This window comes from Centroberyx affinis, unplaced genomic scaffold, assembly GCF_046629955.1.
Source record: "Centroberyx affinis isolate AG114_WGS23_722 - 3 ecotype Tasmania unplaced genomic scaffold, CSIRO-AGI_Caff_v1 ptg000074l_1, whole genome shotgun sequence".
Classification (NCBI taxonomy): Eukaryota; Metazoa; Chordata; class Actinopteri; order Beryciformes; family Berycidae; genus Centroberyx; species Centroberyx affinis.
In genome coordinates, this window is record NW_027278784.1 from 233525 (window position 1) to 294564 (window position 61040).

The 61040-nt window shown below is 41.7% G+C and overlaps 3 protein-coding genes across 4 annotated transcripts; 2 read left to right on the plus strand and 1 right to left on the minus strand.

Moving 5' to 3' along the window:
* The first annotated feature begins 13069 nt into the window (after window positions 1–13069).
* Window positions 13070–43341, plus strand: zhx2a (zinc fingers and homeoboxes 2a). 2 transcript variants are annotated; one of them, XM_071520928.1, is made up of 13 exons: window positions 13070–13472; window positions 28859–29500; window positions 30047–30766; window positions 31260–31472; window positions 31974–32225; window positions 32824–33039; window positions 33243–33327; window positions 34006–34191; window positions 34873–35288; window positions 36383–36632; window positions 38824–38983; window positions 40133–40252; window positions 41422–43341. In XM_071520928.1, the coding sequence occupies exons 2-12, from the start codon at window positions 29402–29404 to the stop codon at window positions 40248–40250; spliced, it is 2715 nt and encodes a 904-aa protein (XP_071377029.1). In that variant the 5' UTR covers window positions 13070–13472; window positions 28859–29401; the 3' UTR covers window positions 40251–40252; window positions 41422–43341. The 2 variants fall into 2 exon arrangements, with proteins under 2 accessions (XP_071377029.1, XP_071377038.1); XM_071520937.1 differs by lacking the exon at window positions 13070–13472 and adding an exon at window positions 13879–14009.
* Window positions 43342–45762: 2421 nt separating this feature from the next.
* Window positions 45763–52948, minus strand: derl1 (derlin 1). Its single transcript, XM_071520950.1, has 8 exons — window positions 52640–52948; window positions 49216–49327; window positions 49044–49108; window positions 48052–48078; window positions 47561–47656; window positions 47090–47142; window positions 46856–46966; window positions 45763–46494 (listed from the first exon to the last, which is right to left on the minus strand). Exons 1-8 carry the CDS (start codon window positions 52790–52792, stop codon window positions 46326–46328), a joined length of 786 nt encoding a protein of 261 aa, XP_071377051.1. The 5' UTR covers window positions 52793–52948; the 3' UTR covers window positions 45763–46325.
* A 1047-nt stretch (window positions 52949–53995) lies between these two features.
* On the plus strand, window positions 53996–60616 carry tbc1d31 (TBC1 domain family, member 31). Its single transcript, XM_071520984.1, has 9 exons — window positions 53996–54066; window positions 54880–55020; window positions 55335–55450; window positions 56057–56235; window positions 56829–56980; window positions 58557–58716; window positions 59012–59212; window positions 59414–59587; window positions 60533–60616. Exons 1-9 carry the CDS (start codon window positions 53996–53998, stop codon window positions 60614–60616), a joined length of 1278 nt encoding a protein of 425 aa, XP_071377085.1.
* The last annotated feature ends 424 nt before the right edge of the window (window positions 60617–61040 follow it).

Sequence of the window (61040 nt, forward strand, 5' to 3'; positions counted from 1 at the left end):
CAAAGACAGAGCGAGAGAGGAAGAAGCGGCGAGAGAGAAAGGAGGATGCCGTGATGACGTAGCACTCTGTAGGAGATTATAGCCTTGCTGCCGAGCCCTGCAATAAAACCCTCATCTAAATCATTGAGCTCTTTATTTACTAAATGTATCCGCGGCACTGTTTACAGCTCTGTCCCCATTCCACCGCTGCATGCATGTTAAGTTCCTACCAGACAAGCAAGGAGAGGCTTTCCGAAACTCTATATTCACAGAAATGAAAGGGGAAACATGACCTGTAATAGCCAGCACACTGAAACAGATTACATGTAGTTGGTCTTGTGTACTTGGATTACAGACTGAGGGCCCTAAGTGCGTCGTGCATATGTAAACCACGGGATACACACGGAAACCAAGGGAAGAGAGTGATATATGCACTTCCAAATGTCTTAATTAGATTCAGGAAACAAAGCATCAAACAATGACAGAGAGGATACATGTGCCCCCTTTTGACTTCATTCAACACAATATTTCAACCAATGACTGGGTTTCGTCATGCATGTGTGTGGAGCTGCATTGAATAAACCACAGAGGGAGCACTGTTACAGTGTGCGGGTTAGTTTCCTCCTATGCTGGGAACCACAATGAGGTAAACCTACTGCCTCATTTGGTTTTCTACTGTCTAGCTCTGCACTAAATACTGTCTACACACAGGAAAATTAAGGTGCGAACCGGATCCGAAAATGGTTCTTTGGAGTGATGCCATAGAAGAACCATTTCTGGTTCCACAAAGAACCAGAAAAACCTGCATTTTTTGCATTTTTGTTTATCTGCCCTTGTATAGCCTCATTTGCAATTGCATAATATATACTATGGAGGGGTTTGGTTATTTTCCAAATTTATGGAACCACTATCCAATAACTAACAATAAAGAACCTTTTAATATTAAAAACATTATTGAAAGGTTCATGTATGTATGTCTAAACACAAATTACACCATATATTGTCATATATATAGTGTCATATATCTCAGACTGAGTGATTAAAAGTGATGCAAAAAACCCACTGTCTGTTTGATGTGAGCTTATATTTGTTGCGGTTGTTTTTGTTGCTGTCCATCATTGTCTTCTTCTTACTCTTCTCCCCTTTCATCTCCTTAGTTTCTTTTGACATGGCAGCCTTATTTGCAGGTAAGTAAAGTAGCAGCAATGGACAAAATCTTGAGGCCTTGGCAAGTTGTTTCATAGTGAATAAATACTCAAGAAAACAGTGTAAAGCGCTAAAGAAATGCAGACACACACCTTGAGTGCCACACAGTTAAAAGACTAGGAAATAGATGACACCGTTACACTTTATTGCTGACAACTGAGAGCCTTAATAATTACAGAGGATTTAAAAAAGAAGCTACCTAGAAACAACTCTTTCTCTCTCTCTCTTCCCCTCTCTGTCCCTCTATCTCTTTTTAACTTTCCTCTTCTCTTTCTTTCCTCCCTTTAAAACATTTTTCTCTCCTCTCTTTTATTCTATCTCTCCATCTCTCTATGCCCCTGTTTCTTTATCTCTATCTCCCTCTCCATCTGTCTTTCTTTCCCTCTCTCCTGTCCCTCTCAATCTCTCTCTCACTCTATGCCTCTTTTACTTTCTCCACACTCCCCCCTTTTTGCTCTGTCTCCACTATCTCTCCCTCCTTTCTCTCTCTTTCTTGAAGCCATATGGTCTAATTGTAACCATGTGTGTGTTTGATGATTACAGTGGTAGCTCTGTCAGACTCTGAGAAACTTTAGTATAACACATAGAGGTGGCACAGGCAGACACACACAAATGCTCTCTCACACACACACACACACATACATTTAAATACAGGCATGCGTGCACACACACACATGTGCGTACGTGTGCAGAAACAGAGACTCACACTTGCGTCACACCAGCAATGGCTCCAGAAAAACACCCACTCTTTACACACAAAGAAGTAATCTTTAAAAAAAAACTCCTCCCAATTCATGTCATTGTGGTAAATATTTTCATATCATGGTTTCATGAAGTGACAATACGCTGAACCACATGGATGAGTGTTTCACAGAAATGCGGTGATGAATCGTGGGGTAAATGGCCCTCTTCCTCTTTCTGTGTGCCTTGGGGAAAACACAAAACAGCCAAGCTTTGTGCATTGTATTGCTGCTTCGCTTGATTAGAAAATATGCTGTTGTGTCTTGCAAAACAAAAGACATGTCTCGATGCGGAATCAAAGAAAGCCAAGACCGAGAGGAAGGAGTAGGAGAAGAAGAAGAACATTGATCTGGTGTGTGACTTCTAGGATTTCCAGGCCCCCGGACAAGAAGTGATACTGCAGATATCAGACTGTAGGACAATAAGAAAAGCTAAGCTGAGCTGTGGCATTTCTGCTCTTATTGCTTTGTTTCCCAAGCTTTCTGATTCACAGCCTCCTAACACACTGTGATGCCTAGTTGTGATGACTATTTGCAATCGTAAACATCCAGGCTGCTGAACACCATCCTGAAGATCTTTATTCACTTAATTATTGGAGGTTTCAAGACTACAGTCATGATGATTAATTTCTACAGAAGAAATATATGTTTTCACATTTTATAAATCATTTTGCAACCCCAGAAACTCATCTCCCAGGAGGTCCTGACCCCCAGTTTGAGAACCGCTGCTCTTATTGAACAGTGTACAGAACAGAGTGAGGGGGAAGACATTGGACTGAGAATGGGATGACATGCCAAAGGTTGAGACCTGGATTGAAACTCCTCTGCTGAGCCAACAAGACACTTAATGGGATTTCTTAAAAAGGAGAAATCTGTTGAAAAAAAGAACTTGGTCCAAGACTAGACCTGAGCATTTTCTGTGAAACTGGCCCTCAGTGATTCAGTGTATTTGCTAAATCTACCAGGCCTGTGAACTTAATTGACCTACAGAATCTCTGGTCTTAATTATGTCTTCCACATCTGTCTGTTGAGTGAGAGAGGGTTTGTGCAGCAGCCTACTCTGCTGTAGTCTAGTTGACTATGACTTTTCTTTTCTCTGCTCAAATTCATCCTGTTCTCAGTTCGGTATCTAGCTCAAGGACACTTGATACTTTGCCAGGACACAAAAAAGAAAAATCATAATTATTTCGATGATGCTTGATGTGAATCCTCTCTTCTCTCATCGCTTCTTCACTCCTCCTCTCCAGTTTTCTCTTCTTTCCTTCCTACACGTTCCCCTCTCCTCTGCTCCTTTCCCCTCCTCTTCCACTGCTATATCAAACAGCTGTGTCATGGTTGAACCTGAGCGTGGGAAGGGAAGTCAGTCTGAGGTTGCTGTGGTGATAACAGGATTTACAAAACCACAAGAAGAACTGTCTGTGAATCCATCTTTACCAAAACAGCTTCTTGAACACAATCCACCAGTCTACTGTCTGAATGGGCCAAGACTGCCGACCGGGGATATACGTGCACGCTATGCAGATATGTGCGCTCATGTGCACACACACACACACACACACACACACACACACATAGAGTTTGTTGCCAAAGCTCATTTGAGCTACTTATCTTCTATTACATGGTGCACTCTACTGGCCTGTCAAACAAGGAAACAGTAAACCTGTCGTCTTCCACTAATGCTGCAGTTCCTTTCATGGCCAGTCAGTAACAAATATGTCACCTTGTTTTACCTGTAATTGTAGCACCCCCCTTTGGCCAATCAGTGCACATTTGAAGATGCTGGACTGCTGTGGTAAGATAAATAATTTCCCCAAGTTTCGTCAAAATCTGATCAGTGGTGTCTGAGATATCGCGCATGACACATGGACAAATTAATGAATGAACAATGTAGCGCCCCCTTGGGACAGTCAGAGTAATTCTGAAAGAATTTGCAGAAATTCAATGGTGAGATGCATCATTCTCTCAACTGTTGTCAAAATCCGATCAGCGGTGTCTGAGATATCGCATGTGATGGACGAACGAATGAATAAACTAATGAACGGAAGCAGACCAATCCAAAGTGCTCCACCAGATTTCATCATGGGGACAAATATATATTAAAATTCCTCACTGTTTAATGAGGAGGAGAGGAGAGGAGTGGAGAGGAGAGGAGAGGAGAGGTATTTCCTGTGTGTGTGCACATGACACCAGTTCCAGTATGGGCCTAGCTAGCTTACTTCCGACCGCATACCGACATTTAACTCTCAATAAACCATTGTGTCAGCATCCCTTCTACTTTAATCTACCTGCTTTAATTCTGCCTCTGTCTTTCCCTCCCTCCCTCCATCTCTCTCTCTCTCTCTCTTTCTCTCTCTCTCTCTCTCACACACACACATCCCCTCACTCCCCCAACCCTCTTTCTCTCGATTCAGTCTTTTCAACTCTTCAAAATGAGCAATTCATTTTATTTCATGATTTTATAATGAATCATAATGTAGGGTGTTAAGAGGGAAAGGTTCATTCATAAATGTAAAAAAAAAAAAAAAGTTTTATTCCAAAATGAAATATCCACCATATGAAAATATGACTCATACTCTTAAAACATTATTGTTCGCACCAACTTTAAACAAATTATGACACTTTTTAAAGGCTAACCTATAGGCCTGTGGATGGTTGACAAAATCATTGACAGACTAAAGACTAAATGCTCTTTGTGTTATTGATGGTAGTTATTCATCTGCCTCATGATTGTATAGATGCACTGAATGTCAAAATTACATGTAAAGTACAACAACTCGTCATCAGTCAGGTTTAGGAGGCTGTTCGAATGTCATACAGGAGGAGTGATTATACAGCCATTTGGCACCATCTAGTGACAGTTTATTTCAAGCACATCTGCCTTGAGGAAAAGTAATTCAATATGTTCCTACTATGATCTTGGACAGTTCAGCCTAGAATTGTGAACAAGTCTTTCCCAAAGCTACAAAACGAGCGATGAGTTGCAGGATAACTTAGTGGACACAGTGACAGTACCAAGGGTGACTCTCGGATATGGTTATGTTTTGTTTTTTGTTTTTTTTAATCATTACAAGACAAATCTCATTTGGATGGAAAAGCAGTCTTAGTCAACAAAGACAGAAACTTTAAACTGTCTCTTTGCAGTCACTTTACAGATTAAGTGAGAGTCAGGTAAGATCAGACACTTTTTACATTTTGTGCTACTATGGCATAAGATAAGATTACACTTTATTGATCCCCTATTCGAAATTCAGGAATGTAACATAACATAACAATATAACAATAATTGCTGTGTGTACTTAAGGATGTTGGGCATCCAGGGAAATTAAAACATTTTCTATATCTAATACAGTTTTAGAGGTTTAACACATTTTTAAAAAATTGTCTTTCTGGCTCAATTTACCCCAGGGTGGGTTTAAGTTTAAGAGACAGGGCAAGTTGAGTCCTGGTGGTAAAACGTTACACAACTTAAAACCTTGATTTTGAAATTTTTAGCTCTTTGACTAGAGCCTTACCATCATGCCACTAGTTTGGTTTCAGTAGTAGACAATCTGTCTCCATTCTGTCTCCTCTGAGAATGGCGATAATGGTGATAATGTCTCTTATTTTTGAAAGGATACTAACGCACAACTTGACTCAACACAACTGGCAACACAATGTTTGTGCTGTGTGTGTGTGTGTGTGTGTGTGTGTGTAGGTGTGTGTGTGTAAGTGTAGGTGTGTGTGTCTGTCATAGCCTGTGCCTGGTACTTCTTTGTTGATTTTCTCAGTATATTTCTTCAGTGTCATTCTGTCTGTCTTCTGTTCCCTTTCCACTGATCCAATCGACTTCCTTGCCTGCTCTTTTTTAGATCCTCTGAGACGGCTGAACCCCTCTTTGTTTTGCATTCGTTGGCTTGGCATAATGATTATTGCTCTGTAATATTAGAAAATACCTCTTGAGCACATATGTGTTTAAATTAGCTACATTTTAAGTCGAGAATATGAATGCAATTAGATTCAGATAAGCTGAGTGGTTTTTTTAAAACTGCTTCACACAGGCTAGTCAGGCCTACAGTTATGCTAATTTTATGACTCCATATTTTACTTAATGAAGCCTTGAACTGATATATAAAAAAGCCTCAAACATACAGTACCTCCATTTAGATACAAGAATCATGACATCTTTACCATGATGAAATAATTTGACATAGCAAAAATCTAATTTTTGACCTGGCTCTGCTTCCACTTTCTCCATTATGCTCTCCTCCGTCACATTTTAAGGGAACTCAATTGTTCTTCCCACATCTGCGATTACATAATTAATTTTGTGTATGGTTGCCTAGATACAAGGGGTGGCTCCTCTTACCCACAGGCTAAACTTAGCCCGTTCTACAGTCACGCTTCTCTGGGTTCTAGCTTTGGAAGAGATTTTTCCATGTACACAAATATTATAATATTAATAATATCACATTTTATTTATAAAGCATTTTTCGTGATACTATACTGGGCAACTGTCATCGGGTGGATTTCCCCTTGAAAGATTTCACTGGTACTTTATAGGAAAAAAACTCTAGCAAACCTGAGGCACTGCAGTGACTCAGCAGGCAGAGGAATACACCATGCTATCAGGAGGTCAAGGATTCAATCCCAGCCTGTGACCTTTTGTTACCTTTCTCCCTCGAAGTCCAAAAAAAAGCAGAAGACCCATAGAAATAACCTTTTATACTGCAGTAGATGTACACAACGCACCACAGCTGACTTGGCATTTGCCTCCGATTGTCATTTCTCACATACAGTTTATTCTAATATTAATATCTAAAACTATAGATGTGTCAATTACAAGTTTTATTATTTTGAAAGTTTGATATCAAATCATTAAGTCTCAAAATAAGATCAACTGTTTATTTGGATTGTTAAGTGATGCGGGTTAACCTAATACTTTAAAAGATAGACCTATCTGTTCCATTAAATGATAAGAATCAAATATATATGTTCACTTTCCCTTCGGCATTTCAGGATATATCTAACTGCTAAGTTATTGCTACAAGTAGCAAAACTCACTGCAGGCAACATTTCAGTGACTGCTATATAACTGGCTAGCATCCAACTTTACAATGGCAGCAATATGAGAGGATAGAGAATATGTCCCACCTCCTTGGCTTGGATATACCTGCTGGATAGAGTACATCCACTAAAAGGCAGGACACTTTTATTAGGCTTTACAGACAGTGATACAGTAGTAAATAAAACGGTGGGTAAACTATGACCTATACAGTTTAAACAAACAGTAAACATAAAATTACCACTGTAAAAATATATATCAACACCTGCTACAAAGGATATTCAATACTGGTCATAAAAGGATAAAATATTAAATTATGTGTTGACTGTGTTGTCCTGAATTTGTGCTTGTCTTGTACTTAAGTGGGCTGCAGTGTAAATGAGTCTCTTGACTTTTCTGTGTATTTATTGCTGAAGGTGATGCACTGTGGTTGTATAACTGTGTCATTGTTCTTGTCTGCCCTTTCATGAACTACATTTCAACTTTCAAATAAATCTAATGGAATATTAACAACAATCTAAAGGAAGAAACACAGACTAAAAGGTATAGTTTTACAGTATGCCATTAAGTCCTGGTGTGGTTTCAACATCACTTCCCTTTAGTTCTGTCTCACTGTCTTCTTCAGATGTTTATTTTTCATTTCTAGATACTTCTGGCATCACATGTAAGAACTGTGTGCTTATATGTTGTATTTGACATGACTGACTGAAATTGTTGTTTTGATACTCTTAACTAATCTGGTTGTAACAATGTGGGCTAATGTTGTTTTGAGTGTTGCCCACTCTACAGGCAGAGAGGGCATTAAAGCCAAGGTGAAGAGGGGCAGCGGTGTGGCTGATTTGCAGCACATAGCTTTTTATACAGCTTGATTGCTCTTACCTTTTCTTTGTTTGAGAATAGTGTTGATTATTTTCACTATTCAATGCCATGTAAAGCCTGGAATAAATCATTCCCTGTCATTTTTTAAACCTCAAATCTGGACAGCAACATTGTCAGAGTCATAGTCCCCCAGTCACCACAGCTACTTGAATATTAGACTAGGAGTTCCTGCCAAGAAAAGTCAATTCATTACATCATACAACACACATAAACAGTAAGTGACCCTAGTCTGCATTTGCTAAATCACAGCACTAACTGACATTGTCCTCTCAAGTGTCGTTGTCATTTTGGGGCTTTCGGATTCTATCCAGATCCAAAAGATTTTTTTGCCTATGGTGAAAACAAATGGGATTTTTGGATCATGTTTGCCAATGAGGCAATTTCTCATTCCTCCGGGATCCGGAATGCCTTGTTTGGGCCAAAAAATGATGTCACACTTGAGAGGACAATTCACAGACCAATTAACATACTGTATAGGCCTTTTCCAACATGGAGTCAAGCATAGTTAAGAGTAGGGTACAACAAAATGGTCTGACAAAATCATATGGTGTAAAGATAAGCCTTCTCTCCAATTTTGCACTGTGCCTGTCTGACTGCTAATGCCTTGTTGCTGTGAGCTGCGGAGGTGAAGTCTGACCTCCTTGGCTGGCCTCAGCTGTAGAGTGATGATGGTGATTTTGCTCTGTCTAGTCTCAGATGAAGAACTTATTTGGCTCTCACTGGCCTCCGGTAGGGAGCTGCTCTGTCCTGTCTGGCCTCAGTTCTGCTGAAAAGGAGCTTTGGACTGAGCGTGAGGATTGTAGATTACTTTTTTCATAGGTGGGTGAAGGCTTGTGACACCTTGTAAGCTCCTTTGCCTTCCCCCACCTCTGAAAGAATATTCACAATGGGTGTAGTTTGTGTTTAAAAACAAAATAAAAATGGTCTACACTGCAAAAAACAGTCAGTCTTAAGTCATTTAGTCTCATATTAAGCCATCAAATCATTTGTATTTTTCGTAAACCAAGAGAAAAATTCTGCCAGTGAGGTGCGATCACTCCACTTGTTTCCAGTGCAGGTTCACTTGTTTCAGGAATTTTCTAGAAGTGACTGTCAATATCTTGAAACAAGTCAGAATAAGGCAGATCACTGCACTACTATCAAGAAAATGACACTTGATTCTACAAAATTCTTGAAAACAAATTGATTTGCATTGTAAACATGTGACATTATCTAATGCCATTGGCAGATGTTTTCACTTTTTTTAAGAAAATTACAATTTTAGGACAGACTAAGAATCCCTGGCCCTTTGGGGTCAAGGCAGATGCTCCTATTGCTTATGCTATACTCTGTGGTTTGAAATGGTTTCATATAGGCCCTAGAGCTGGATAGATAAAGTATAGAAAGGATGAGAATAGAACCAAAGACAATAGAATAGACAGATGGAGAGATATCCTGGAGGGAATTCAGTAACAGCAACAACCTTGAGAGAAATTTGGCTCACATGTTTTTCTTTCACATGATCTGCCAATTTAGAAATCACCAGTATAGATAATATGATAATGTGATGATCAGATAATATATATATAGATAATAGATAAAATACTCGCACTGATTGATTTGGATACCTCTTTGGGAAACAACATCTAGGAGACAGGTGGAGGACTTCATGCAAGACACAACTGTTTCCAGGACCAGGGGAGCAATGGCTTCAAAACAGCTGATCACAGCCAAATTACCAACAGTGATAGATAGGCCCTGTCAGTGAGAGGAACCTTATATGCTCTACTTATTTGGTAAAGAATACTAAAAAATATTCACACTTTTCAGAGGAGGCTTCAATACAGTGACAAGAGGAATTTCCGTTTCGGTGATGTTGAAAAGCAGCCTAGAGTTACGATGGTTCTTAGAAATCAGACCAGAGAAATAAGCTGCTTGATCTTAACCACTTTCTGACATTTCAGCATTGCGTCCTTCATAATATTGTTGGAGTTTATCATCTCTCTGTTTATGCTTTTCTACATCCTCTCTTCATGGCCTTAGCGTTATCATCTGGCCATGGCAGGAGGATTTTTCTGGATTTTTCTGGCCATAAAGGGAGCAAGAGCGTCAGGAATACTCAAGCAGAATATCAACAACGTGCTTCCACTCAACCCTTTCCTCTGACCCACGCAATTTCTCTTTGTTAACATTCACTCTGCCGCATGGCACAAGGGATAGTTACACTAAATCCTGCATATCAGAAACTAAATAAATAATACAAGATGGGATACACAATGATTACAAATCACATTTAAACGCATAGTTCCCATCAGAATAGACACAATTTAACTTCCCCACAGAGAAATGAACATCTTATCTTCTTATTTTGCATTTATTGTAATTGGGAGCTGACATTGCCCATCACAATGCAGCAAACAATTAATGACCTTGGGATCATGACCCACCTTTTAAAATCCATTGTAAAGTGACAACAATGTACGGACATCAACTGGAATATCAACCAGTATTGCTCAATTCCTGAAAAGTTATTTTTTGGAGATAATGAAAGCCTGTACAGGTCTGATTGCATGCACAAAATGATTTGCATTTCAAATGAACCCAAACTCCCCAGCAGCTAGTAGTGGCTAGCTCAGCTAATGAATAATGGATTGACTGGAGATCAGTTGGCATTGCGGCACTGGTGACTGTATGCTGTTTGGACTCCACTTTAGAATAGACTATACTAGACTAGACTAGACTGGGCTAGACTAGACTAGACTGGGCTAGGTTAGGATTAGGTTAGACGAGACAAGATGAAATCAGAGGAGAGAAGAGAAGAGAAGAGAAGAGAAGAGAAGAGAAGAGACCTGTAGAATAGAATAGAATAGAATAGAATTCAACTTCATTACCTATTCCAATACACATTTTAGACTGGAGATCAAGGTAATCAGAAAAGACAGGGCATATACCATTATGCTGACTGACTAGAAATATCATTGTCCCTGTATAGTTAAGAAGACTGCTACCAACCTCCTATATACAGTAGCTATTACTATTAGTAGCTTCAATTAGAAAGGTTAGTCAGACCTTGGCCTATAAACACAGTACAACATTTTTGCAACACCTTCCTAATATTGCGTTTGTGCAAGTGACGTCTCAGTTATCTCAGTTAATCACAGGGCTTAAAAAGCCTTGTTTAATCTGTCTAATGTTTAATGAATCCTACTTTCCACCTGGATTCACCCGATATTCATTCTGTTTGAGGTTAAGAGTCAAGAGCATGTATTTTTAATATTTTTTTTATACATATCAAGGACATGCTTTATTGACTCTGGGCTCACACAATTAGAGCAGCATCACACTCAAATATGGAATTTGGGTTTATATACTGTAATTTTAACAGTTTTAGTACAAACTGCACTACGGAAAGTCAGCTGCACCAAAATAGAGATGGGTGCTGAACCCAACTGTGTATATATCAATTTCAATTAAATTCAATTTCATCTTTGTTGCAGACTCATGGTCCATAGAAAAGAAAAGAAAAGAAAAGAAAAGAAATAAACAGTGTTTTACCAGTGTTTTATCAGGGTTTACACTGCAATATATCTAATGGTCACGGTCAGTCCTAAAGGCCTACTCTGGCACAAACAGAAAGATCAATGAGTTAAAACAGTAACAATTTAAAAGAAAAATAAAATAAAACTAGAAGGGCACTCGGAGAGCGCAGACCTCCGCCAAGGTTCGTGCTATTATTGCTTGTTCGTGAGTCAGATCCAGATCCGCTCCAAAATTGAATGGGTTCTTCCTTGGCCCATGCTACACCCTTCCACCAAGTTTCATGAAAATCGGGCCAGTAGTTTTTCCGTAATCCTGCTAACAGACAAACAAACAAACAGACAAACAAACAAACGGCACTGAAAACATAACCTCCTTGGCAGAGGTAATAAGGTAAAATAAATAAAAATAGAAACCTTGCATCTCCAAAAAAATCAGCCTCTAGGCAATTGAGGGAAACCAGCTGATTTTTTTCCACTGACATGCATGTATTTACAGGCGGGTTAGAGAAGCTGACCAAAATCCAGATGAGCTTGTCCGTCCTGCTGAAGTGTCCTTGAGCAAGACACTGAATCCCTACCAGCCCCAGAGCCACTGCTGTGTAACTGAACACCCTGATCCCCCTGTGGAGGAGAACAAGTGAGAAGAGAGTTTCCCTGCAGGGATCAATAAAGTATCAAATTATTATCGGGGGTCATGAAACATGTCCTATTCACGAGAGACACTGAGAGAGAGTTTTCAAGGATAGTAAAGGCAAAATTGGAGATACAAATTTCCTGCATGACGCCACCAATAGTATGATGTGTGCATGGGCCAAGGTCAGAATCAGTTGTTCTGAATTGGAGCCAGCGGAGGTCACTGTTGCGTGTGAGCTGTCAGACTGTGACTTCTGTGGGAGTTTCTCTCTCCAATATAAAGTTGAATGGATCTGCTGACCCAAGAGTCACCTCTGAAGATCCTTTCATGTTTGGTGGTGGTGGTGTTGTTGTTAGGGGGGTGTGGGGGGAAGAAAGAAAGGGAGGGAGGAGATGAAGAGAGACAGACAGAGAGAGAGAGTCAATGTGTGTGAGTGTGTCTGAGAGAGAGAGAGAGAGAGAGACAGAGAGAGAGAGGTATATGGGTCTCAGTTTTCCCCTCTGCATAGGACAGTTTTCACCTGAGAAAGCACTGCAGCAACTCCACCTCGCCTCCTACGCACATACAGATAGGAGAGAGAGAGTGAGAGTATGTGTTTACACAGTTCTCACTTATTTGTATTTATATTTTTTTAACTGCAATGTCCACATTTTTCTATTTTTATGTTTAAGTTATCTTTACTTATCTATACATATATATATAAACAGCAAAAGCACAATGTTCTGTTTGTATTTTTAAGGTAATTTTACCTATTCTTATTTATATATTTGATTGCAATGTTGCAATGTTACACAGCTCTGTTTACACATTTCTAGTATATTTTTAATTGTACGTACATTGAATTGAATTGTGTGTGTGTGTGTGAGAGAGAGAGGGGGGGGGGGCAGGACAGTGAGACGGGTGGGAGGGGCAGGGAGGGACTTCAGGGTAGCAAACGCCCCCACTTTCCCTCTGTGTTCATTTAATATTCAATTAGCTCCAAGCAGAGAGAGAGAGAGAGAGCGAGCGAGGGGGAGAGAGAGAGAGAGAGAGAGAGCGAGCGAGAGAGAGAGAGCGAGAGAGAGATATCAACACAGAGACAACTTGACAGCAAGACGCAGTTCATTCATTTTTAAATCAGAAAGCATGGTTCCTAGACTAGCGCCCAGCACTCATCCAGCCGTCTGCACGGGGAGTTGGGTCACTTGCCCGAGCCTGTCTCTCAACTTTTCCGGGCTGTAACACCATGGACCCGCTATGGACGGACACCGGCGCTCCGGTATGGCATGCAAATACGTACTCTGACGTCGGCGATCATGTGGCTTTTGGCGTAGATCCTCCTTGTGATCGCCAGTTTTTTCTTTTCTGTCGTCTGTTGTCTGGTCGGGTATTGGACCGTCTCTAGAATATTACACGCCGATTTGGCTTATTTGTCGGTAAGCAGTCGGTTGGGGATTTACCGCGCCACCTGAGCATCGCACCAAATCGGCGGGCAGGTAAGAATTAGATAAACTCTTCCTCTGTTATTGCAGCGGCTAGCACCCCCCCCTCCTAAAAAAAAACACAAGTCCCCTCAAGTTAAAACTGCATGTAGTTGTTTGTTTTCGCTCCTCTCCTGCCGTACCACCTCTGCGTGGCTCACAAACCGCCACACGCCTCCGTATAAATATTTTAACTTGTCTAGCCGCATGAACTTTGCTTGCCCCTGTCGTTTCCACCTGCGTACTGAGACAATGTGTCCGCCAAGTTGTTAATTGGACGTTTTCGCCCCCGTGTTAAGTTTCACTTGAATACATTGTAACCGTGGTGGGGGAAGGCAGAGAGGGAGAACATCGTGTCTACTTTTCCTCCTCCCCGTGTCGACATAACCAGCAAAACATGGCCGTCCTTTGCCGACATGTTGTTACGTCGATGGCGAGAGGGGGAACATTTGGGAGAGTGTTTTTCTGCGCCCCTCTGTCACATCTCGGCTTGACCGGTGGAAATAACCGCTAAACTCCGGTCGACGCCGGTGTACGCGTTCACCTTGACCGGTACGTTGTTTTGAGTGCAACTTTTTCAGTCCGACGTTGTTTATAGACTTTGATTTCTGTGACTGTGTGATGTAGGCGTAACGTTACCCCAAGTGACGCCGCCTCCCCTCCGCGGCCACGGCCGTTATACTGCAGACAGACAGACAGGCAGACAGGCAGGCAGGCAGACAGGCAGACAGGCAGGCAACGCTGACTGAGCGACAGACCGCATATCCATTCGTCGCAGTATGCCTATACTGTGGCTGTAACTGCTGTAAAAGTCAGGCGTGGTTGTTTTTAATTCAGAATTGCAACTTTGGTTGTGAGCCCAGTACCCTTCCTGCGCTGCCTGGCTGCCTGCATGGAGGCAGACTGAGTGCAGCACTGTACTGCACTGGAGTCAGTACACACACTTTGTTTCAACCAGGGTGTCTGCTTGTACGTGTGCCCTTGTGGGGAAGAAAAATAACTCTATCAGTCTAATAATACATTTTGGAAGGATACTCATTTGACTGATTGGTTTATTTCAGTGTCTTGCATCCTAAATGCTGCTTCTAAGACTCTGTTTATCCTTGAAGTTTTGAGAACAGGTACATACACAAACAGATATGGGGCAAGCATCAAACATAACGCATGGCACAATAATATAAACATGATGCATAAACAATTACAATCCTGGGTCCCATAATCCAAACAAATAATTCAGGTTGCCTTCGAATCCATGGCCTCAGCAACACAACTTAATGTCCAATGTACGTCACTTAATACTATGTATTGTAGTTTAACTCCATCATCAATATATGGTGATACACCAATCAAATATCACATATTTTATATCGTACAGGAATATTATAGGCAGACCATGGGAGAGAAAAAATGCCATAAAGGTCTTCTAAGGTAACTCACTATAGTAGACACAGTAGTCCCTCTAGGAATATTATAGTGATGTTTCACGGGGGTGGGACTTGCCATGATGCTGACAACGATGATGATGATGAGCAAGGAAAAAGTAACACTTACAGAACTATCTGGCATTGCCAAAACTGGAAACACTTCAGTATGTTACACAGTAACACCAGCTGGACACCGATGCCAGTTACTATTAGATATCGACTCTGTCAGCATGGAGGTTAGGGGTAGAGGGCCACTTTATATCTACCATGGTGTAGGTTATATAAAAACTTTGACACCCAGTTCACTGTGCAGCAGTTAAATACACCTGCTAACTAGCATTAGCAGTCTGACCTCTGACAGGTCAAAACACTCAGTACCCGCTAGTGGCCCAAATAATAGAAAGAAACGAGTGTGTGTTATGGACATTGCTTTTTTTGTATAGCTGTCACCCAATCATTTTGAGATATTGTCTGTACTCAAACACCTATGTGTGATAAATACCTTGTTCATTAGATTACATTCCCTTCACATTATTATGACTTTGCATTATCGAAAGCCTGCAAAGAGCCATTAATGGCCTACTGTATGTCTAAGCACCTGGGACAACTTCTTATTTTATCAATGTTATAAACATTCTCCAATGAAGAGTGCCAGCGCTCCTGTAACAGATACGAGTCCGTGTCTGATCACAATGTGATTGCCCCTCCTGCAGTACCCGCTACCCAGAATGCCCCTGGGTATAAACTTGGCTACAGTCACTAAGCCACGCATTCTTGCTTTTTCCATGTGGAGAGAAATTTGGGTCACATGTTTTTCCTTCATATGACTGCCACTCATGATCTGCCAAATTAGAGATCATCGATCAAATAATAAATAATTTGTAATGACAACTGGCTGATTTTTTTTTTTTTTTGGTGAAATACAACAACTGGCTGATTTTGATTGGTGGCTGAGCAATCAGAGTGTACCTACTATTGATAAACATCACCTTTCAAATCATACGCATACAGTTACTTAGTTTATTGTGTAGCAAAGCTTAGAGAAAATGTATGGACACAGTACAGCCAAAGTTAGAGGACTCACAACTATTTAGAGTGTACTTGCCTTACACAGTGTGCACAATTTATTATATTTATCTTCTTCTTGAGAAGTTGTAAAACTCTTTGCCTGCCCATCATCCTCCTTGTTGATATGAGCAAATCAACCACTGTATTTACCAAGTGTCCACGTCTCAGCATGCAAGAGCAAACAGGTGAATGTAAGGACAACAATTTACAATCCCTTTTGTTGTTGTCCAGTATCGGATATCATAAGACAGTATGATTCTATTGTTTTTACTGTGTGACAGATGCAAGATTAAGTCTGTGTTTAACTATTTTTTTGGAAATTATTATCATTATTTCTATTGCTCAAGGGATTAGAGAAATGCGCAGATGTCACCATCCTATCATGTTCGCAATATCAGTCTGTCCCATCATCGCTACTCAGTGATGGCAGTGGAGAGAAAGGACACTTTAGCAGGGAGAGGTTTTATACACATCCAAAGTTCATTTGGTTTATTTACAGTAAAGCGCTTTGCAAATGTTATTTTTGGAAAAGCAGGCTCTTACAAAAAATTAACTCTCCCCTCATTCAGTTACCTCTTTTCTCAGTCTTGCTGAACCACGCAGTGTTTCTCAACATACTGTGACCTCCTAGAATAACAGCCAAAACATCCAAATGTGAGATGATTTGCTATATTTGTTCTTGGAGGTGTTAAGTTGTTTGCTGTAGTCAGATAGTGGAAAATTAACAAGACTCAGTCTGTGCTATTAAATTGTAACCCACAGGAATCAAATCAAAACATGAAGGTCTTAATTTCTGCAAGTTTATTGTGCACTTTGGCTTTGGATTGTACCAAATCAAAGCCAGTGGTGTGATTTTGAAGGTTATCTTGATTTCAGATTTAATGATTTATATAGATTTCCTCAAACCTTTCATAATACCAAAACCTATAACTAATCACCTGCCTCATTGGTGGCTGATTCTTTGATACAAAACATACAGCGCCTCTACGATCGCATATGATTACAAATTTAGCTGTAGCACTGGACGACTGACAGCCAATACATGATTATGTTACTCGACAACCAAGACTGTCACAAATCTTGCTGTCAGTCAGCAATCACATTTCCAATCACTGTCTGCATGGAGGCGCTGTCAGCAAACGTTACCACCCACTATTCTCTCTTTGCACCCACAGTCCGCCACCACACTCGGTACATCTCATGTCGTGTAGTACTCATACAGTAAGCTCACACTATTTGGAAAGCAAGTACCGGTCCACTAAATGTGCCGACTCTTGCCTGGGGTGAACAAGCCATAGGAGAAGAGAGCAAACAAGTTTGGCCGTTGATTAAATTCAATACTGCTGACTGAAGAAATAAGCACATTTTCTGACTATCTAAATCTCAAATGTGACTTTGTAAGCAAATAAATAAGCGAGACATAATGCTTGTTCAAGCCAAATTAGAAAAATGTGACTGATGAATAATTATGCAATGTTTTGAGCATTTTAAGGACTGATTTGAATGTTTTCTGCATGGTTTTGTGCCTCAGTTATTATGGTGCAAAGAAGTGGCTGGTCAATTTTTTCATCTACCTGCCACTGTGGCTGGTGGAGAAAAAAGTTAATTTCAGGCCCTTGTAAGTGGTCATGTTGGGATATTGTAGGAATAAGAAAATCTGTTAAAGGATAATATCAGTGTTTCTGTTTTGTTTTTGTGCCAGTCATCTAGGTTGCCCCTCTCCTTTACATTATTCCTGGTGGTGTCTACACAAAGTCAGTGTAGTTGGATCAGAGCTTTTTTCCCTACCTCCAGAAGAAGCCTTTTGCTGCCATTCATTCTTGTAAGGTGTGAAAATCAGCTTCCATGTTAGCGCTGAAAATTGGACCCGCTTATTCACAACAAGACAACTAGGCTGGATAGCTAGCTGTCGCAGCCTAACATTACCTCAAACCAGCCTACTCAGATGTTACATGATGCAGAGGTGCAAGGTGGTGAGTGTGATGCTAATATTAAAGCTGTAGATAATGGACTTGTGGTGGATTTTAGGAGATAATACAGTGAATCCTAAGAAGCCATATCCCTTTTGATTATTACTCGTTTAGGCTACACTGACAGCCATAAGCTGCATGTGGCACAAAACCAGCCACGTATTGATCTTATAATTTCAGTGTATTCATCTTTTGCTCGCACTTATCCAGCTTACTTCACAATGTATTGCGGCTATTGCTGCTGCCATACCAGCCAGCCCGTGGTGGCTTTCAAACATGGCTGCGTCAGCGTGAGTCACAGGGTGGCGTAAGGAGGAGGGAGGATGTTTTTATATTGTTCACATTTACAAGGAACTTCCAGCACGTCCAAACTACACATGACACCACCACATTCATCCCCAAGCTATATAGCGGCTGTCCATTCTCTTTGTGAAACATTGGTATGAGTCATCATGGGTTGGAGGAGGGAGGATGTTGTCATCACGGCCTGGCGTGCTCAGCCTGGCTCTGTGATGATGTCACTAACATCTACGCTGTGCTTCGTTCGGTCCAGGTCTTCTCTGCTCTGCTCTGCTGCCTTCCTAGACGTGTTGTTAGGTGACTAAGGCAACTGAAGAGATGAGCTCATCACCTGTAGGTGGGACTGAGAGGGAGAGAGAGGGAGCGAGATGGAGGGGAAAGAGACAATTGGAGTGACAGAAGGAGAGGGACTATAAAATTTTGATTGTGTGAGTGTGAATGAGGCTGTGAGAGGGAGAGAGAAAGAGAGGGCAGAGTGAAAGAGTGGCAGAGCGATACAGAGGAAGAGGGAGAATGAGTGACAATGCGTGAGAGAGAGAGTGATATGAGTCAGGGAGAAAGAAGTGAGAAAGTGAGAGGCTGGCGGAGGCTGAGAGGGAGATTAACGGGAGACAGAGAAAGCGAGCGACAGTGTGAGAGCCAGAGAGAGAGAGAGAGAGTTACAAAGAAGAGACGAGAGAAAGGAGAGAGACAGAATGTCTGAGTGTGTGCGAAAGGGGAAACAAGAGACACCCTAAGAGTGAGAGAGTGCAAAAAAAAAAGTGTGTGAGAGAGGGGGGGGGTATGTTAATGAGTCTTACAGTATGACCTTGTTAACACCAGACCCCTCCATTAGTAGTGTATCAGCAGTCAGTCAATTCATAAGCAGTGGATCACTATGGATTTTAAAGACTTCACTGCTTCATTGCTGCATTGATTTTTTTTTTCCGTTCAGTGTCGCTGCATAGCAGTTTGTACAGTATTGTGCTTCTGCATGTATAAGCTTACTTGTCCGTGTACGCGTGTGTATGTATACATATTAGGGGCTTGAAATTTACACCGTCCACCAGCCAAATCTTAATCCTAGTTAGTCTTTCAATTCTAATGGCCTCTTCAGTCTTTTATATGCTTAAAACTACTTTGGCGGCTGAGAAATTGTTTGGTGAAATTCTGAATACACTATCCACTGCGGCCAGTTGATGCAAAAGTTTGTTTCAGAAGCTAGTACACAATAAGTGTCTGTGTGTCATTTCAGGTCATTCATGCCTGTGTTACTGTGTGTGTGTACAGTGGCTCCTCTTTTCTACCCATCCCACTGCGTCCTCCATGTCTCAGGTTTGGGAAAAGGGGAAAGAGGGAGAGAGAGAGCTTACTAAAGGCCTTTCTCCTCTGCACCACATCAACCAATCACAGAGTAAAGATACACCCTCCCCTCCTACCCCCACTGTCAGCTTTGGACCAATCAGGAGAACCCAGAGACAATCCACAAGCCACACCCACTGCAGGAAAGGCAGAGATTGACAGGTGGGAAATCTGGTACCTCAGGGATACAGTATGTGCGCTGACACACAAAACAGAACTCCAAAGTCACCAGGATTTCTCAGTTGGACTCAACAAGATAATAAAAACATAGATCTCTCTCTCTCACACATAAAGGAGACATGGAACAATATAAATGAATAATTCTCTATGTAAAGCATATGTTGCAATGCCTTACAATGTGGTATCATTTGGAATTATTATAATGCGGTTACTGTTGGACTGACTTTTTGGCAGAACAGAGCCAGAATTCCCCCATGTCCCCTGTCATTATTGACCTAAGCTGCAGGTGGCTGGTTGTGTGCAAGATGACCCTTACCCTACTCATTGCTGTCCTGCAGAAACCTTGCATCTCCAGTTTGGTTTATTTACCGTAACTGACAACTGATATGTCCCCCGTCTGGTAAAACGTCCCCAACAACCAAACTGAACCACTGATAAAACATTAGACAGTGTTTCTCCGTTCCTGAAAAGTTGACCTTTTTGGAGTGCGGGATTTCTATGGGAGAGTGATGTGCTGTTATCAGTGCTGTTATCAACAACACCCTGGGTACAAGGCCATGAGTGGGAGAGAGAGAGAGGCGCGTAAAGCTGGACGGGGAGTGAAAAAGGAATATATATAGCATGTCAAGGGGGGCCGTTATCAAGCAAGCTACACAAAAATACAAGTACAAAGACAGCATTGGGAATATTGGGGATACATTTTGTGTTCTTGTAGCGTGTTACTCACTACACTAGGTGAGATGTTTATGTAAGAAATACATCTGTCTTATCAGCCTAAATCATGTGGGGCTCCAACAGAGAAGAATGTCTCATCCCCGCTGATTGAGACCCATAGTTTCACCCTATTTGCCCACACAAAATTCTGTTGTTATCGTCATTTCTCCGCCCACAGAAAGTGACGAATCAAAACCTAAGAGGGAAATACAAATCGTCTCCTAAACAGTCCTCCGTCCAGAGAAAGCTGGACTCACCGACTCACCGGTATCCTTTGGTATCAAGCGATCACAGACCCGCCGGGTTAATAAACACGAGAGTGCCGTGTGCAGTTTATTCACGTCACGTCATATGATTTCTGTTTCTTTTAGTTAGGTTTAGGTAGAGTATTTGCTGTAATTTGAAACCTTATATACTGTGTAGCTGCACAGGTATTATAGCATGATTTCTCATATCTACTGCACTTATGTTAAATGAACATAGAGATTCTGAGGGGTCTGATGACATCAAATATGTCACAGCAGATTAGAGCTGCAACGATTAATCGATTAATCGATTAGTTGTCAACTATTAAATTAATCGCTAACTATTTTGATAATTGATTAATCGTTTTGAGTAATTTTTAAAGAAAAATAAGTCAAAATTCTCTGATTCCAGCTTCTTAAATGTGAATATTTTCTGGTTTCTTTACTCCTCTATGACAGTAAACTGAATATCTTTGGGTTATGGACAAAACAAGACATTTGAGGACGTTATCTTGGGCTTTGGGAAACACTGATCGACATTTTTCACCATTTTCTGACATTTTATAGACCAAACAACTAATCGATTAATCGAGAAAATAATCGACAGATTAATCGACAATGAAAATAATCGTTAGTTGCAGCACTACAGCAGATATGTGACTAATATGGGAAATTTTCAAGACGTCCCTGTCAATGACAATGTAATGGGGCTGCCATCACAAAGTAGTGGCTCTGAATGTGTCATTCAGTTTCGACATGCTAATAGTGTAAAATAATTGTTAGAATCAGCAGATTGATTTTAAACATTTGTGCACTGCTGTCGTGACACTGATCGACCCCTGCTTGGTTTCCGCTCCTAGATGCACACACACTGTCTGTTGGTTACCTTGTTACCATAGTAACACAACCACCAGCCCTCACAGTTGGTGATGCTTGGATATTTTTATAGCATGCCCTGTGTGTGTGAGCGTGTGTGTCTGTGTGTGTGTGTGTGTGTGTTTAATGTCAAGTGAACCAGAATATTTGGAAGGTAGGCAACTTGATTGAATGCAGCATGGCTTACATGACAAAATTTCCACTCTATATAAACAACAAAGTCCTTTACAAGGTCTCTACATTGAAGAAGGTCAAGGCAATGATGACCAGTCGACCAGTAATTTCCTGGACCTTCCTTTTGAAAGTTTGCCAACTTCTTTGCCACAAAAGTTGATAGATTTGTGATTGCAAAAACCCTCCAGAGTCCTTGCAGCTTCCAGTGGGCTGAATAAAATACTGCAGGCTAAAATGTTAGAAATCTAAAAAGGTGAAATGTTGCTAGACACACTACACAATAGCTAGAAAATCAATTTTGTGAAAATCTTTGTCTCATTGGGAGCAAAGCAGAAATGTGTTTTGGTCACATTCTTTTCTGATGGACATGCTTGGTTTTCTTCTATTCCCCCATTATTTCCTGATGTGGTAAAATAACTATCTTCATTGTTTTCCCACTTTTTTATTATTTTGCCTTGATCCCAACCCTGCAGAAGTACCGCTGGCCTGTTGCTATGCAGACTAAATCACGCACTGTAACACAGTGCAGCACTTTGCTTTGCTCTAGAGGAGCCGGTTGATGAGATTTAAATTAATTCTGCGACGGTCCGAAATTCAGCCCCTGCCCTCCCTCTCTCACACACACACACACCCCTGATGGGACGTGCTGTATTAGTAGTGGTGCCTCTCCGCCCCCACACAATTCTCTCTCTCTCACACTCACACACACACACACACACACACATTGTCCTCCAGATCACTGCAGTGGCTGACTTGTGGAACAAGCGGTCGAGAGTGAAAACAAATTCAAAACAGACGGACGCACGCAGGGCAACACACACCCACACACAACAATGCCAGCAAAAGCAGTGCGTGCCTTCCCTCCATGCAATATGTTTGTATGTGTGTTTTTGTTACTTGTTGTGATTTAAAATTAAACGTGATGGAGTTTCAAAGAGTCTCTCAGCTATTTCACTGTTGTAGTTGCATTGTAGTTTTGTACTGTTGCATTTGTTGTTAATTTTATGCTGTTGTCGATGCAGTTCTTGTTTTAGTGGTGATGTTGTCATTGCACTATTGGTGCTGTTGATGCTGATGTGTAGTTATATTGATGTTGACGCTGCTCTTGTTATTGTTGTTGTAGTCCTGCTGTTTTGATTTGTTTTCTGCTATAGATACACACAGGCCATCCGGGGAGTTGATACCAGTCTCAGTTAAAGCCTGTTAGCATGACAGTGTTATTAATTCATATCATTTCACAGTCTTAACAGCAGAGACAGCCGAATATGTGAAAGTGGACATGGTAAAAAATCATGACTGGCTGATTAAAAATACAACATAAGAGTCACTGACGATCTAAAATATGTAATATTGATCTCAATCTATGCTTTCCTGCTTTTCCACTTTTCCATTATTGCCAGTTCATTGAGATCAGACTGATCTATAATTTTTCCCCACCGCACTTCGAGATGACGTTAGCTGTACCCAGAAATAGGGACTGACTGGAAACTCTGCTTCTTCCTGCTCTCAGTCTGTACTGATCGTTTGTTCAGTGTCATCCTCCTCCCATTGCTGTTGGATAGATATCATTCCTAGCACCAGTATGTTTCTGTTTTATATATGTTATCCATCTGTCTTTATACATTAGACAGGCTCAATGGTATTGAGGAATTATATTGATCTCTCTGTATTCTTTCCAATATGTAGTCTAAATTGATTACTAGCTGGGCTGATAAATGTATTTGCTGCCCGGCAGCATTAAACATAACTCTTTCAGAAAGATGGCTCCAGTGATATAATGCACCACACAGACAGACAGCCAGACAACAGGCAAGTACAGACAGACGGGCAGACAACTGGCTGCCAGGAGACTTCATACAAGTTTAATGAGCTTCCAGACAGTAGGGAGTTTTGGCTCCGGCACAGCTCAGTCTCCAGACAGAAGCTAACTGGCTGACTAGGTTAGACACGTTAACTAACTGGGTATAGTTGCTGGAGAAGCTGAGTATACAAGGGCCACAATTAGTGCACGTTTTTCATATGTGGCAATGAAGTGACATTATAGAGATAAGGTGTGAAAATAAGTTATGTAAAAACTCAGAGGCTGACATGGGTCCAGCTCTCTGCAACATAAGTTTAGTTTGAGCGCATAGTGCTTTCTTTCAATTGTACAGCTGTGATGTTTGAAGCAAAACCACTGAGCAGCAGCTCCCAGCACAAAGAATTCCTGTCCCAAGGTCACTGAACTTGTGTTTTTTTGTCCAAGAAACTTGACCCTGTTCAATTCAACATCTTACAACAGGGAAGCTTCAATATGGGTCACTCTGTCTATTTAAGGTTGGGCTATATGTTGTATCACAGATATCCTAGTCTAGCCCTAAAATGATTTCTTTTTTCACAAGATTGGCTGTTGAATGAAATTATACTTTGCCATGGTAACTCATCAGTCTCATGCACTGTACCAGGGCTCTTTTCCATGACGCCATTCAGTGCTCCCATGTAGCCAGTCGAGGCAGCAGATGCACGGCCCGTCCCCCCTCCAATGAAAATGATAGAGGAGAGAGAGGAAGGGCCTGCTGGCACCAGTGGATCCTCAGTTTCCAGCACCCTTGACACAGGCCTTTCCCTTTCTGTCTTTCAGCCAGTCGACTAACGCCAATTAAATCAACTTCAGTTTTGCCAGCAGTTTAGTCTGCAATTCAGCCTGCAAGTGTACAACTAATTAGTTTGTGATTATATGGCGGAAGATACCACCAGTTCCATAGCTTTGTTAGTTTCATTTTGTACACTCTTTTCACTAATTCATATGCAAACTTATGTATGATATCATCCAGTGACTTGTAGAAACGTTTTTAGGAGACAGTGGCAGCCTTTATGGGGAAAGCGTTGGCAGCACTGATAACAGTATCAAAAGTTCTATAGCAGTTATGTTGAGTGTACCAGCTGACTATTTACTAATGTTGATTTAAATAGAGAGGAGAGAAGCCTGATCTGACCCGGTATGTTTTCTGTGCAAATGAAAGCCGGAGAATACCAGGAGCAAATACCATGGTAACCATCTCGCACTACTCAGGCGTTCCATCACCAGCCTAGACCAGCCGAGAACGGTAAAGAGTTGAGTTATTTCTCCACCTCGCCTCCTCAGTGTAAAGATGAAAATCCAGGTTAAAGGCGAATAAATAACGTCAATGTAAACTGATGATTATGAAAAATAACCCAGCTCTCCCCCGGCTTTTCATCCAGGGTTTACTTATTGCTCTGTGTAAAGACGGCTTTATTTAATAGATGTATCGTTTGCTTACTGGCTACAGCAGACTCACTGGAAGAATTGAAGAATCTTGGGCATGGGCAGACTTTGTGTGTGTGTGTGTCTGTGTGTGTGCCTCCCGTTAGCAAAGGTTTTCATCTGGCCAAGCAGACACCTTTCTGTAACCCCTCCTACTCCCAGACATCGTTAGGCACGTTCCACGACTACTTGGGACTATTTTGGAAAATGGAACGTCTCCTTGTGACTGTTCCTTGACCTTCTCCGTCGACAGTCTATGAGTGAGGCTGAGGAAACCTCACAAGTAAGGCATCACTCTAAGCAGCCTGCAGGGATGGGATTTATTTCAGGCTTTTTGGACACACAGCCTGTCAGCTATTTGTAGAAGATTCCTATTTGCTTGAAGATTTCTGTTTTCCTGCCCCAGCCTTTAGTTCTTACTTCAAGTGTTGTCCTGATCACATACCTGCCAACAGACCAAATGCAGTCCCGCATGCAGTTTGGTCATCACTGTATATACTCTGTATCAGTGACACTGATGCAGCAGCTACTTGACTACAGCGCTACGTCCTCGGTTGCCATAGCGACGCCATGGTAATGAGTCTGCATTCTAATGATGCCTCAGTGGGTTGTTTAAGGAGTTGAGATATCTTGGGACAATGAGTAGCCCAGCGAAAGATGGCCTTCAAGCCCTCAAGAGGTGTTAGTCGATACATATGTAGCTGTGGTAGAGGTCCAACTTTTTAAATGGCTTTTTGTGACGTTTCTGCTTTATTACAAAGTGTAGTCCAAGCCTGTCGAGCGGACAGAACTCCCTAAAGTCTCACTTTTCACTTGCTGAGCTGCTGCTGCTGAACTGTTGCCCCACCCTATTGCAGTGTTGAATATTGTAGTCGGCAGCCTATTGTAATGCATTCCTGACTGTACAGTGCTTGGCACAAAAATATTTGTCTGAGCATACTGCCGGATAGCATATTAGAGCTTCTTTGTTTGGTGAGGTTAAACCTATTATCTTCTTTCAATATTTACTCATAAACATCACATTATATTTATATAGCGTCTTACACAGGAGATTATTTAATTTAAAAGTGCAGGAAAAAGAGTTCCCCTCTGTCCCCCTTGCTGACTTGGAGCAGCCTATTGGTTTTATAGAGCCTCATTATGTCTTGATAGAAGAGCACTGCTGCTGCATAGACTCATTTAATTTTTTACTCGTGTGAATATGGGTATGAAGCTTCTGCATGAGGCCACCAGAATATCAATAGACTTTTTCAGTCTCTGTTAAATTAGCCTCTCTCTCCCCTCATTAGATTATTACCCTGGGAAAGTTGGGTTTTTCCTCTAGGCTCTCTCTCACAGCTTTCTCAATGTAGCTCCTTTTTAGTGATGTAGGTGTCATTTCATTGAACCCAAACAGCTCCTCCTGGCTTGTAAGTTATTGACGAAAGGCAACAGCAATTTTGTGCAATGAAATATTAATGATATTTCTTCGTATCAGAAAATGCTAAAAAAAGAAAAAGTACTTTTTTCCTTTGTCGCATGTCATTCCTCCCCCCCCCCCCAACCCCCCCATCTTTCCTGTCTCTCCTCACTAGACTATCTAATAAATATGCCTGTTTTTTTTTCTAATGTAACTGATAAAAAAACATTGAAGCTGAGGCATGAAGCTAGGTTGGATGACAGTGATATTATGTAATTTTCCCAACCAATCAGCGTTCTTGACTTTGATGCTCAATGCTATTTAAGGGATCATTTTATTGTATCAATGCGCATGACTTTTCCAGCCTTTTAGGTCAGTGTGAATGCTAACGCCCTTGTCAGTGTGTCACAGGTGTCTAATATAAGCTATGTTGTAAATACGTGTGGTTTGTGGGAATGCTAGACTAGACTTCCAATACACAGCTAGGCTTATTCAGTCAACCAGCTGTAGTCGGAGTAGAAATGAGAGTAGCTAATCATATCATGTCATTATAAAGAATGGAGGGTTATAAAACACAATGCTCAGAAGAGCCAAGTCTGTCTCACTTAGGAGGCCAAGCTGCAGAATCCAGCTGCCGCCGGAGCTGTGTTGGTCTCAGCTAAGTGAAACTGTAATCATACAGTATGCGTCAGGTGTGTACTGGAATGGGGGAAAGTCCAAATGGTTTAACAGAATGTCGTTATCTGTTCAAACTAAGTAAGACGTAGGTAGGTTGGGTTTATGTTCCATTGATTGTGCAGCTGCTAGTTTGCCTATTTATTTTATTTATTCATTAAACCTTTATAGCCAGTTTATGTTGAGCTGCTATAAATGGTCCAATATTTATTTCAGATAAATGCACATAGACTTTTACTGTCAGTGATGAAAGTGAAAGTATAGGGTATGTGTAAGTATTTTTGTAGCACACACATTGACACATGCTGAAAAAAAAAAAAAGTGGGTACTTGATGAAAAAACATAACAAAAACTAACAATTTATACAAGAGCCATTTGAACACTAATGATCAAGTATTTTCATATACCCTCTCCTAGACACAATGTCTAGGAGAGGGAATGTATTCCCATCTCTCTGTCTCTGTTGTATTTCCCAGTTTTCTGATTGTTTTGAAATGGTGTGAAATACACAGAGTGTAGAAAACACTAGGGGCACCTTCCTGATATTGCCTTGCACCACCCTTTGCCCTCAGAACAGCCTCAGTTGATTGGGGCACGGACTCAACAAGGTGTTGAAAGCGTTCCACAGGGATGCTCGCCCATGCTGACTACAGTACTTCCCACAGATGTGTTAGGTTGGCTGGAAGTGGATATCTACTCCGAATAGCTCATTCCATTTCATCCCAAAGATGTTCAATTGGATTGAGATCAGGTGGCTGGGCAGCCCACTGCGTTAAGCTGAGTTCATTGTCCTGTTGGTGGAACGGGTCCTGGACAGTCTTCGCCCTGTGGCACAGGACATTATCCTGCTGAAACAATCCATTCACAAATGGATACACTGCTGCTGTGAAGGGATGCACCTGATTGGCAGTGATGTTCAGTCATCCTGTGGCATTCAGACATTGCTCTACTTTTATCAAGGGGCCCAGTGTGTGCCATGAAAACACACCCCACCCCGTCCCCCCACCACCAGCCTGCAGTGTTGAAACGCGACATGATGGATGCATGGACTCGTGGTTTTCTCCATACCCTAGTCCTCCCATCAGTGTGAAACAGCAGGAGCTGGGATTCATCAGACCAGCCAATGTTTTTCCAATCTTCCAGTGTCCAATGTTGTTGTTCCTTAGCCCACTGCAACCGCTGTTTCTTGTTTTTTGCTGAAGTCGAAGGTTGTTGGTTGCCGTTCCCCATTCATGTCAAGGCGCAACAAGCTGCATTCTTTTCTGGGTTATGGTCTGGCACCTACTACTATCCCCCTTGCAAAGGCACTTGCAAGGGGGATGACATTGCCCATCCTCCCTTACATACACAATCCATGCTACAATTGTCTCGTGCCTTAAAAATCCTTCTTTATCCTGTCTCCTCCCTTTCATCTACACTGATTGTAGTGGATTTAACAGGTGAAATCTATTAGGGATCCTAGCTTTCACCTGGATTCACCTGGTCAGTCTATTTCAAGGAAAGAGCAGGCGCCACTAATGTTTTGTGCTGAAATGTGAAAGCTACGGTCAATGATTGGTTTCACTTTTTAAATCCAATTCAGTCATGAAGGGGAGATGAAGAGGAAAGGGAGGAGACAGTTTAAAGAAGCGTTAGAAAGATCTACATATATAGTATAGTATAAAATATGATAAATATTTTGTACTCTTAATGTAAATACAGATTATTTGTATTATTTTGCTTTAATTTGTCCTTTTACTCTGGCTCCCCTCCCCCCTCTTTCCCATGCAGGTAGTGTCCTGTCATGCAGTTCCAAGAGGTCAGCCCCCTCTGGAGCTGACACTGTCAGCCAGCCAGCCAACACTACAACAGTCCCATCTCTACCAGACCTTCACCTTCCACTGTCCTCCTCTCTCTACCCAGTAATCCTGTCCCAAGGGAAGGCTTCTCTCTGAAGTATCTGTGCCCGAGACTCCTCGGCTCCTCATTCCCTGTCCTTGGAACCTCCCTGAGGACAGGTCATCCTACCCCAGTCCCAGGCCTGTCTTTTAAGTATTTCTAGCCTAGTACAAGCCAGTCTTCCTGGCTAGTCTTTAGCACCTTAGGCTCTGTCTACCCAGCCACATCTGCCTGGCGATAGTCCCCCATCCTGGGCACCTCCCTCTAGCTACAGGCTCTGGCACAAACCCCTCTCTCCCCAGCGTCTGTCAGCTCATTAGCCTCGGCCAAACGGTCGCCCCTCAGCCATAGCCTCCCTCACGGACGTTCCCTGGCTGAGCAGAAGCACCTTGTCGAGGCAGCAGTCCTTCGGGATAGACCCAGGGTCTGGCAACCATGTCTAGCCGACGGAAAGCCTCCACCCCCTGCATGATCCGACCAGAACAGACCCTGGTGGAGCTGGATGAGGAGGCAGAGGAATCACAGGACATGGAGGTGCGTTGGATTGGATTCATTTTCAGCTAGTTTGGGCTAGAGCACCTGGCTCTTCTTTAATACGAGGAGTTAAATGAATAAGATGGCAGTGTCCTGCTTGGTTGGCATGAAGCTCTAATATATATTTGTGGCTTATTTTCATTGTTTTGATATTTTCGAAATACAAGCCCGAATTATATATGATAGGTAAATTTGAAACCCTTGGATTGAATTCATGAATAGCTATATACTATTATATTACATATAATTTTTTATGTATTATGCTGCAGCTAAATTCGTAATTTCCATTCATCTTGACAAATTCATCAATTGAACTTAAATTTCATGAAATAATATTGACTGAATTGAGGTATATGAATGCATGTGTATTAATATGCACTGATTTGGATCTATTCCTCTCCTCATCCCAAAATTAATAAATTGAACCCATGAGTTGGTACAGACACAAATAATAGATGGATGTGTGGATCATGTGTACAAATATTACAACACAATTTCTAGTCACCATGACTTTTTCATCTGAAACCCTCCCTCTCCTTGCCCCAGAAAACAGTGGAGAACCATGCAGAGGAGGGACCCATGGAGACAGATCTCTCCAGGGAGGTGCAGCCATTTGTGGACTTGGAACCCATGGTCAAGGCCCTGGACCCTCCAGCAGCTCCAGACAAACCAGCGGCAGAGCCACCAGACCTGTCCAAGCCTCAGCGTAGACAGCAGGGGGGCTACGAGTGCAAATACTGCCCCTTCTCCACCCAGAACCTCAACACCTTCAAAGAACACGTAGACGCCAACCACCCGAACGTCATCCTCAACCCTCTGTACCTGTGTGCCGTCTGCAACTTCAACACAAAGAAGTTTGATACCCTGACAGAACACAACGAGAGGTGTCACCCTGGGGAGAGCAACTTTAAATTCAAACGCATCAAACTGAACAATCAGACAATCTTAGAGCAGACGATCGAGGGGTTCAGTAACAACGCGGTTATTTACAACACGTCCAGTGCCACTTCTGGCAGAGGGGAGGAGCTAGGGACTCTACCTCTCAGCAAATCCACCACAGTCAAGATTGGCAAACCAAAAATGATCATATCGGATAATAAACGGACAGACTCTCAGTTGGGTAAACTGACCCCCGATCTGGCCAAGAAACCAATCACGGCGCTCAATGTTAATGGGACGGTCATCATCCCAGAGTCGACACTCCTCAAAGCAGACAGCCTTTCCCACATCATGCCTTCCCTACAGCGGCCTCCAAACTACACCCAGGTAGGGGGCAGTGCTGGAAGGACACAGATTCTTTATTTAGGTGCCAGAACGGAAATGCCAGAGTTCCAAGATTATTCTTGTAAAAGTCAAGTTCTGTCCAGCGGCCTCCAACTACCCCCGTTGCCTGGAGCAGCATTTCCTCACGCTGGCTGGTCGTTTTGAAAGTTAACTGATTTAAAGTGGGAAAGTTCATGATTTTTATCAACTTACTACTTGTTTTTTTAATGTCCTGCCACCATTGTACATGGTATGTAGGAAAATATGTCACCATCTGTCTGTCTATATAGACACATTCCCGTGAACACAGTAACTCAACAACAATGCATGATAGAATCTTCACACTTACAACAGGTTTCAGAGTAGGTGATCTAATTTGATTTTGGAGCACCTTGCAGCATACATTTGCATATTAATGAGGGAAAATGGCATGACAATAGGCACCTCAAGTACCCTTTATTGACTGTTCACTTCCCATTCACTTGCATTATTCCAGGTGCCGAAGATCGCAGTGCCCCTCAACACAACCAAATACAACCCTTCTCTGGACGGCAACCTGACGCTCATCTCGTCCTTCAACAAGTTCCCCTACCCAACACAGGCTGAGCTCTCTTGGCTCACCGCAGCCTCAAAACACCCCGAGGAGCAAATCAAAGTCTGGTTCACCACTCAGAGGCTCAAACAGGGCATTAGCTGGTCACCTGAGGAGGTACGAATTAGAAAAATAACAATATGTGTGCACTTTGTATTGAATTCTGTGTGCTTGAGTGTGCTTTAGTTTATTTTTCTAGGTTTGTTTCATCACACAGAGGCTTGAACAAGGCACCAGCTGGTTGCCCAAATAGGAAAAAATGTTAATAATAGTAATAAAAACTGTTTATGTCTAACACCTGATATTTTGATTGTCTCACTTAGAATGTCCACTGTAGTTGAAAGTAATCAAGATGTTGATATAAGAAACAAAAAATGCAGTAAAATAATTTTGTTTCTCAAATCACTGTGATTAATAGTCATAATCACATCTCACAAAATAATTCTAACTTTATCCATAATTGTGCAGCCTGATAATCTTGCTTACCTACCAAGATAGTTGTTGGGGATTTATTTTTTTCTTTTTGTATTATCCTAATCAAATCCCTGCATATTTGCATTTGCTTAAGTTTCTTAACAAATTTATACAAGTATAACAAGTCCTTCCCGCCCCTAACAGGTGGAAGAAGCCAGGAAGAAAATGTTCAACGGCACAATCTCATCTGTCCCTCAAACCTTCACCGTTGTAGCTCCTCAGCTCAATGCCCAGCAGTCCAGCTCTGCCTCGGCCTCAAAAGCCCTGCAGCCGGCGGCCTCTCTCCTCCAGTCTCTCCCCTGTCAGCTCCTGGGACAGACCAGCTTGGTGCTGACTCCCGTAGCGAACGGTTCAACAGTCACGTGCGCTCCGCTGGCTCTCACCGTGGCTAACCAGGTACAAACACCCAGACTCAAATGTAAGAAATCCAGACATGGGTACAGGGATATTTACATTTAGGCATACAGCTGACTGTGGGCAGTGGTAGCATCAAGGGTAGGGAAGCAGAATTGTGACCAGTAGGTTGTTGGTTCGAATCCCGGTCCATCTGGGAAAGTGACTGAATACTACTCTTTCCTCCTTCAACAAATGTTCACTCAGTAAATTCTGTGACCCGAATATGGGGAAAAAAAATAAATATACATGAATATGGTTTTATCTACTTAAAGTACTTGGCGTGAGAGGTACTTGGTTAAAGAGGTGTGCTTAAATGTATCTTGTTAGACACATAACTTGTGATAGAAGAGAAAGCACACCCAGGTCTGGGACTCAGTGCTTCCAAGAATTATGGTACTGCTAAACAACATTTAGGCCAGTATGTCCATTGACTATACTCAGCACAGTACTTATCATCAAATAAACTTTCATTTGTGTGCTCTACATTATGTGAATGTGCACACACTCAGTTTTGTCTATTTTATGATTATTCCCAGCAACTCAAATTCCCCAGTGCGATTCCCCGAAGTATTAAAATTTTCCACTCCGGCTACCACAGGTGGCGCAGTCTCTCAAACGACCCCTGGCGTCTCCTATGATCGCCACAGAAAGTAAACGACCCTCCATCATTCAAACCATCCAGACGCCCATGGCCGTGTCCAAGCTGGCATCGCCCAAACTGCTGAGTTTCACTGTAGACCCCAATAAAACAGCTGAGCAGCTCTCTGTACTGAGGACCAGCTACACACACTGTCCATTCCCTGAGGAGGATGAGGTAAGAATACGAGAAGGACTGAAATTGTAATTCTTGTGCCACATCAGTTCAAGAAGTATTATGATTTCAGTGGTTCAGGCTTTTTTTACACACCACTGTCATTGATTTGTAATGTTTTTTCTATATTTTCGTATTGTTTGTGTTGACCTGATCAACACCCTTGCTTACTGTTTCACATCACATTGTCTCTTGTCATATGGCAGATCTACAGGCTGATAGAGACCACCGGGCTGTCCAGAGGAGAGATAAAGAAGTGGTTCAGCGAACAGAGACTCCTCAACCTCAAAGGTACTTGGTGCGATCCGAGCCCTATGATGAATGGTGAAATGATATGGCTGTGATTAATCATACGTCTTTCTTTATGGCTTTACGACTTCATGGATTAGTATTTCAGTTCTCAGCGGTGTGTTTAAAATTGTCTTCTTGCAAAAGCAATTAAAACACAAAGCATAGTATACTCATAAAATAAAATGTTCAAAAAGGCATTTTCTCCTCCACAGTACATTACATTATTTATTAAAAGAATTGCAGTTTGTGTTTTCATTTGGTTGAATTGAAAGCAAATGAACCCCAACCCTGGTGCACACAAACATGCTAAATGCCTTTTATAAGGCTCTGATTATTCTGTGAGGGTTATTGTGTCATTTTTTATTGTTTGGACGTGTTTGTCCTTTCCATTATAATACGTCCACTACTGTGTGCTAACCCAATTTCCCCACAGGGATCAATAAGACAATGATACATGGGCAACATAGAGGGCCAATAGGGCCTTCAGCATGGGATGGAAATGGGATTTGGGACAAAATCAATGTGAGTAAGGAGGTGGAATATAAGGAACAACAGTATCATGAAAACAATACTGCTGGGTGTAATTTTTGGGAATATCACTCACCTGCATTGCCTTGAAATGTTAGCGGTATATCATGGCCTTTATAGTATCTCTCTGTCTCCGTTTCTCTCCCTAAGGTGTTCCTCCACCACCAGTGCTCGTGAAAGCAGAGGTGACACCCGCATCTAAAGACGGTCCGGTGAAGAAAGTGGTCCCCAGCCAGTTTCCCCTGCTGGAGAGGGTGAAGGGCAAGTCGTCAGAGCAGCTGAAGGCGCTGGAGGAGAGTTTCCAGAGAAGCAGCTCTCCAACTGAGGCAGTGCTAGGTAAAGACTGGCAGTTTTTGTTTTTTTTGTAAGATCATTCTTTTGGCCTTCTGCTTTGTCAGATGGTCTAAAAGGAAGAGTGACAGGAATGATGGGAGAGGGGGAAACGATATGTGGCAAAGGCAATTTGCTAAATTCAGATCCATGTTGTCAGCACGTTGTATTTGCCTTCGCCCACTGAAACGCCAAGACAGGTCTCCTGCAGGTCTTGAGCTAACAAAGGCTTCCCAGACAAATCTGCTGTTCAAGATCAGGAAACGTTTTGACCAAATTGTCAAACTAATTATCAAAAACTTTGTGGCTTAAACAGGACTAATTGGGCGAGAATCACAGTTGGCTAAATTAACGCTTGGTCGCACACAGTTGGTCTTAACATCCATCTCTCAGCATCTCGTGAAAAGTCCAATTTCCTCACTTTGTAACCTAGATTAATTATTTCAAGAAATCTCCACCATAAGACTATTTATCCCAGTCCAAAGCACTGGACAAGACATGAACCCCTTTTTTCTCCCAAAACGGGCTACAAACCTGTCTCTGGTGGGTGCCTGCATGACAAGAATAGCAGATATTGTTTTAATGAGCCCATTTAAAGTCCCATGGAGAGAGAGTCCCTTGTTTGATTCCCAGGCTGCCAGAAAACCTTCCACTTATAGATAATACAACTCATCTGTTCCACTGTAGACCAACTGGCCCAGGAGACCAGGCTCTCCAAGACTGAGGTGGACTGCTGGTTTTCAGAGCGCAGGGCGCTGAGGGACAACATGGAGAAGGCCTTGCTCACCATGGCTCCTAAGAGCGCAGAGGAGAGAGCGGACCGACCGGGAGCGCTGCTGAATGGAGCTTCTCACCACGAATTGGATGGGAAACCCCTCCGCTCCTCCCCTCACCCGCCTGTCCTCTCCTCCTCCTCATCCTCCTCTTCCTCCTCCTCCCCTCCTGTGCTCGCAGCCTCCTCCCCTCATCCGCCAATCCTCTCCTCCTCGGTTTCTCCTCCCCTCCTCACTTCCTCCTCTTCCTCTTCCCCCCATCCTCCCGTCCTCTCAGCCTCCACAAGCCCCGCCCCCATCAGCAGCCGCTCCCTCACCCTGCTCAGAGAGGTAAGAAGAGACGAGGAAGGACCTCGGCATCACAGCTGATTAGATGATGTGGTGTTTGAATACGCCACAAGGTAGTCCTTGAATGTAAGCTGTAATGAGATACAGATGAAATGCTGCTTTAATTTCAGATGGGACGATATGGTACCTTCAGATGTGATTAATGAGGTGTTACTTTAGAGAGAGGAGTTGAGATGGTATTTAAATCATACGAGATTGTAGTTTAATATCACAAGGTGTGATGGCACTTTGAGATGCAGTGTGGTGATGCTTTCAGATGAGATGAGGTGAGACTTTAATGTCGGAAGAAGTGAGGTAAGATTGAAGGTCAGATTTGACAAACGAAAGAGATGAAATGGTACATAAAAGTAAACGCTGTAGGATTTTTTTCTAAACGTAATTGTCAAATGAATTATAAGAATGACAGTCAACCTACACTCTACAGCCGCTGTGAGCCGAACTGTGACAATCACATTTTGTTTCCAGTAATAAGATGTGTCATCACAACTAGGTAAGAATAAATAAAGTAATAATAGGATAATGAGGCAAAAAAAAAAAAACAGAATATCCTACACTTCACGTCTTATATTGTTGAACAGATATAAGCCTATCTCTAAACTGTCAATTCTGGCAAATGTCCTTGAAAAATAGAATCCCATCATGGAAAAACAGGCACATTGTTGGAGATATTTTTTGTCTTTCATAGCGCTGTTGTCCTACGAAAAACATGTATCTCCAATTTTGGTGATTTTCATGTTTTCACTTGAGTTGAAGGATTAGATGATCCTCAGAGGGCTGAGAAACTTCTCTGACCTCTTGGGCTTATGAAACCAAAAGAAAATTCACAGAATACAGTCAAAAATGCCTTGTGGTCAAGCTAAAACAAGGCTGTTTTTCTTAATTCCTGAAAAGTTGACATTTTGGAGATACAGGGTTTTCACCTGACAGTGATTTAAAATCATATAATGCATAGTAGGGCCAATAAAGCATTTTGTTTGAATTATGTATTGTTCAATCAAGTAAGTGCATTTTGATCAGACCTTTTCTGATGTCACATGGGTTAAATGATCCTGTGTCCCTGGTCTTTGTCTTGACAGGTGTTCAGCCGGACCCAGTGGCCGTCTCCTGAGGAGTACAGCCAGCTGGAGGTCCAAACGGGCCTGGGACGTACCGACATTGTCCGCTGGTTCAAAGACCACCGCTCGGCACTGAAGAATGGAGAAACACTGGACTGGATGGAAGGTTTCCAAAACCAGAATGCTGAGCAGCAGAAAGCGGGCCAGGAACAGAACGGGCAGAGCGCTGAGAAAAACCAGAGCCCTTCCCTGGAAGCCAAGACCCTGAAAGGTAGGTTTGTAGGAAGAGATGGTAGTAATGATTTTTGCCAAAGGTTTTTTTCCCCCACTAAATTTTTCCCTGTTTGTGTTACATTTTGTGCTTTTTTTGACAAAAAAACTATAATGGAAAGTACATTTACTCAAGTGCTGTACTAAAGTACAGTTTTGAGGTACTGGCACTTGGCATTGGTACTTTTTACTCTGATGGCTGTAGTTACTGGTGACTTTGCAGAATAAGGTTTTACATGCAAAACATACAATAAGGTCATAAACTAATGTATTGTTGCTTTGTTAGACTACGTCCTCAACAGTATATGGAGCAGTTAGACCGACATCATTAAAATACTTTACAGATTAATGCATCAAAAATGTAACACTCTGAAGGGGACCATTGTTCAGAACGAGTACTTCTACTTTTGATACTTAAGTACATTTTACTGCTAACACTTATATACTTTTACTTTTGAATGCAGAACTTTAACTTTTAGTATTTTTCCATTATGTTATTGGTACTTTTACTTAACTAAAGGATTTGAGTACTTTTTCCACCACTGACGCTATAGCATTACAACTATTGGTTAGGAGCCACAATGTGTAAAGGGTTTGCTTCTTGATCAGTGTTAGCATCCTTTAGTGTGTTAGTCTAAGATAAGAATAAATTTGCTCAGTTTCACTCTTAGCCTGATAATGTTAAGAATCTCTGCTATTCATGTATCATGTGCAGCACTTCAGTCCCATGTGAAATACTAAGGGAGCAATTTATTAATTCTGAAATAATTAAATATTTCCACGGGATAAATAGTATTATGCATCAATTCATCAGTAGATATCTTCCATGTGGAAGGCCAAGTCAAAAGTCATGTTTTTATGGATGTTGATAAAAAGAGAAAAAAGGTAGTAAATTCCACCAAAAAGAGCAATGAATATTTGGAGGACAAACAAAAAAGGCTGGAACATTTCATTCAGCAAGTAGGAGTATACACATGCACTCTCTTATTTCTCTTGAGATAATATAATAATTTTATTATGGCAAGAAGATCACCCTCGAAGCGTCCTGAAAGTATTTCACACAAAACAAATTTGTTATGTACAAATGTATATACCCGTCATCCTCAAAGTCCGGACTCCGGTCCAGATCCGGACCAAACCACAACTGTCTCCAGACTCTGAGCAAATTATACTTTTCATATGTATTATTTGTATTATCTGCATGACATAGCCGCAACGCAATGAGTCAAAATTCTCCGCTTTCTCCACTGCAAGCAGCGCTCTGAATGTCCGACTGCTCCACTGTCTGTGTGAGGACGTCTACTCTGCTTTGGTTTGGTCGCGGACGCGACGTCATACTGTAGAGCCGCACTTTTTTTTTTCAAACTTTATTTTTTACAAGAGACCGGTAGAATCAAGTTGACAGCGCAGCTAGTTTCATCAGCAGTTAGCTACTATCCTAGTTTTCGAACGTGAATCAATCTAAAATGGCATGTTCAAAGGTGACCAGCCTGCAGTGAGTCTGCCTTCTCAACAATGAACACGGTGAAGAACGAGTACCGCAGCCGACTCACCAATGAACACTTGCATCAGTGTCTCTGCCTGGTCATCACACCTTTTGTGCCAAAGTTCAAAGTCTTGGCAACAGACCAAAGGTGCCACTTCTCTCATTAAGCAACAGTGTTTGACACAATGTACAATAGTTCTGGACTTATTTGGACTTTGATTCTTGGGATGGTTTGATTCACCTCTGGTGGATGGGTGTGTGAACCGGTTTTGGGGGATGGGGATAATGGGGAAATGGTGATTTGTAGATTCTATTTAATTTTATATGTAATTTTATGTTTTATTTTATTTTATTTTATATATTTTATATAATTTAATTTTATATTATATTATATATATTTTATATTTAATTTTATATTATTAATTTAATAATTTAATTATAATTGGTTAAAAGCTTGACTGACCTTAATAAACGGACCTTTGTCTAATTAAAAATTTTCTTTGTGGACCTTTAAGATTTGTATTTGAGTACCCCTGGTATATACCGTTGCATTTGCACTTACATTACACATATAGCAGATATACATGGTACGTAATACACAGAAAAGCACTGAACAAAATTAAAATCCCTTTCATTTAGCAAACACTTTTGTGCCTTGTCTTTTTGCACACCCCGAAGAAATAAAATCTTTGTTGACCCCTCCTAGGCGCTGGGGAGGAGGCTGAGAGCCCAGCAGCGACGGAGTGCTCCAAGCTGTCCAACCAAGACATCGTCCAGTGGTTCACTGACAGACTGGGCCACAGCGTGACGGACCTGAGCCGGACCAGACCGGACCAGACCAGCCCCAACACCGCTGACAAAGGGAGGTGGGTGGAGAGAGAGAGGGGGGGGGGTGGTAGAGATCATTCACCTCATGTTCATTTTCTAATGTGAGATTCATGTAACACTGTAGATGAGAAGAGCACAAAAAAAACACGACCAGCTCACTGTCCCAATATTTGCATTTTCAATGGAATATCTGAGAAATGATTTCATGATTTATTGAGACAACAGACTAAACTGTTATAACAGGCATAGCAAATTGTGCAAATGAGAAGAAAATGTCCAGATGGCTCTGTGAGGAATTTAACCAAAATTATGTCATGTTCTTTAATCTTCTGTTACCAATCCTTGTACTTCATGTTGCACTCATGGTGATTCATGGATGCTGATATATTCTACTCTTTGCACTTATTGTAAGCAGCTTCATAAGAGCGTCGACTAGATTGTTATGCATGGTTCACATGGCATCTCTCATAGAGCCACTCAAAGTGCCAAAAAAAATTCCCCTCAATGATTTTGTTTTCCAGTTCCCTTAAAGGATAAGGCTGGTGTTTTTTAATGCATTGCTTACCGTCAACAAATCCTATGAAAATAACAAAATCAACAATGCGTTTGCTCTACTCCCGTTACTTTCTGACTTCCCACGTACCGTTTTTAGCCGTCAACCCAGAAGTCATTGGCTCCAATTGTAAGCTAAAAACCTTGAAATACAACTCACAAAAACATAGTTTCAATTTTAAAAATCTCTAACTGTTACCACCAAAAGTCAGACTGTTGTAGTTATTACCAAATCAAATTCAAATGGGAACAAATTCTTCTTCGACTATTTTCGGTGCTACAGAACTACTTTCCTGAGATCGCAAAGTGTTTACAGCCGGCTTATTAAGTTGTTTGAGGAAAAAGTCGGCTGGCCCGGTGCATCGTGATGATGAAATATGCTGCCCAGAGCAACGGCAAGGCTCTTTGACATGTTTTTAATCGTTTTTTTTAATACGACGGAGTTCTATGGCTGCTGGGACATGGCTTCATTGGGCATCGGCTACATGGACGAGACTTGCTGGCAAATCAAAATCATTGCTGATTTTGTTATTTTCATAGGATTTGTTGACGGTAAGCAATGCAGTAAAAAACACCGGCCTTATCCTTTAAGGAGTTTGTAAGTGTTTTAGTGTTAAACTATGTGTCCTTGTCAGGTGGGTGAAGGTGACGGTGGCGGTGGGGGAGGAGAGTGACGGAGGAGTGGAGAGGCAGAAACTGGCTTCGGACACTGACGTTCTGGCCTTGGAGCATCCTGGAAGGGTCACTGGTTGATGGTAGGTTAAAGTAGTGAAATATCCCTTGAGATATAGCAGGTATTTACATAAATCACCTGGAAAAAAAGAGAACGAGACTAGCGTAAGACACTGATATATACTGAATGCCCAAAATATTAGGGACATTTACTGTTTTCATGAAGCACACTGATGAGGTGAATCCAGGTAAAATCAATATCCCCCATTGATTTCCTTATTAAATCTTTACCAGTCTCAAAGGAGGAGATGGAGATAAAGAGAAGCAGGCGAGTTTGAGACATTGAGACAATAGAGATGAGGATTGTGCAAAAGGGGCTGCAACTCAATATCAGGAAGGTGATCCTAAAATTTTGTACAGTCAGTGTAACAGTAACCTGCCAAGAGTCACTGCTTGCCTCTAGCAATTCCAAATCTGACTTCACTGCCACATTCTGAGCTCTTTGTCAGAATACTGTACACCAGCTTTTGAGGATTTAGGGTCGAAGTAGATGTTATTAAGATAATTTAGACGCTCCTATTTTGCAGCGTGGCTGGGCTTACTTTTGGAAATGGTGAACTGTCCCTTTAAGATGCCACAGCTGCAGCCTCCAGCTACCCAGGAAGTTATTAGCCTGTAATTAACTCTGATTGGTCCTTTTAAAAAGATGACATGCTGGGCTGGCAGGATGATATTTGGACAACCTGATCACACACACACACACACACACACACACACAGGGTGCACATGTACGGTGCAAGTTACTGATGGCTCTTGTGGTTAAGATCAGATCTTTTAATTACTAATTGCATTCTTGGAGCTAATTCTTGTAGCTAATACGTTTTTGCTTCCACTGTGTATGCGCCACAGCCACATTAGCAGATGAGGATTTCTGAAGTTGTCAGTGACCAACATGAACATGAATTCATGAGAAATGGCAAGCAGGTCAACTGGCATTAACATAATGTTTTGTCAACACTGATTTCTCAGTCTTTTGTTGTTGAGACAAGCAACCTTGGGTAATATAAAGTGGTTAGTCAAAATAAATGCATTGTTATCCTCTGTCAACCTCATCATTATTCATAAAATGAAGAAATGCATGCATGTAATCCTTTTATATGAGGGGGAAAAAAAATTTTGGCTACTGAAAAGTGGCTGGTCACTCAAAAGAGTTAATTTCAAGCCGTGTTTCTGTAATTTTACTCTGTTTCAGATAGAGGGAATCATTGACTGTTGAGTCGCCAACCATCTTGAGATGACTCAAGACGGCCAAATCTGGAACCAATGATTATAACTGTCTGCCTGTGATGTCATCACAAAGCGCCATGGACTTTGAATTTCCACGGCTAAGCACTGATGTGTGGTGCAGATACCGACAGAAGAGTGCCAAAGCTGGACTTGATGCATTGTTCTTACTACTACTACTACACTTTTTTTTTAAAAAAGGGCCCTTGTAAATATTTTTCTGTATTGCAAAAAAAACAAAAAAACAAAAAGCTTTGTACAGTTTTGCTGAGAGGGCAGGTTTTGTTACATTTTTAAAAAAGTCTTTGACTGGTGCCCCAAAACCTGGAATGTTTTTTTTTTTTTTCGTTGTTTTGAGATCAAAGTGTATATCAGTCAGTAATAATCGGTCATATTTTGGAAAATCAAACTGCGCGCTCATTAAGAGTAGTCTTTGATGGCACTTATACCCCCATGGTAGTAATAGATATTCTCATGGTAGGCCGCCTCATCTCCATCTTAGTGGGAGGAGTTCACATTGTTAGGAGACAGCGACCTTTCCTTGCCTCTCGCAGCGTCCCCCTCCACTCACCCCCTCGCAGAGTTTTGCCGGTGAAGAAACGAGACGCTCAGAAGTGGCAGAAGAGCGGCTACAAGGAACGGAAAGGAAAGGTTGTAGCTGATCTGAACCCAGCCACAGCCTTACTGCAGAAAAGACGAGGCCAGAGGACGAACACAGACAGACAGACGGACAGACGGACACATGGGCAGACGAACAGTGTTAGGGCAGATGAACGAACGCACTCTACATGTTAACTTTTACTATCTTTATAATCAGCTGGTGCTTTCTTGCATCAGTACCGGGAGCATGTTCAAGAGCGTTAAATGTTGCAGATTTTGTTTTCTCTCCAGATATAGAAATGATGCATTACATAGAGAAGAGAGCGGAGTGTCTGTTCCATCACACCATACTGCCTTTTCAGCTCTGTTATCTGACATTTCTTGTCTGCAATAGTGTAAACGTTTCACTCTACTGCCTCAGAACTGGGTAAAGTACACATTGGTGATAAGTTCGATTGATCAATTCTTTGTTTTGAAAACTTGAAATATTCTTTGCTGAACTTGCCAAGCACTTTTTGGTGAAAATGTATCAACGCATGATAAAGTGGTTGAAGCTCCCTTTTTTGTTTTGAACCATTTCAAATGTCCATTTTACTCAGCTGTGATCTGTGAACACACCCTGTGTCTTCTCTCTAGGCTTTCTGGCTTTAGATAGGTCCTTCCATTCAAAGCAGGGTTGGGGTCAATTCATTTCTGTACAATCAGTTCAAAATTGTAAATTTATCAGTCAGAGGTTTTAGGATTTTTACCGTGACCAAACATGATTTTTGCCGCTGATTTTCTGAAACACAGCAAAAGCAGTTGGTGGGATTTTGTTTTAATCCGTTGTAAAAGTGATGGCTACAGCTGTCAGGACAAATTTGCCATGCATTGATTGCATGTGCTTAAAAAAAATTAACTTGGTAAAATCACTTGTTATTTTTGAATAAGATTCAAAGGGATTTTTGTGATTTATGGTCAAAATTGCAAGCCCTTGCAGTATTTGTGGGAAAACAGTGATTTGATGAAAAATCTTGCAGTGCAGTGGGACTGAATTGTATGATTCTTATTTCTCCCGGTAAAAAGTTTAATTTTGAAGGGAAACTGAGACTTTGAATTGACGATGATCCTGGTTTGAACAGCGGTTGTATGACTGTATGCTGGCTGAATGTCTATTGCTGCTGCTTTAGTTTCATGTTCAAACAAGTATCTGGGATACTGTACTTTTGGTTGGCTAGTGTGGAATACTGCTTGCTTTTTCATTTTCTACATCAAGTCTGCTGTAACTCAATAAATACACAACCAACTGAAAAGCCCTTCTTGCTCATGTGTCACTGATGTAATGTCAACCTGGATTTGCAGGAAGAAGCACAGGGACACTGGTTTCGTTTGCTTGTTTACTCCAGTACAAAATGCTATTGTACAAAACAAGTGAAACAGACAGAGGCCCAGGGCAGAGAGTAAGCATACAACCAGCCTGAAGAGACACCACTGAGGGAGAGAAACCACTTATAGAGTGCAGAGAAGCCTGTCGGGTCACTTACCAGGAACTTTGTACAACTTTATATCCAGGTCTTGCTGAATAAACACAAGAAGCACTTTTGAGGCCATTTTAAGTATCCAGTTAAACCAAATGTACCTCAAATATTTCCATTTCAAAATGTCTTAGCTAACTGACCCTAATAGGTCTTGATTTTGACCAGGAGTAACCTAGTTTCACAGTTGAGTGTTAGTCCAACACAACATAAAAGTATGCAATGTGATATTGCACACTTTGTTTACTAAGTTGCTGTTTGCAGAGTGAATGACAACTCTGAGAGAACTGTATAGCACATGTATAAGACTGCTTAATTAAAACCAAGCTAACCTACCCACTAACAACCGGCTTCCTATATAACATTATCCTAGGCTGCATTTACACATGAACAAAATAAGCCTTTAACCGTTTGAGGCACAAATATTGGCTTCTCATGGCTGTTTGAACAGAGAAGAATCACCTGGAATCTGATTTGTCGACAGCCAGATGCCTCACAGAGTTGATCAGTTTGTATAATGACCACTGTGCTCAGACCAGTCATTATCAGTGCATTATCGATATGCAGAATTCCTATTCAAAGGAGTGGGATTGCATTCAACAAAAAAATATACTGTAATAATTATCTGACAAATAGGAAAACAAGTCCTGCACACTGCCATAACTTGCAAGAATTGCTTTATTCCAAATGAAAATGCATGCGTTTTGGTCTAGAAGAAAGTCTTATAGACCGAAACGCATGCATTTTTTTGACTTTTCCTATTTGTCTAAGCCTGGCTCCATTAATCCCTTTGCATCTGTCTCGAAGGCTTTAAGCCAGGTGTGCAGTAGCTGTTCTTTTCAGTTATTTGACAGACAGAACCGGTTCAGGCCTCCGACAACAATGAAGGCCAGAAGTCCAAAACAGTGGAGTCCCATTGCGAGATTACATTAAATATTGAAACAGATTTTCTTTCTCCAGTACAACAAGAGGCCAAAAACAGTTTTTCTGTTCCTGTGTAAATGTAGCTTTCAACAATCATTGAGCTGGCTGCATTGTCTGACACCCAACACTGATTTCCTAGCAGCCTTATGAACGGCACTGCTGATAAGAGCAAGTTATTGATCATCATCACACAACACAACTTCAGCTTGACTTGTTTCTGATCACATAACACAACAATTCTGTTTTGTATGTTTATGTGTACATTTTTCATACGCAGTTTAAGAATTCGACCAAAACTGAGAATCACAGCAGTGTCGTCATCAGAAGACATTTACATCACAAGCCCAATGAGCTGCAGATACACTGTGGAGAGTAGAGGCGAGTTGTGTGTGTAGCAAAAAGGTTTTTAATGTATTGTCACAGTGATTCTCAACCGGTGTGCCACGACACGCTGGTGTGTGATCGGGTGAGCTCTCCTGTACCTTGAGGTTTTGTTCAAAATTAAGAAAATCGGTGTCAAACAAATTAAATTAACTCCATTAAGGTCTAATGAAATCATAGTTTCTGCCATTCAAAGATAGTGCACTTTACTGCTTGGCCTAAAGCTCTTTACATTTTATTATATTCACACTCTTGTATTATCATACTGGGATTTACGGGATATTTCCAAACAGGAATAACCGGAGTGTCTTGGTATTCTGCGTCTAACTGGCATTGTGGCGATTAAGAAGGTTGAGAACTGCTGCTTTTTCCAGATGCCTTGGTGTTGTATTAAGGAAACGGGGATAATAAGACAATTACGCACCCAGACTCCCTCATCCTTTCAAGAAACAACTGATATATTTACAAATGAACAGCAAAATCCCATTTTCACCTAACTGTGGTTAAGATCAGATCATGACAAGACTAAGATCAGGTCTGTGGCACAAATGATTAAGAAACAGCTCTTTTTGAATCCAGACCTAGAAACAATGCTCTCTAAATAGCCTCATCTATGTTCTGCTGATGGCTGGCTGGCTGTTTCAACAGCGCGCTCCCAGCAAGTTGGTAATTACAATGTAATCTGATATGGCATCACACAGAGAAAGAGAGGAGGAAGGAGGGAGGAGAAAGAGCGCACCAGAACACAAGAACCAACGAAATCAACAACGTGCTTGGTCTGCAGCTGCAACATCTCTCGTCTTGACAGTCCATTGGCAGGGTGTGGAGAGGAGGAGGAGGGGAAAAAGAAGAGAACAAAAAGGAGGGAAAGGAGGAAGGGGGAGCTTGAGAATCATCATATAAAATCTGTTTATTCTCGTTTTCTCCTGTCTGCCTTACATGGACACATCCGCAGTAGTAGTAGTAGTAGAAGCTGCCTCTACTTGGTGAGTAGAGCCTATAGCCAGAGTCTGAGTCCTGGTGTACGCTGCTGTCTTGGTTAAAATGCGTGCTTCCTCAAATTCCCTCCCATTGCTTCCTTTACGAATAAACCTGGATGCCAGTTTCATGTTTTCTCTTCAGGATTTCAGTCTTTTTTCAACACACAACAGATATTACAACAGATACTTCCATTTTCCTGTTTTTTTTGGTTTTGTTTTTGTTATTTTTTTCTTGATCACATCCCTGCCGGTACAGGTGCATGTCCCCAGGCTGCACAGTCCCTGACATGTAACACACTGCAACATGAATACTTCCTCTGTACTTAGGGACCATACAATTGAGCATATCCCTCAAACAAGAACAAGGGAGAATGTGAAGAAGCAAGCATTTTAACTCGGAACATCAATTGCACACCCCTTTGTGGTGGGAACAAGGGGGGGAGGAGGGAGAACCCCGCTCCTCTTTTCTCCTCTCAGTCATCCCCCAGACGGAAGCCCTGGCCCCAGTTGTGACGCCCTCCTCCTCCCCCTCCTCCTCCTCCTCCCCCACCTCCTCCTGCCTGCTCCTGGGGAGCTGGTCTCCTGGTGGGAGGGACTCCGAAGCCCGACACCCCTCCCCTCCTGTTGGGGAGGAACCGATACCTGGAGAGGAGAGGAGAGGAGAAGAGAGGAGAGGAGAGGAGAGGAGAGGAGAGGAGAGGAGAGGAGAGAGGAGAGGGGCGGTATTAAACAGCATTACTGAAAACGAAAAGGATTCTCCAGAGCACTACCTTGCAAGCAGATGACCAAGCCACTATTCTTATGCTATTAGGGAAAATGTAGAAGTACTGTTTATTGAAGTTAAGCCAGTTTCACCCTCAAATTGTTCTTATTGTGCACTGCAACCCCCCCTTCCCCCTATCAATTCAAAGCTCACGGTATAGGAGCCAGGTGATTGTATACGGTGCGTACACACACACACACACACACACACACACACACACACACACACACACACACTTACAGGAACTCTGGCGTGGAGAGGAAGGAGCGTCCTCCCAGGTCCATGGGGTATTTGAACATCAGGAAGAAGTAGAGGTGACCCACCAGGTTCCCTATCAGTTCGTTCACCACACTGGACAATAACACAGTGGAGAAGACTGACTGTTAGACTGACTCATTGAAGCTCACACAGAGAACATTATGCAATCCAACGTTTAATTCCACTAATTGAATTTCAGAGGGAGGAGTTACTTACGAGCCTCCGATGATGTAGTTGAAACCCAGGATGACCCAGGGTAGATAACACGCCTAGGAAACAGAACATACAATGAATAACACCATGATTAGGAATATTATGATTATCTTCATGATGAATGAATCATAACGGTGATAAGTTTTACATTCAAGTTAACAAAGTAATATAACATGGTGAGAACATGGAGTTCTCATCTTAGATCACACACATTAAGTCTTGTTAATAAATAGTAATACTAACTTTATTGATCCCTGTATGGAAATTCTCTTCGATTATTCATTTTTGATGGAGAATGACACTTATGGTAAGTACCATGAATCATGTTCCATCGCAGATAAATATATTGTATTATGTGTACTAATATCAGTGCTAATGGTGAAATGTTGGGTACCTTGAATATTGTTGCATACCAGATAGAAATGTTGTACTATGAGTAATAACATGAGTGTTAAGAGGTAAAATGTCCGGTACCTTAAATCGTGTTCCGAACCAGAAGGACACAATCATGTCTCTGTTGAGTTGAGCCCAGACATACAAAACTGACATGATCAACGGGATCATCAGCAACTGGAAACAATAACAATATGAATCAATTAAAAATAACACACCTTAACAACAACACAAGTCCAGACAAACCAACAAGACAAGAGGGGGTTTTCCTATCATCTTTACAGCATTGGTGGTTTTGGGTAATTTAGGTTTTGGTTACATCAAGCCGTTTTGCACCCAGTTTTGATCTTGTGCATGTTGGAGTCAAAGTTATTCCTTTTTGAATACTTAACTATCATAAAAGTGTTAATTGGAACCCTTTGCCCTATGCTTTGTTTGCGTGGGAAACTGAGAATAACTGTGTATTTCTTTTCAATTTCCCATAATCTCTGGCAGTGTTGGTAATGTTGATGCTGTGGTGGCCTTCCACTGCTGCATGAATGTAGAGAAAACAGGGAGAGGAGGATTCTCACCTGCATGTCCATCATGAGCCCAGTTATCTACAGCGACAGAGTCAAGGACAACAACATCATGGCTCAATACGATCACAGCTGGAGCCCGAAGATTAGAGAGGCTGGTGACTGGAAGGTCGCCAGTTCAAAACCCCACACAGGCTGTGAAAACCTGAGGGGGGGAGTGGGAGTGAACTGCCCCTCTCCCCTCCCACCTGCCCCTCTGCCTCCTCCCCACCATCAAAGTTCCCTTGAGCAAAGCATTTGACCTTGGTAGATCAAAGAGTGCTAGTGTGTGCATGTGTGTGTAACCTCCCTTCCGTGCGACTGCTCCCCGAGGCTGTGGCTGCAAATACGAGTATCTTCTCAACAACTTGCCTCGGGTAACAAAAACTGCCTAGTCACCTGTGTATGGGATTTAATTTGCAAACTGAAACCAAAACTGAACAACTGAAAAAAGAAATATTGAACACATGGTCCAATTTAGGTGGAAAGACTATAGGATTTTCACAAATCTGTCTTGAAAGAATAAAAGACACTTCCAAGTTTATCTGAAATCCAATTTATGTGAAAATGCAGGTGAGTTGGTGATCAGAACTGAACTCAATGACAACCCAGAAAAGACTGAGTGTTCAGATGTGGGCTGGTCTGCACTGCTGGTGCTGTATGTGACCTAGATTAGGTTGCTCTGCTCTGCAGGGGTAGAATGCCACTGGGCCACTGGCATAGTGCCACCCTGACATGGCACACTGCTGCAGAGAGAGAGAAACAGAGAGAGAGAGGGAAAGGAGCTATAGAGGGGTAAAGAGAGCAGTAGAGAAGGAGAGTGAAAGGTAGAGAGGAAGAGAAGCTAACAGAGTTGTAAACTTGAATGATTAAGGGATGATCTAAGTAGATAATAACACAGCATGCCAGCGGCTTAAATGGAAGGTTTAAAGAGTTTGGGATTTTAAGGCGCTGGTCAGCGGTGTAGACCGGCAATGAAAATAAGGATGTAGGGTTGAGGAGGATACAACAATGCAGAGCCAGTTGAAGAGGAGCATGAAGACATAGTCTGCCGGTCTGCCATCGAACGCCCCTGGAAAACAAAATGAAGCAAGAATGAAAAAAACGGTATGATAAGCCTCCAATGTATGTGAGTGTATGAGTGTAAACCACAGAGGTCACAGCCGACAGTAGCCTCACCTGTCTCTAGCCTAGTGGAGTACTGATAGAGGAAATACAGGTTGACCAGGTACAGAAACCCAGTGCCAGGACCGACTGGGAAATACAGGGTGGAAGTCACTGGTCTCCAGAGCTGAAACAAACACAAGAGACATTTGTTGCATAGTCTTACAATATGTAATGTATAGATGGCTTACTGGGAAACACAAGGTGGATGCCACTGGCCTCCAGATCTGAAACAAACAGTTTGAGTAATGCCTTCACAAAGCGTCATATAATAGTTTATAGTCGGACTATAGGTTTAAAATAATAAGAGTCCACTAGGAGTCACAGAGTGGACATCACTGGTCTCCAAATATGAAATCATACGCAAACAGAAAAACTGTGCATATAAAGATACAACAGGGGGAGATACAACCTCTAGTGCATTTCATCAGTCACCAGATCTAAAACACAACACAGAGAAAGACATACAGCTTGGCAGTGTAGTGTAGTCTATGTAGCCTAGAGACTAAGGTAGGCACAGACTGAGACTAGGCTGAAGGCTGAGGACCAAGGCCTAGTGGGACGTAGTGAGTCGATGCCACCGACCTCCAGATCTCAAACATACATCAAATAAGCCAAAAGGTCAATTCAGTCTAAGGATGTTTAACTGCACTACACACAGCATATATCAGCTCAGGTCTATGGCCAAGGGAGTCAAAGACAAACAGCTGTGATGAAAGAAGGGAAGGAGATCAGAGTCCTGCTGGGGGCAGGAATAATACAAGTTAAGGATTTCTTGTGCTGATGGGCTACACAAAAAACATCAGCTCATTTGACAAAACAGTGCAGCTCGACACACAGTCTCAAGGAGGACATCTGCTGTCCAATAAAGGTTTATGTAATGCATTCATTGTCAGTTATTTTCCAACTCAGAGCTCTTGGCCTCGGTGGAAGTGTGTCCTATTGTATTGTATTGTCAAATATTGTAATACTGTTGTTCCTAAGCAACATAAACAATTTGTTCATCAAGCCTAAATAAACAGACACATGGATCAGCTGAGGGAATTATATGGGAATAAAATGCATATGAATCATTTAACTGCAGTTAGAATAAAAGGCTGAGAATAGGCTGATGTGTAGCATTTATCACCAGGCTACTGTGGGTGTGTGATCAAAATCATTTTCAGGCAGAGAAGGCATCAACATAGCTGTGTTTGTGAGTGGTGCCAGACTTTTAACATAGTCATGTGATGGTGCCACATACAAGGCCTCTTATCACATGCTTTTTACATTTGATAACTCTGAGCACTCACAAAGTGGCACTTGTAAGTCTAGTTGTCATCCCGGGACAATCTCCATTAACCCCCAATCAAATACAAAGAGCATTTTGATTCATGGTAGCTGAGGTAGAGTCAATAAAACCTTCAAGGGATGATTTGGGGGGGTGATGAAATGAGGCGGCATCATCCTTGTTAAATTATGAAATGCATTCCCACTATTTAAAAGGGAAAATTGTCAGATTACAATTATATATGTTCCTGGTGTTGAACTTGAAAATAACTTACTCTGCCTAGTAGAGCTGAACAATTAATCAAGAAAAAAAAAAAATCGCAGTATGAAGAGAGAGGGGCGTCCAAAATGAATTTCTGAACAAGGTGTTTTAGAGCTCCAGGTAATCTTTGGTCCATGAATCAAAACCTTTCATCTTACTCACACTCAGTAAATTCTGCATACTGACACAAATTCACTTTTCTTTAAACAATTATAAACTTCTAAAACAATTACAAGAAAAACTTGTGATTATATGAATCACAGTTTAAATCGCAATTGCAATACTGTGTCAAGTTCAAGTTCAAGTTTGTTTATTTATACAGCCTTCTATCACAAGTATGTCTCAGAGGACTTTACAGAGAATGAGCCTAGCTCGGTCTAACTAAACAAAATCAGTGGTGAACAGAAAGATATAGGACAAGCATAGCGAAAAGCACAAGGTAGACAAGAGGAGATTTTAGCAAGACAAACAATCTAGCCTAACCTACCTGGCACCCCCAGCCTTAGACCCTAAATGCACACAAGGAAAAACTCCCAAGAAAAACCTAGTAGGAAAAACTTGGAAGAAACCTTGGGCGGGCTGAGGCAGAGAATAATAGCAATTTAGGTTATAGCTAGAGACATAGTTTATTATTTCAGGTCAATTAACTTATTCACTTTAAATCCAATCAAAATGTAAACAGCTACTCATTCTCAATTGCTCAATTATTTCTAAATAGATTGGATATGACCGCCAGATGTCTACAGTTTTTCAGTATTTGCATCTTGAAAAAAGTGCCACTTCCTGAATGGACTGAACTGAAAGTGAGCTGAGCTGACACCCATAGCTGGTTTGAAAAGGCGGCCCTGTGTGCTCTGTCTCTCCTGTGCTGGTCTGTGACAGCGGGGCAGATACAGTGATGCTGTCAGGACAGCCTACTGCTGTACTGACAGGCCTGCTGGAACCTAAACAGGATAGGAGCTCCTTTTTATTTATCACTAGAGAGAGAGTAGGCAGTGACAGATATTCTGAATCAAAGGTTCTCAGAAATGGAGTTCACCTGAAGGGTCTCTGAGGGAGATTCAGGAGGTTGACACTAAAATAAAGAATGGCTGTATTTCAATATAAATGCTATAAATCAGCACAATAATATGTTGCATAGGAATGATAACATATTCACTGTTATCTCTCCTCCTACAGACCCTCTAGAATGATGAGTCTGAATCACAACTAGATAAATAACATATTCATGAGTCTGGGTCACATAGCGAAGCTGAATTTCTTATTTGGGTGCCAGGCTGCAAAATGTAACAACTCCCAGTAAATACAGTTATAACATGATGTGCTAAATCATATCAAATCGAGCACTGCCTGTGTTTCTCTGAGATAGCAGGGCAGCCATATTGTAGCTGTCACGACAGCTTATTGGCTGGCAGGTTGGAAATATTACAGGGGCAGCTCTGTTTCATTTAGCATTAGAGAGAGAGTAGCTGGGTACAGTTTTAGTAGCCAACCCTGTATGTCAGCTGTGTGTGTGTTCCCAAAATACTGTCACCGCCTGGTGGCCTGCACAACAGGAACACGAGCTGCTGAAAACTAAAAGCCTTAAGTTAATGCGACCAAATACTTAGACATTACACGTTTCGGTCACGTTAACATCTACAGCGTTTAAACTGATATGTTGGTGTAGCTGCTGTAGTTAGTTCTTACTTAACTAAACTTACAAAAACACATTTGTCTTAGCATTTTGACAGAATCCGGAAGTGCTAACCTTGGTTCTTGCTCCTCGCTTTCTGATTGGCTGTTAATGTACACGACAAAGGCCTGCGTGAGCCTTGCTAGCCACCTGCTAAGCTAGGCTATCAAAAACACAACAACCACACATACAATTCCAACCGACACAAACCAATACAGCTAAACAAAACTTACTTGAAATTTGTGGAAGAAATATTCCGGCCATAGTACAAGGTACATAGGACTAATCAATCCCAGTTTCCCAATCAAGGGAACAGCAATCGACCCAGCAAACCAATACCGGGTGATGAAGGGGATGCTTTTGAACCAGTCCCCGATATCTGACATCTTTCCATATGATCTCAGCTGTGTGATAGCTGTGAAGTAGAAGTCCCCCTCTAAAAATTTAGTAATTTACAAACAACTGCGACCTCCCGATGCTATGATTTCAGAACTGCTCCACTGCTAACTTTACATGACGTGGCTAATCACAGGAAGCTAGCTCTCCATCTAAACAATCTCATGTTCCCGAGAATATCGCAGTTACTTCTGGTTAAGTATTTTCAAAATAAAGGCAAGTATGCCTTTATTTTGGCAAGTATGCGACAAACTTACAGATGATATCAATTTACAGATTATATTTCAAAGTGCAAAAACAATGTTGAAGGGCTTTTCACAGTTTATACATCTGGCCAATTTGTTGGCTTCACGGCTTTAGAAAAACGTTGTTTTAGGAAAGTCGATTTATTTAATTAGCCTTTATTTTACCAGGACGTCCCATTGAGATTCAACGGGACCTCTCCTTTCCGAGGGAGAACTGAATTATGTCACGCTCTTAGTTTGAAGGAAAATCTTAGAACCGGATGTCGTTTTACTTGACATGTTTTAGCCTTGCTTTGCTTACTTCCTGTCAAATTTTCACAGGCACCGAGTCAACCATCCAGAGGCAGCCAGCAACAGAAAGGGGCGTATCAGTAGATGATGGTGTAACAGTGTGCAACTTTACTGAAAATGTTCATACCAACTGGATGATTATGGCGATCTGCATATATATAACGGCTGTAATAAAAGTGGCTTTTGTGAGGAATCAACATAGTGTTTAGTCCTAAATTCTCGCTGAATCACAGGTATCTGTGAGGTATCAGGTATCTCGAACTACAGCTCCCACAATGCACAGCTCTATTTACCTGCCTACGTACTCCTTATGCGACAAAATAACCGCCTTGAAAACAAATGAAAAAATCTCTGCCGAACTTTTAACAGAAGAGAGATATTAACGTCATGTTTGTTTGTTGAATTTTACGAGAATTTGTGGTTTTCGGAGTAACAAAGAATGATGCTGAACTTTTGTCGGTGTTTTCTGGGGGTTCTCACGCCGCAAAGTATAAGTTGTTCTTTCAAATTTCGCGCTGTTCACTCCGCCACACGATAGGCTGCCGAGGGAGAGATTAGCTGGCTAGCAAACATTAGCTAGCCCCCTTACTGATCTCCTAATCTGTAGGGAGATCATCCTCTATTTTATTGTCTCAGTCTCTACAGCCGTGTTGAAAAATGCAGGTGACAGACATAGGAAACAAAGAGGAGGGGAAAGTCTGGCATCGAAAACCAGCACCAGGCAAAGGGTAGGTGTGAAATCAATGTTAAGTTACTGCCTGAGCAGCTTTCATGTGCACCTGATGTTGTTATTGTCATTGCCTCTCTTGAGTACTGTGGTTTACCTGGATTGTGTAAAATCTGTTTATGACATATAATTTTGAGTTTAAAACATCTTATAGCCGATTGCTAGCAGGTCGTACGTTCAGTCAACACAACACACACTTGTTGCGCTTGTCAGTCTTTATTGATCCCAAACCTTTTCATGTCAACGACCCCATCATAGATACACAGTATAGACTCCCAATTTGTCCCAGGGATCCACCATTGGTTAGTTTGCTACATAACTGCCTATAGTCTGGGTGGGCAGATAAAGGTGGGGAAAGTGAAATCTCTGATCCGAAAAGTCATTCTCTTAACGTACTAACCTCACATGAATGAAATATTAACCAAAATAAAACAATTCCTCATGTTTTTCTGGGAACCCCCTCAAGGGTTCCCAAAGTGGGAAGAAGTGGGTAAGTGACCAGAAGGTTGTCAGTTTGAATCCCCAGAACGACTGGGGAAATCTGGGCAGGGAAAATGTTTAAGTAATGGCCTTCCTTTGTGGAGATGCTAGTAAGTAAAGCGCTTCTGCAGCTGCACCCAACTGAGCACTGAGCGGCAGCCAAGTGTGTTTGATCTGTTGTGGGAAAACAGCATGTTCGCTCAGCAAATATTCCCTGGGTAAATTTTAACCACTAGAGAGCAGCTGTGATTCACGCAAACATCTTGATTTTCAGCTGAAAAAATAGTATGTGTGTGTAGTTTCCCTTTTAATGTGTGTTGTTTGTCTTTCTCAGTATCTTGGTGACAGTGGTCCGCAGTGCTCAACAGGCCAAGACAGTGCGTTTCCTCCATGTGACCTTTGACACCACCGGAGATTCCTTCCTGGCTGGAGATTACCATGGCAACATCTACGTCTTTGACATCAGTAGAAACAGGTCAGTTATTGTACACCCCCAAAACAATGTCCAATGTTGTTGGTGTTGATTTGTTTTTTGGTCTTTTGCTTGGATTCATGCATTTTAAAATGTTCTGGCCAGAGTTGGATCTATTGTGAATTCAGACATTATCACAACTATGATCCACTCACTGCTAGTCAAGCCATATTGTCCTGAAATGCCTCCGCTCCCCCCTGGACTCATTCCATTTAGTGCAGAGCCTTGTCTGTAATTGACCTGCCCTGCCCGTCAAACTCAGCAGGTTTTCTCATCGATCTGACCTTTTGTTTTACTTTACCTCTTTCCTGGCACAGGTTCCGTCTGGTGCAGAAGACCGGTCAGGCCTGCACTGCTCTAGCATTCAACCTCCGCAGGACCACAGAGTTCCTCGTGGCCCTGGCTGACTACTCCATCAAATGCTTTGACAAAGGTAGGACGGATACTTCTACACAGACAGACAGACCTTTTCTCTCAAAAGGAGTTTCATTTGAACTACACACCACTTTGACACACACTGCAATATCTTTCAAATTAATTAGCCTAAGCTCCAAAATGTGTTTTCTTAGACAAATTATTCAGGTCAGAGAGCTACAATAAAGATTCTGAATAACATGGGGTGCATCCCCCGGTAGTACCTGCTTTTTGACTTACTGTTACTGTTTCTACTCATCTTCATTGTCTTCCCACAGATGACATTGTAACTGTGTGGTGCTTCCTGGCGGAAGGCAATCTTTCTGCCATTTGATAATGCTCTCTTGTTTTGTCCTAATTATATTCTTAACAATAATTTGATGGGAGCACTTCCTCCAATCACTCATTAGTCAATATTATCTGTTTCTCTCAGACAACAAGCTACTGGTCAGTTTGATGCTGAGCCATGGGGGGGGGTGTCGTCCGTTTCTGTCCACTGCTCAGGCTGCTGCACAATCACCACCTCTGACTCCCCTGACTGCACAGCACAATAAATGCACAATAAATTACCTATAAATAAACTGAGCTGTGCTCTTCTGTTCTGTCCTCATTTTTTTTTTAACAGACACAAAGCAGCTAGTCAGTTGGATGCGCGGTCACGAGGGAGCGGTTTCATCTATCTCTGTCCACAGTTCAGGCCGCTACGCCATCACCACCTCCTCAGACACAGCCCAGCTCTGGGACCTGGACTCCTTCCAGAGGAAGAGGAAGCTCAATATCAGACAGTCTGTTGGCATACAAAGGGTAAGGAAGCAGATGTACTACCAGCTAGTTACTACTACATGCATGGTAAGATAATGATAATTGCCTGCATTTTAACTTTATTCAGATTTGTGAGTGAAGAGTTTCCAAAACACTATACATCCATTTTGAAGAAAAAAAAACGTTAATTTACAATTAGTCTTTTTATGCAGTTCATCGTTCACTCCTTCTAGAATACAGAGAATTCAGTTTGTAAAAGTGTCATTTTGTCAACTAAGGATTTAATTTAGCTACCATCCTCTGAAAAGGATACCATAATTTGTTTTAATTTTGTGAGAGTAGGTGTCAGCATTTTCAAATGGTCCATATCTGATTTTGGAACAAAACTCTTTAATAATATTCTGTTGGCATACAGAGGTTATATTCACGGACAGATAATCATGATAGAATCAATTTACGTTCCGACTCTATATCAGATTTATGGTAGAAACTCAACAGTCACATGGCATACAGAGTGTAAAACCCCAGTTAAAAGATCCATTTAAACTAAAGGAATACACAGAGTTATTTACATTGTTGTCGTTGTTGTTTTCATCGTCATGGCAACATGACATGTCATGGTTTGTGTTTTTCAGGTGTTTTTCCTGCCCCTCAGTAACACCATCCTCAGCTGTTTCAGCGATGACTCCATCTTTGCTTGGGAGAGCGACACGCTGTTCTGCAAATACCAACTACCTGTCCCTGAGAGTGGGCCCAGGATCTACTACAAGGCCTTTGCTGTCACACGGTGGGTCTTCTAGATCAGTGTTTCTCAACGTGGGGTCCGGGGACCACCAGGAGTCCTTGAGGGGGTTCCAGGGGGTCCACAGGCAAATTGATGAATTGTTAAACTTCAGCATTATTTCATTTACAAGAAGTTAACACAATTAGAAAATGTAGAAGAATGACTGTTTTGATCATAGTTTCTCTGCTATCTCTCTACCTACAATACAGATAGAATTCTGGACAAAATCATATCTAACAATAAAAATATTTGCATATTTGGGTCAGAGACACAAAATCTCATCAAATGGGGGTCCGAGGCCCAAATGTGGACTAAATTAGGGGTCCTTGATATGAAAAAGTTCTAGATCACTACCAGATAAATAACCAGCTAACCAACTATGTACGTCTTCACTGTATTTCTTTTGTTGTGTTCCTCTTCATATCTGCTCTTCTCCTGACTCACCCCATCGACTCTAGTAAATTAATAGCAACTTACTATAACATGAACAGTATAAATGTTTGACTGTCATTAACAGTGATGGTAAGACCTCATCTGCTGCGGGTCAACCTGCTCCACCTGTGGCATCTAGTTGTTTTGTCTTACATCTTTTTAAAAAGAAAAGTCAAGAGAAATCAAGCACTTTCTGACAAACATGTGTGACTGTATCTGGCCATTGACAGTAAGACCTATACTACCCAGTAATATACGTAAGATGAAATGACTTGACAGTGATGGTAAGACCCTTACTATTAGGATCTACTGTTACTATTAGGACTATATGGACAGGAAACACACAGGTGGATTCAAAAAATGCATTAGCCAATTTGGCTGCTACAGTAGGCAAACATGTGTAAGAGAAAATTCCAGCAGTACTGAGAACAAATATTTATTTTAGAACTGGCACATTTGGGCACATGGCCTTCATCAGGGTTTGTAAAACAATTAACTCAAAAGCATACGTACACAAAAACACAATAAAATCAATCAGTAGAATTAGAGACAATGGATTTATCAGCCAGTAAATTACAGACACAAACAGCCTCATTGAGCCATAGAAAAGGGAGGTTGAGAAAAGAGGATGTGGTCATGTGGCAAACCGCAAGCACTCCCATTTGTTACCTGCAAGTTACAGCAGCTTGGTAAAGACCTTTCTCATCCAACCTATATAGTTGCAGCTCCACAGGTTCCCACTGGCAGATTGGAGTCAAAAACAGAGGGAACAAAGGCACAGAGACTCAATAAAACGCCACAGGAACTCTTTGATTGTAAAATCCTCATTCATGCCCTCTGGGAATAAAATCAGATAAAATGTGTTTTAATGTGGTCAACATTACCGCCTCTTTGTTTTAATCTGTACCTGTGAAAAAGGAGGAAATGTTATTGTTGGTTTCATTAAAATGTCTGGCAGCTGGTTAGTAGTTGCATTGTTTCTGTTGATGGAACTCCTGTGTAGGCAAATTACCAGCCACAGCTCAAATTTACCATCTGGCTGATGGCTGGAGTTGGTTTCCCATCCGGCTTACCCTCCAAACACTGTGTAATAAGAGGCTTTGGTAAGGCTTTACCAAACACTGACAGAACTGGCTTTTGTTGACAGTGATGGTAAGAGCCTTGCAGCGGGCGGGCGCTCCAACCTGCTCCACCTGTGGTGTCTGGACAGCAGACAGCTGGTCAGGGTGGTGCAGATGCCCACCCAGGTCCGAACCGTCAGACAGCTGGAATTCCTGCCAGACAGCTTCGACGGAGGAGCCAGCCAGGTACGCAGACAGTAGGACTGGTGGACCTTTAGCCTGTCTGGGGCTTTCTTTCTGTTTGTTTGGGGGCTTTTTTTTCTGTTCTTCTCATCGCGCCTCTCCTGCTCTCCTGCTGTGGAGTGGAGTGTGTGTCTGTGTGTCAGTTTGAGGCGTGTTTAATGCCGTTTGTCTTGTCAAACTCAGGATATATTGAGTCACGGTCATTTTTGTTGTGTGTGTATGTCTGTCTGTACATGTTCAATTCGTTCTGCCATAAGTGTCTGCATCACATGTGTTAATGCCTATCTTGTCTCAGCAGACTCTGGGTGTACTGAGTCAGGATGGAGTGATGCGCTTCATCAACATTCACACCTGCAAGCTGCTCTTCCACATGGGCTCCCATGATGATGCCATCACCTCGGCCACAGTCAGCCCTAATGGACGCCATGTTGTGGCCATCATGGATAATGGCAGTATCAATGTCTACAGTGTCCAGAGTCTCACACAGGAATATAACAAGGTAATGAGGTGTGTGTGTGTGTGTGTGTGTGTGTGTGTGGCGGTGATGGATATACTAATAAGGTATTGAGCTGTATATGTTTCTGCATGTGTGTGTGATGATGGATAATAGCTGCATTTGTGTCTGTCACTTTTATCTTAACATGTAGCTCTCTCTCTCTCTCTCTCTCTCTCTCTCTCTCTCTCTCTCTCCCTCTGTCAGCCTCCTCCTCCCCAGGTTGCAGTAGTATCAGGCGGTGAGGCTGATCATGACTCCTCTAACCTAAAGGTCAAGGTCAGGTCAGAGATCATTCAGAGGTCGGCCAAGACCTCCGGCAGGCGGATGCAGACCAAGGTCCTCAGACCCCCCGCTGGGTCTGCAGTAGAAGACAAAGAGGTAGGACCAACACACACACACACACACACACATACACATACGCCAAAGTCCAAAGACCACCCCCTGGGTCTCAGGACTCAGGGTTATTATAGTTTTTTATTTATTTAATTTTCCGTTTTTGTTTCACTTTTTGTTTTAATTAGTTTTAGTGCGGGTGTGGTAGTTGGTTTAGCTTTTTTTTTTTTTTTTTTTTTCAAGAAATGTTTAGTTTTAATTTCGTTTTTATTCAGTTTCAGCTCTAGTTTTTAGTATTTCGGTACAGGTGTTATTTTTAAAGATATGAGTTCAGAACAAGCATTTTATATATTTGCAACAGGCATTGTGTAATACAAACCATACAAATCATAAATTCTGAATTGGATTTATGAATTTTTCAATTGGCATTCAGAAAAAATAGCCCAAAATTTTGCCCAAAATAATTTGCTTTTTTACCCTGCACATAAACAAAACAAAACAAAAATGAAATGAAAAACCTTCTTACCTGTATTTTCTGTTATATTTTACTTTTACAAGTAGACAAGTAGTTTTAGTTTTGTTTTTTTGTTTTTTTTATTTCAGTTCCACAACAATAATGATTTAAAAAAAAAAACGATTTTTAACAACTTAAGTTTTTGTCTTAGTTTTAGTTTACAATAACTTTGATAAGACAAGGTAGTGATTTGAGAGGAGCTGAAAGGTGGTGGCATCCCCCCTCTTAACACAGCTTATGTCATGTCTACCTATTTAATGCTGTTCCTCCACTCTTGTTAAATTTGAACAAACCTCCACTGGTTAGGACACACTCATATCAGTTAAACATACACACAAACACCAAGGTTCTCTGAACATCGATTGTAAACTATGGCAACGGTTAAATATGTAGAGACACACACACTAAGTGTTTTCCTTCCTCCTATTAGATGCAGCGAGTGTGTAAGTTTTGGTTTTGTGTCTGTCTCTCAACAGAATGAACTACCAGCTGGTCTGAATAAGAAGAGACTGGTGGCTCTACTCAAGGCCTTTGGAGAATATCCTGCTAAATACAGGTAAAGGCAGATTGCTTTCATAAAAGGAAGATTCAAAACTTTAGTTTAACTCTAAATGAGGTCAAATGTAGTACTTTTGCATGCAAAGCTTTTCAGAGGACCTGTCTAAGGATTTGCTGAAGGGATGTGATGTTTTCCCCCCTTTCTTTCTTTATAAGGATTTCAAGCTTTTTAAACACAACACTCCCATTAGTTTTTATTTCCCGTTTCCACATTCTGTTCCCCCTTCCTTGTTATTTTGTGCTGTGTTGACCACATCCTTATCAATACCCAATTCTAAATATCTTTGTCCAAAATTGTCATCTTAGAAATGTGCATAACATGTTTATAGATGTAATCAACAGTAAAGCTGCTAATAAGAGATAGGTGAAAAAACATGTCTTTCTTTATGTTTAATGTGTGTATGTGTGCGTGTGTGTGTGTGTGTG

Bases quoted from the DNA above. Each gene is read 5' to 3' on its own strand.
- zhx2a (XM_071520928.1), top strand. From the start codon at position 29,402: ATGTCTAGCCGACGGAAAGCCTCCACCCCCTGCATGATCCGACCAGAA. The intron at 33,328-34,005 runs GTACTTGGTGCG...TCTCTCCCTAAG, and splicing joins GAGACTCCTCAACCTCAAAG to GTGTTCCTCCACCACCAGTG. The intron at 34,192-34,872 runs GTAAAGACTGGC...GTTCCACTGTAG, and splicing joins TCCAACTGAGGCAGTGCTAG to ACCAACTGGCCCAGGAGACC.
- derl1 (XM_071520950.1), bottom strand. From the start codon at position 52,792: ATGTCAGATATCGGGGACTGGTTCAAAAGCATCCCCTTCATCACCCGG. The intron at 49,109-49,215 runs GTGAGGCTACTG...TTTGTTTTCCAG, and splicing joins CTCCACTAGGCTAGAGACAG to GGGCGTTCGATGGCAGACCG. The intron at 46,495-46,855 runs GTAAGTGTGTGT...TCTCCTCTCCAG, and splicing joins CTCTCCACGCCAGAGTTCCT to GTATCGGTTCCTCCCCAACA.
- tbc1d31 (XM_071520984.1), top strand. From the start codon at position 53,996: ATGCAGGTGACAGACATAGGAAACAAAGAGGAGGGGAAAGTCTGGCAT. The intron at 54,067-54,879 runs GTAGGTGTGAAA...TGTCTTTCTCAG, and splicing joins AAACCAGCACCAGGCAAAGG to TATCTTGGTGACAGTGGTCC. The intron at 56,981-58,556 runs GTGGGTCTTCTA...TTTTGTTGACAG, and splicing joins AAGGCCTTTGCTGTCACACG to TGATGGTAAGAGCCTTGCAG.